Below are 60,948 nucleotides of genomic sequence, written 5' to 3'. Positions count from 1 at the left end.
TTCCTTTTTATTTGATTGTTTCCTACTTCTCTCATTTTATGTATATGTTGTGCAAAAAGTGTTAAATAAATAAATAAATAAAATAAAATTTTATATGATATTTCTTTGTAAGGTGAGTTCTTAAGTGCTTTATATATTATAATAAGTCGAACTTTTGGAGTACATCATAATTAGTAGTTTTAATGACAAAAGCCAATGTTTCAATTTGAATACTAAAGCCTATTGACGTTATCGAGTAGCGTTTTTCATAACATCATTACATTTTAACAAAGTCCCTTTGCTGCGTCCCTGTCTGTCAATCTAAAACGCGATAAACGTAAAAATACCAAACGGATTTTTATACGATTTTTACCAATAAACAGAGTGATTCGTGAGGAAGGTTTAGGTGTATGATACATTAATGTTTTGTGTAATTTGGCTGAACTTTGACGATGATTATTGAATATGTCGGAAAAAATCAAGTCGACTTTGAGCTTTACTAGGGTGCACCGCACTACCGGCAGGTACTGCGTAAACCAATGGAGTTATTACGACATAAACATCCTATGTAGACCCGGGTAGTATCGCATAAAGGCGTATATATTTCGAGATGGCTTGAGATACTTCTGCCTGCTAACTTCGTTTCTATGCGTACTAATTATGTATCGCAATTTTTTTTGAGCATGTGGTCATGATTACTACTGTATTTAATATTAATTTTGATATGTATATGAAATTTTTTAAAGCCTTTTCATATGTAAATACTAAAATAACAATAAGAGAGGTAGGTACTTTTTGGTGTCATTGTTATCTGACAATTAGTTACAAAATTAACCTAAAATTTTACTACATAAATTTTATTAAAATAGCTGAACCACATTCAACAAACAATTTAACTATATTTGAATTGCATATTAAGAAATCAATATGTCTGCATCTCTGGATTCAGCTTTGGATCCTATGGAGGAGATAAGGTTTAGGAAAAAACATGGTACAATGTGGATTGAAATGCAGAAATACACACATTTTACTTTTGATGAATTAGAACGTGAGTTTTATTATTATAATATTTCGTTTCGTCAGTAAATAGTGACTTTCATGTGATGTGTATGTTTAATTTGTGTTTATATTTCATCTCGTTTTTGCCGATGAAGAAAACAGACTCGTAAGGAAATCTGCCTTGGTCGGATATAATTTTGGTAACACGTGTTTCCACCAATTCCTAAAATGAAGCAGCTAGGTGGATCAAGCCTTTTCGTCTTTGTTCAGTGAACTGAATACGCAGTTAATTTTTAAGCCTGGTCTACAAAAATTGCTTTCTTTATGTATATACAATTAAAAAATTTCCTTTAGATAGTTACACTACTTTCTTTGCTATGCTTTTGTAGCATAAAATGTCGCTTAAATTATTTTAAAATTGTATTAACTTGCCAATGATCGTTCATGACCTTCATGATTTTGAATGATCTTAAAATGATAACAGTATTGACAATTTGTTTATTACTAAATTATTACGTTTGCTAAATTTATATATTTCAAAATGAAAAAAAAAGGAATTAATAAATTATTATTCATATGCATATGGTTTTGCTAGACCTTCAATCATAGCAATCGATTTTCCAGATATTTCAAGGGAAATTTTGTGTGCCTAGCAGCCAGAATTCAACGAAATTTAATACTTCGTTCGAGGCAAATTAATTAATCTGTCAACAGGACTATAGGGCTATGATTTTGTTATAATAATATCAAATTATGCTGCAATAAATAAGTATGCTTCAAAAGTAAGCTGCAAATCTTGGCTTTGTTTAAAAAACTACTTTTTGCGTCTTAAATAATAAAAGTAAGACATATGAGTCGCTTACTTTTTTGTAGGCATTATCAAGCTCTATAACTTTTTTCTAGAACTCAATCATATATCTCTCATCGTTAAGGCAGCGTTCGTAAGAAACGATTTCGTTCGACCATTTCTTCTTCGACTTACTTTGAAAATCCACGACCAAGAAAAGTCTTTTCATTTTTCCGGTTAATATATAGCTTATGACACGCACAAACGATGTGGCTTTCTATTGGTAAAAGAATTTTCAAAATCGGTTAAGTAGATCCAGAGACTGCCCCCTACAACCTCACAAACTTTACCTCTTTATAATATTAGTATAAATATAGATTACTTAAATAGATTTATAAAAGCTTAAAAAAATATATGCTTTTCAGAAATCATGATCATATTCTTCAAAATACAGAAACGTGATGAGAAGCCGGCTGGAAGTGACTTAATATCCAGGTAAAATACAAATATTTTTAATATTTCAATTTCGAATTAAATTCCCAAGAGTGACCAAAACATGTATAAGTAATTTATATAGAACTACTCACAGGCATGTTATAGAGGTTTATGTGAAGTAAGCGTGTAACTGACTTCTATCAGAACCTACTTAATGATATCATTCTGAAAAAAAAACAATCTCAAAGAAACCTTAAACTTTCCGGAATATTAGATCAAAGCATAAATTATTATTTTCTAGAAGAATTTTCTTAAATTCTTATTTCAATATTATGGAACCAAATAACCGTATAATAGACCATGAAGAAATTTTAAAATTAAATATTTTATCAATAACATGATGTTATCAGCCATGTAATATCCCGGACGTTAACTGTATTCAAATTATATTTTATTAATATAATTTTCTACTTCATTTTCTTCCAATTTATGAAAGAAAATAAATACCGTTACATATTAGTTACCATTATTATATTGTAGCTGATACGTACGAACTATATATATTAAAATAAGATGCATTTTCCTGTTATGTTTTAATATTTTTATTGCCCATACTCGTTGTGGTGCTGAATTTATTCGATATACAGATATATAGTTTCAACTGCTTTATTAAGTGCATGGATTATTTCATATTCATTTGCAACGGTTTGTTTGTATTTAGTTTTAAAAGATCAAAGGAAATGGATAAAAAATGCATTTTAACTTTCATATTTTGTTTTACTGAAAAGGTTATTTGTTAATTGCGATATTGAATGTGACAATATAAAACTTGTTAAACCTTCACGTGTAAAATTCCATGAAAAATCACACAATCACAAGCGAATAATAATGACACGTTTAATGAAATTCTTAGGCAAGTTTAAAAAAATATATAATATAGATTATGAATGATTCTTAAATGATTTTTTTTTAATTGAGTTCGTCGTACCTATCGTAAGATTTTGACTTGTATAAGATGTCGTTGTAACAGTGTTTTATTACGGTATGCGATTTTATGGACGGCCGCGGACTAGCCCGCAACGACGCACCATGGGATCCACCGGGAGTCAGTAACTTCGAAGGTGTGGTGCTAGCTCGTGCTCCGCAGTCGAGGTCGTCCGCATTTAAAACAGACGTACAGGTCATAATTGATCGTTATTACGAAATATCACCACAAGAGCTAAAGCTGCCGCGATACGTCATCTTTCACTCAATTTAGCTGATGTACAAGTACTGTGACTGTTAGTTACTGCTTGTACTACAAACGCTACAATGTTATTGTGAAGTTTATTAGTTTATTCGAGAATGTTTACTAAAATTATGCAAATATTACTATCATCATCATTATATTCAGCCCATATTAATACACTGCTGGACACAGGTCTCTTCACCGGCGCGCCAAGCCCACTCCTGCGCTAATCACATCCATTGAGCACCTGCCATTTTTCTAATTTTTCATCGAGTGGGTGTTCTACCCTCTGGCTTTTTCGATTCTCTAGATTACCACTCGGTGACTGTAGATGGACTAAAGTCTGATGACTTTAGTTCCCGTCTGGCCAAGTGTCCAGCCCATCTCCACTTTACGTGGTTTCAACCACGCTTTGATTGACATGTTTATGTTCACGTTATTAATGATAATTTTTATGGGTGCATACGAGTCAGTTTTTTTTTACACTTAATAGGCAATTGTTTGGCCGTTGACTTGCCTGATGTAGCACGCTTGCCTAAAAGAAACCTGTTCACTCTGGATTTCAAGACAGATCAGGCAATACGGACTCAGGCAAAGCATTCCACAGTTTCGCAGTACGAATGATGAATGTGGATTCAAAGCGCTTCGTACGTAGGCGGGATATTTCCATTGTGTACCTATGGCACTAATTGGTCGCGTTTGCCTAGCCGTTCGATAGTAAAAGGGGGCGGAAGGAATTAGTTCATGTCATTCCTGCGCACATTTTACGAAATGTATCCGATAGAAGACTGAAAGTGATGCAACCACACGTCGATGTTAGAGACTTTGGAGTCTAAACACGACCAATGTTTCGTCTCCTATCAGCCTCCTGGCACGCCTCTAAATCGACTCTAGAGCTCGAAGGTGGTGCTTAGCAGAGCCGTCCCAAAGGTGAGAGCAGTACTCCATACAAGACCTCACTTGTGCTTTGTATAAGCTGAGCAATTGTTCTGGAGTAAAGTAACGTCTAACCTTGGAGAGGATACCAAGCTTTCGGGCGGCTATTTGGGCTTTGGGCTCAATAAAAGAGCCAAAATTTAGAGTCGACGTGAGAGTAATGACCAATAAAGTCAAGTTGGTCAGTTATAGGTACGGACACATTTCGGAAAGAGGGAGGGGGAGTGGCCATCAACCACCATTTGTAACACTCTTTCCTCAGCAAGTCTAAAATCCACGCATACAGGCTAGCAGGCAGGCCATATGCAGGAAGTTTGCTGATAAGGCCATCATGCCAAACCCTGTCAAAGGCCTTTTTTTTTTTTTTTATAGAATAGGAAGGCGGACGAGCATATGGGCCACCTGATGGTAAGTGGTCACCAACGCTCTTAGACATTGGCATTGTAAGAAATGTCAACCATCGCTTACATATCCAATGCGCCACCAACCTTGGGAACTAAGATTTTATGTCCCTTGTGCCTGTAATTACACTGGCTCACTCACCCTTCAAACCGGAACACAACAATATCAAGTATTGCTGTTTTGCGGTAGAATATCTGATGAGTGGGTGGTACCTACCCAGACGAGCTTGCACAAAGCCCTACCACCAGTAAAGATGCCTTATATGCCTTCGAGATATCCAATGAAACAGCAAGTGCCTCCCCATGTTTTTCGATGGCCTCACTCCAGATGTGTGTGACGTATACCAGAAGATCACCAGTGGACCGATTTCGGCGAAATCCGTACTGTCGGTCACTGAGAAGGTCATTGGCTTCCAGGTACGTCAGGAGCCTAGTATTAAGGATACGTACCATTGTCTTGCTGAAAACGGAATAAAATATTCCATAGCCAGACCGTAGACGTAGCAAATCTGTCACACTTTGCGCACTAATAGAGGGAGGGAGGGAAAGAAAGAGCGCATTCCTTCCCAATCTGCTGACTTGTATTGCCACACCCGCCGAGTTTCAGTGGGGCTGGGGTTGGGCGGCGAGTAGACAGATACAAATTTCACCATACAGTTGTCAGACTTACCTAACGGTGCAGAGATCGATACTGAGTAACGGTCTGGATCAGTTGTCAGCAGAAGGTCCAAGCAATATGCTTTATGCGAGTCAACGTCAGGTACCCGCGTAGCACCATGGACCAGCTGGGTGAGATCTAACGCTAAGGCTAGCCATCTAACCCAGCATGTTCAATGTCCTGGTATGGAAATAGCCACTCCTTGTAGTGGGCATTAAAATCCCTCAAAAACACTAATTGGGCTGTGGGGTACAACTGTTGAGCCGTGTCAGCCGCTTCACTGAGGTATTCTGAGAGCCTTGTTGTCTCCTGATTGTCGCTGTGCGATCGGTATACACAGGAATACAGGATTTTCTCCATACCCGTATCCACCAACGCCCAAAGTACCGAGAATGTGGTGTCTTCAAATCGTCGGAGTCGCCGAAAGCAGATGTCATTCCGGACATAAACGCATATGCCTGCTCGTGATTTAAAATTGTTCTCCAGGGTATACCCTGGGTAAGAAAGATACGATACGTCGGACGGACAACCAATCTGCGTCTCCGTGAGAAATAAGAGGTGGGGTTTCTCAGTCTCAAGATAGTAGTGGACTGGCACGATATTAGAGTGCAACCCTTTAGTGTTGCTGTTTAGTGATATGAGATTTTTTACTGGTAAAAACTATGTTGTTATTAGTAAAAATGTTTAACATTGTCACCTAATTTTTTTTCCAATTAGCTGTGATTTTATTTTACTAGCTACCCATTCCAACTTGGTACAGTTAACTTAAATATTTTATCGCATACATTTAAGAGATATATTGTAATTCGCGAATTATCTATTTGCCCGTACTGAGCTGATATATATTAAAGAAATGTAAAAATAAATAAAAAAACGTAAAATATTTCTTTTTAATTTCAATTTTCTTTTTATAAGGCCTTTTTTATAAAATTTTATGAAGTGGTACGTATACCTTGTGCAGGCACTGTAAGAAGGATCAGTCTTTGCAAAGTTGCAAAAGCTCCACCAACCCTAGGATCTAAAATTATCCCTTGTACGTGTAATTACACACAGGCTCTGAGAGATGCATAAACTGAAATGAAATAATATAAAGTAGTTATGAGGTAGGCTTAGGTTGTCGGAAGAATAATTAATTATCAATCCGATGAGTTTACCCAGGGAACATACCTACATTGGCGCACCACATATAAAAGAATAATAGTAATGCTAAATCAAGTACAGCCTTTGATAAGTAGTAATAGAAAATATATTATATAAATATATGTAAGATGTAAATCGGCAAAAGAATAGAATTTGAGCTTCAATTTAAAAATCAATTGCTATATAACCTTGCTCTATTTGCTAGCGCTTTCTTTGCATCACACGGATCCGGTACATATTAGGCGCGATACAAGTGCATGCTCGAATTTCGAGCCGTATTTGTTAGAACGGTTCGAATAAATACAATAAATAATTATGTAACTTATTAAAATTTAATGAAGAACGAAATTTAGTGAACTCTCAGTTTAGTTTATTAAATTATAAGACAGAAGAATACAAATTCTGTTTAGATTAGTTAACTCTCTAAGCTAGTTTTGGTAGTTCTGTAATTTCCTCTTCACACTAAAACGGGTTGTCACGAAAAATATTTTTCACAGTTTATTTTACATGGATAAATTTAAATCTATTTCTATGTAATGTGTTTCAAAGCTTTTGCGATCATGATAGCTGATGATTATTTAAACAATGCTGTTTTCTTTTTTCGTATGTCATATCAATAATGACAGGAAGATTGTAATCAGTGTTTTAACTAGAACTGCGAACAGCACCGTTTATAAGTAATATTGTTACAGATTTCATATTTTTAAAACTTAATAAGGGGCTTAATCTTTGAATATATTTTGCTTTTAATTTTTTGTTTTTATCATATTAAAACACTACGAACAGGTTGAAAACGTACGGGCTGGCTAGTTCAATCAATAAATTGATCATGATTTTAATTTAACATACTTTATTGTACACCGCAAAAATATAATACAGGAAGTGCTTAAACTTAAAAAACAATAAAAACAAATGATGCACTGTACAACTGGTTATATATTAATAATTATGATAAATGTGAAAACACATATACTTATACATGAAACTTTGTTTAAGAAGTTTCTGTTCAAATCATTGTTACACCATATTAATTATATAATATCATATATTTTTCCTATTCTTAAATATATATTTTTGTATGCTTAATATGAGTTGTTTATTCATCTCTATTGTAAGCTCATCAGTTTATTGTTCGTCGTAAAACAGTTTATACGTATGTTTCATTTAATTTAAAGTATTTATAATGTATATTCTATTACTATTATAATATTAAAGAATTCCATAACACACGGATACGGTTTATGTTTTAGTAATATGAACGAATATGTGATGTATTATTTTATTATTTTTAGCTGTCCACTAATCCTCACGCTAATCGATTTTACCGCACGCTGCGGTGCCCATAAACGTTTTTTTTTTTTAAATATATAAGATAGCGCTTGACTGTTATCACACCTGATGGAAAGTGATGATACAGTCTAGGATGCAGCGCGCTTGCCTAGAAGATGCCTATTCGCTCTAGATTTGAAGGTACCTATATTGTAGGTGGTGGGAAAAACGGAGGTCGGGAGGGTATTCCAGATCTTAGCGGTGCGTATCAGAAACGAGGAAGTTTAGTATACGTTGGAGCTATCTTGACTAACTCGTAGTGGGTAGACCGCGCGAATTTAAACCGACATGTGCACAAGTTAAAACTCGGCTGAGTAGCTAACATCACTGAGTAAACAAACTTAATTTGTGATTATAATTCGTCTCGGTGAATGTATGAGTGGTGAAGGAAAGCATTGTTAAGAAAGCTGCATGTGCGATGAAATACAGCCACACGTATATCTACCAACCGAAATGGAAAAAGCTTTAAAACATCTTATCAAGATGAGCGGTGATTCAGATCAATAATAATAAAGAAAATTAAGATGTTAGCTTAGCACTGTGGACTGAGGATTTTTTAAAATACATAATAACTTCTGTTCAAAGTATACTTTTTCCAACTAGCTTCTTAAAAGAATCTTCGATTTATCATTTTACAAAGAATAAAAAAATAAATAAAAAAAACAATATTTACTGCTTTCTCTTAATAAAATTAGGAAGTAAGTTTTGACTTCCATATTATATATAATACTTTGTTGAATAATACGCAATTATATAACAAAAAAATACATAAAATAAAATTTACATAAGACTCAAATTCAAAGAATTGATTGTTACAATTTCTATTAAAAATAATCTTTCGTAACTGTTTCTATTGAAAATACGTAACATTATTGTAAATGTGCTGCGATGCAAATTTAAGTACGCTAACTTTGTTAAGAACATTTCTGAGATAAGTCTAGAGTTCTGAGAATGTAAATAGCCTTGGCAGATGTTTTATGTTGCACGAATACGTTTTTAATGTCAAATATAATATATCATAAGACATGGTTATAGTAAGATATCCAAAATTATTTGATTACTGTAATCAATATTAAGTATTATTGTCTAGTTATTCGGCTTTGCCCATTAGTTTCCATCATTATCCCATCGTTGCTTTAAATGTAGATTAAAAACGTTTTATCGATTATACTAATATTTCTGTTATGAACGTTCGAAACAAAATTATTTGTTGTATGCGATTTTTTTTATTACTGATTATGCATTATTTTCTGTCAACACTAAGGTGTAAGAAATTATCGTCAACAAATAATAAAATATCAAAAAATACCTTAAAGTAAACAGTAAGGTAATTTATGTATATCAAGAATAGAAAATGCTTAAAGTAAATTTTTAGCAGAAACCTTAACGACTTATTTTTAGTAACGAAACTTTGCTACTCTGTAATACCGTTATGTTTAAAGGTTTTCATTTCGTTCATTTCGTGGGCAATACAAATATGAACATGGAACGGATTCAAAATATTTTACTTACATATATGTTTGTATGTTACCAGACACATGTTAAAAATTAAGCTATATACGGTATGAAATTATAAATTATTATTCTATTAATTAAATGCATTGAAATGCCTCAATGGCCACATTTTTTTAAATAAACTTTTACGTATTTCTACAATTTGTAACTGGGTCAAAAGAAAATCCTACACTCATTTGAAAAATTGCTTCTTAACAATAAGTATGTACATTTCCGCTAATAATTATAATTTTAATTACGATTTTATATCAGCAGGTATTTTATGAAAAATAAACATGCCACGTCTAATTCCGACTATATATATAAGTAGTTAATCGTCCCGGTTTCGCACTGGTAGATAAGAAGAAAAATGTATTTTGGATAGCAGTTCTGTAAAATAAATTATATATATTATTACTAATGGTATCTCGGCAGACATTGATGACCTTGACTTGTTTCAAATTTATCTATCTTTCGCTTACTGGCTTAAAAATTAACTTAAAATAGCTTCATCTCACGATACATCATCACACTATATAAATTATAAAATTTTAGTTCTGCTTTTCGCAATGTCTATTAATGGACACTAGCCGCCAACTCAAAATATACATAAAGCGATTATAAATAAATTTAATATTCTAATATAATCTAATATATAATCTGAAATAAGATTTATAGAGTATTTAATATGCTTTGTGTCGATAAATTGAATTAAATTATTTTAAGCATCGCTATAATATATTTAAAACAATTCATTTTATTAATAATAATATGTTATTGGTTTAAAATAAACATACACTTAGCGAATTAATAAATATTCTTGTAATAAAAGTTTCTAATAACAATAATCAGATATACTAACTACAAGCAAGCAATGAGCTTGTCAGAGTAAGTTACACGTAAAAACATTGATTTTAGGATAATATTTACTTAGAAAATAGGTATTTTTTCTTTCATTACTTGTAGATTGCAATAATTGTAAAGTAAAACGAATGTTTTATTGATTATTATAGGAACTAGAAATGAATATTATGATAACCGAGCATGTAGTTTTTTCCTATTTACGTCGGCGTTTCGCACAACATAATCGATTGTTATTGATTAAGTAAGGCCGAAAACGGCTTGTTTCTTCGTCGCGTACATGCAACTTAGAAGCCTATTAAACTTTTATTATGTACGCTTTTAAATTAAGCATATTGTTTCAGAAACAATTATCTAACCGGACATTAGACGACTGAATATAATAAATATTTTTAAATCATATGCGTTTCTTATCTGTGTCTGTAATTCTATTAAAACACGTAGACATGTAAGAGCCGAAATATTTTGGTACAAACTTCTTCATAATTCATTTGACTCTGATTTTCTTTTGAGTAATATTAATTTTAAATGCCTTAGCAGTTTAGCCCATCGTGGAAATTCTTGGGAGAGCCTTCGTCCAGCAGTAGGCGTTTTCCGGCCGATATGATGATGATGATGACTTAGTACTTTAAGAAAGAAATCATTGTTTCATGTACCAACATGTAAATCTAACTATGTTAAAATACTTTCATTTACCGTACATACTTAAATAATTAATATATATTGTGAAAATTTAGATATTATCCACAATAAAATATTGTGATGATTAGCACACCTCCTTACCGCTTTATTTATTTATTTATTTCATGTCCTTCACCCAAAGGTTGTCTGGAAGAGATCGCTCTTTTAGCGATAAGTCCGCCTTTTATACAAAATAGTTTTCGTTTCTTTTGTGTTTGTGTTTAATGTGTACAATAAAGCATATTCTATTCTATTCTATTCTATTCTATTCTATAAAACATATACCCTTGCATTACCCTCAATTGCAATATAACTTCCCTTCTAAAAAGAAGGAAAGTGATATTGTAATTCAAATAAGCGTAAATTAGGAATTATTTGCTGATTTTGTTACAGTTTTTTTTTCTTTTTTCTCCAACTTTACATTAATTAATAATTTTACTTCTTTTTTTTAATTTGTTTTATAACAAAAACCAATGCTTATGTGTTGTTTATAAATGGAAAATAGATTGATATTTGTTTTCTTATTTACATTATTATATAAAATAACAGATTTAAAATCATTGCTCGTTTCTCTAGTAAATGAATATATAATACAATTTAAGAAAATTATCTAAGCAATAAGTTAAAATAATTTAATTGTAATGTAAAATATCCAATCAAAATACATTATTCAAAAATGAAGCAAACATACTTGCTTATTGATAGTCAAACTAGGAACTACCACCGGTTCGGCAAAGAAACACTCAACCCTAAAAAGAACCGGTGAAAGAAACTCAGCGGTTTTTTATATCATGTTTCGTTTACAAAAAAAAAGAAATAGCCATGCGGCGACCGTTTCATTCCCAAGGTGTGCTATCACCCATACATTCATTAATTGTACCTTGAGCACACGAGCGTTCTTTTTCAATTTTTTTTTTAAATATGGTCTTAAAATTGGAATAAAATTAAATATTTTATACGAGAAAGCACCAATTTTGTTCAGGTTTTTTGTGCTTAATTTATGTTTGTACCTTATTCATGGGGTAAAGGTAAACATTGTATATGTATATACAGAGTTACAGGGTAATATGTCACGATCCTTTTAAAGGGTTATAGTTCAGGACAATAGCTATCAAATGACCCCCAAAATGCTTATGCAAAAGTGTATCGTTTTCGAGTTATTAATTTTTTAATATTTTTTTTATTTAAAGGATGTTTAAGATTCTAAAATTCAATAAAAAAAAAATCAACGTATTTTCCCTATTTTTTTTGTATTTCTTGCTAGGGTACATCCTAGTTAATAATAACCAGTTATAAAACAAAAACAATCTTCAAGCATTTTTAAATTACAGATCCAAAACTGTACAACTTTTCGATTTTTAATTTTGATTCTTTAAGTTACTCGCAATTTTTTTGTAAAAATCACTATGGCTCTTATCGTGCGGATCATTTTAAAAACATCTGCGTTTCCTTAGCTATCCATCGGTACATAAAAAGTACAGTAACAATCATAAACTCAGGAGAAAATTAGATAACAAAGAGACCAGGTAGGAAATTCTAAGAAATGCTATTGTTAAGAAATTAAATCTGGATCAAAGACAAAAGCACCTCAATGCAAAGTAGTTAAAGATTATTTTTAATAGGGGTAATAGGTAAAAAAGGAGAGATATACCAGAGCTGTCATTGCAATTTTGAATTTAAATCAAAAACAAAATACTTAATCTTTTTAGTTACTCAATACTTTCGAAATTACACTGTTTATTATTCATAATTCGTGTTCAAAATGAGATCCCCTATTTCGTATACAAATACGCATTCTTTTTCTTAATTCATTTTTTACTACAACACTACTCAAGCTATGTCGAATAGAATTTGCAGCATTCATTATTCTTGTTTTGAGTTCTTCAATTGTTTGTACTGGTGAAACATCATAAACCAGGCTTTTCATATGCCCCCAGACATAATAGTCCATCGGAGTCAAATCTGGACTTCTCGCTGGCCATGGGATTGGTCCTCCTCTGCCAATCCATCTATTACGATAATTGCTGTCTAGCCACTGTCTTACGGACATTCGAAAGTGTGCGGGGCAACCATCATGCTGGAATATCATTCTCTGACACGAGGGCGTCCGGAATCAGATTGTCTCCTTTGCACGCGACCAGTTTCTCTAATTCGACAATACACACCAATAAAGACACTATTGTCAGGTGTCCGGCGATCCGGAAATCGACGATTATACTCACGACGAGCAGCTGCGGCGTCACCGTTACAATATCCATAGCAAAATAAGATGTCAGCGTATTCCTCATTAGAGTACGGACGACGAGAAGAATTTTGTTCTGCAGCCATAATAGTCCTTTTTACGCGCCAAGTTATCATAAACACAAATCTCAAATTCCTTTTAGCTAGCCGAGTCACGAAGTTGTAAGAAACAGAGTCCAGTAAACGAAGCGGTTTTTTTCAAAAATTTAAGAGATCAATATTCACTAAAGCGCGTCCACACTATACGAGCAGTGCAAGTACAGTGAGTATTATGTACCCCGACAAGGTTTTATTACTCTTATTCCTAAAAGAAATGAGATAAAAGGAAATTAGAAAAAATGACGGTAAATTCAAAGGAATTGATAATAGTATTCCACAAACAGCTCTGGTTTATCTCTCCTTTTTTACCTATTACCCCTATTAAAAATAATCTTTAACTACTTTGCATTGAGGTCCTTTTGTCTTTGATCCAGATTTAATTTCTTAACAATAGCATTTCTTAGAATTTCCTTGAAAATACGTTGATTTTTTTTTATTGAATTTTAGAATCTTAAACATCCTTTAAATAAAAAAAAATATTAAAAAATTAATAACTCGAAAACGATACACTTTTGCATAAGCATTTTGGGGGTCATTTGATAGCTATTGTCCTGAACTATAACCCTTTAAAAGGATCGTGATATATTACCCTGTAACCCTGTATATATCGCGAGTTGATTTGGAGATTCGTTATTTGATTGTCCGTTCATGGTGAAGATACAAAATAACACTCTTGGCACTTGATATAATAGTCCGTTTAATCGACAACATACACAGATTGCAAATTAACTTTACGGAATTAATCGGATTAAAAACGTGGTGAGTTCTATGCCACGTGGTGTTTTTCTACACGACCGCTCGTTCTGCCTTCTCTATCTTGACTCCCTTGATCCTGCAGTTCACATTCTCCAATGATTTTTTTTCTGTTTTGACATTTATATAACAGGTATGGCTATATATATATATATTTATATATATATATATATTGCCGGGATATCGCATCTAATTTTTGATTCGTGAACTCCTTAGCACGGGAATCCATGGTGGGCGTTAAGCTCAGGAAATGTTACAATAAGTGGACCGCAACGTTGTCTTATGTTACTATTTTATTTACATACACTTCATTGTTTTTATACAATGAGAGATTAAACTAATAACTGGCGATTTAGAGCCAAAGGGTTTGCGAATGTCACCACGAACAACCGCTGTCAACCAGTCCATGATTGACATACCGTTCGTCCGTCGTGATAAACGCAACTTCAGTCGGTGTTATCAGCTCTAATAAACAGAATAATTTACCAATGATAAAATATAACATAATAAATGATAACTCAAAATTTTCACTATTTAATATATATAGCCACCTCCAACCTATATTATGGCAGCGAAAAAGGCGCAAGCCTCATCGATTTTAATTTATAATGATAATGTTCTCAGGGCACACTTCCGAGATGTTCTTCACACCGGCCTTGGTATGACGGACGCTTATATGATGGAGCGAGTTATGGTTGCCTTAGACCGCGGTACATCCCCCTATGTGACTATGACAACGTTTGCTAAAGCCATGTCGTTGTACCTACGTGGTAATTTGGAGGAACGGATAAATTATGCTTTTACGGTTCGTCGAGTTTATTAATAATAATATTATAATTTGTTGTTTTTGAAGCGTTGTATGTTCTGTATCAACGTAAATAATTATTGTTTTCTGCGTAGAAGTATATGAGCACCATCTTGATAATATATACAAGATGGTATGCCAGTTTTTCAGTAATGAAATTAAAAATATACAAATGGGTATGTAGACTATTGAAAGATGTTGCACAACACCATTATAACAGATAGTAATAGAGAATAAATAAAGTAAAACTGTCGGTTGTCAGATTTTGTTAAGATAGAAATGTGAACACTTATCTTAATTAGGATTTTCGGTACAAATAATATGCAATGATATGAAGGTTTTTTGCAGTTAGATCCCAATAGAAGGCTTAAATAGGAAATGAAGATCAATTAATTAAATGTAGTTTCATTTATTTAGTTAAATATCTAAGTAGACACAAGACAACGTTTTAACGTATATATTTATATGTTTGTATATGAATAACCTATTCATTGAGACCATTCCAATGTGCTTAAGCACTATAACTACCCTTGCTGTATTTTGCTACGAAGGTGGGTATTCTGCTGATTCCAGATAATTCTGCAACATCAGATTAGTTCTATCACGTTATTCTTATACCATTGCAGTAACAGGACACTAAATAGACGAACGATAGACCCGTAGAAGTTGCTCATACCCTTTAAATTTTATTAGATAGTTTAAAGACCTGATGATCTTTAAAAAGCTGAACAGACTTTCTAAAGAACACTCGATCAACTCTATTTTTAATAAGTAATGACAATGAAAAATAACATCTGTTACTAAATGTTTACCACCACTCATAGACATTGGCATTACAATAACAATGAACCATCCCTTACATCGCCAATGCGCCACCAACCTTTGGAACTAACATTTTATGTCCCTCGTGCCTGATTTTACACTGGCTCACTCACTCTCTAAACAGGACCATAACAACACGCAATATTTATTGTTGTTTGGGGGTAGAATATATAAGTAGGTAGTACTTACCCAAATCTTACATTCGTATGTAACATACGAATGGAACATACATACAAATTCGTCGGTTTGGATACTTTACCATTGCACTATTGACACCGCCTTAGTTCTTTTTTTTTGCGCGAGAAAATATTGTAGCGATAACTCCAACGATATTTATTTTTATTAATTTTATAGTGACATATTTTATAGGACAAATATTTTTAAGAGACATGGTAGCGCTGTAAGTTTTAAATGATAAAAAAATTAAAATAACACAGGTAAAAAATTAAATGTTTTGATAAATAATAGGCTAAACGAAGTATTGTTCGTTCCAGATATCCGTAGTTCGCTCACACCGCGGTATTTTTCTTTAATTTTTGCATAATAACTTTTAAACGAAAGTCCAACTCGAATAATTTAAAAAAGTATTTACATGTACATGATGAACCTTTATTAGGAAGCTATTTAACTGCATAACGATTATTATATATCATGTTACGAATGTCATCATCTTTCGATAAAAAAGCAGTTTTGACTTAACTCGTTAGTCTAGTAACTGGAATAGGACTGCAGATGTCAAGATTCTAAGCGTAAACTTTAGGATGGGCTTATAAAAAGTTATTGGGTTCTAAATCAATTAAATTCTCAGTAATAGCCCGGAGTCTGAAACTTTGAAGTATATACATTCTCGTATCTCGGAAAATACGTAAAGCCGTTAGTCCTGATAAGGTGACTTTCTGTAGGTGAAAACATTTTGAAAATCGGTTAAGCAGTTTTTGAGTTTATTCATTACAAACAAACTTATATAAAATTACATTTTATCTCTTTAGAATATTACGTGTTTATGTCACCGATGCCCTAAGCGGCTGGCCCAATTTGATGAATGTTTTTTTGTGTATGATAATGTATGATGTTTTATAGGTTCATGAGTGAGTGAGATGGCTTAAAATGAATCCGATAAGTGACGCTGCAATCGGGAAGTAAAAACCGTACAAAGTAGATACAGCAGTTAGTGTAACAAACTTATCTAAGCTACCTACAATTAGTGATTAAGGAGATTGATAAATAATTCATATCAATAGTATTTTAATGTATGGATTTGATTTTCCATATTTTATTGATTATGTTATAATTTATAAATAAGTATGACTTAATAGTTTATGTTAACTGTCGTTTTAATTTTTTTAAGTTGACAATGTGTTATTTTTTTAAAAAGGCGGTGAACAAACTAAGAAAAGGGTAAATTAAATAAAATGTCATTCTTGCCATTGGGAAGTTAGTCATGTGGATCACCCAAATCGCACCCAATGTTGTCTTTTCATATGAATTATTTATTTTTAGTGCTATGATTTACTCGGTGAAGGGCACTTGAGAAGGGAAACCATGTATCAATTAATGAAAAAAAGTTTAGCGAAAGCCTCGAGAGATGACGACGTTGAGGAGGCGGTTAAGGTATTATTTTTAATTGAATATTAATTAAAATAAATAATTTTCAAGAGGGGTAAAAACAATACCATACTGCCTCAGGTAACCCGCCCATCATCCTAAAGTTATTTCGCACGCACACTTACGGGGTTTTAGCGCGAGCTGCGTAGCCGGACCCTTTAATTCTAGATCCTTTAAATCCATATGTCTGTTTATATGTATTTATTTTCATTATTTTAAATGGCTACTATACTATATTTTATTGAGGGTGAAAGAAATTGGAATTTAATTATACCTAGAGGGCGTTATATGCCTTTATAAATGTTACAATTATTTCTCGGTTAAAGCTCAAATAACACTACCCACAACAGGACGCTAAGAAACGCCATCTATTCAATGATATTAAAACTGCTGCGATACCTAAGAGTTACTTATTTCAAAGACCTTTCTTTTGACATTAATTGTTGGTCAATAGATGGCGCCATAGTTGGAAAATCATCCGAAAAGTGCCCATCAGCTTAAAATGAATAAAGTTCTATTCGTGTTAGCATTATTTTAAAAAGACTTCATCGGAGATGTTGCCCAATAAAATCAGCATTTCAAAGATAAACTCTTATTGATTATTCTATAAGAACTCACTTCATTACTCACTCATGAAATGTTGACAGCCGACTTATAGTGATATACTATTTTGATGCGTGTATTTTTAAATATTATGATTATTATGATTAATGTTGCAGTTCACTATTTGAAATTTCATGGCCGTTTTCTAGGGCGATTTTTGAGTTTGTTCTTAGGGTTCAAACCTCATTTTGGGCGAGTAAAAGTTTACCAGGATTTTCGTCAAGAAATTTAGGAGTCAGTAGTGTTTATTCTGCCGGAAATGGCGTAAAGCGGTTTATTTTGGTTCGGTTGGTCGCTTAGACTTTCATTCCATTATATAATAAATATAACGGAATAGAGAGTGCAGCTATATTTGAGTACACTACACACCTGTGTCTTATAATTTACCTTGCGCTTTAGGCTGATCTCCGTAGAATATGGTCGCCACGAATGAAATTGCCCAAAAGAGAACATTATTACTTACCGTTAGTGTCTCTTCTATATTTCACTGATAGGAATACACTATAATCAAAACACACTATAATCAAAACGTCAAAAAAGGCTAAAAATTTTAACTGCAATGTTATCTTAATATACTTTAATTCAAAATAAGAATAAAACAGGCATAAGCCTGTAATTAAACAAAGAAATTCAAGGAACATAATATAACCATGTCTCCATTCAGTGGATAATGTGTGCGGGGGATCATTTTAGACATAGAAGGGATTCAACTGTCGTCAATGCATCGGTCGTGTCTATTGTCATAGAATGTTCAAGAACGTATTGGGCTTTGAGCAGTATAATTTCCTGTTACTGGATAACCAAACTACAGTGGAATTATTAAAGGATATGACTTGTTTATAAAATTTCATTTCTACGAAGGATTCTGCAAAGCAGACACAGAAATTGATTGAGATGCTGGATCTCAGTGATTCAAGAGCGCACCCAGCTCAAACACAAAACCTAACAATTTAGTAAGGGTTAGTATCTTGGATACTATACTACGCCAAAAATCTTTTAGATTACGTTGATATTAAGTATATTTTAATCATGCATGTATTTTCTGAGTTAACTTCAGAAATTGGCTGTAGGATTTTGGGGGATCATAGTTTCGTATAATTCTGATAAAAGATTGGTCCCTGATAAAAACAATAGCACTCGCGACTAAAGGCAATATACACTTTTAAAAATAATACTCAATAAAATCCTATAAATGCGGAGACACGTAAGAGCAGGATAATTGACATATTTTGCTTAAGTTTAACAAGAATGCAACGCTGTTAAGTAAATTCAAAGATAAATGTCACTTTAATTTAATTTAAGATAAAAATTTTAAGCTACATTTCACAAGGCTTTAGAATTGCAGTCTATATTAATATAAGTACTAATTTCGGATTTCTCTACATCTTATAAAATAAAATTCCTCCGTCGACGTTTGTAATTTTATTTTATTTTATGACTGTCTGAACGCGATAAACTTAAAAATATTTACGGTTTTCGCCAATAGCCGAAGTCAGTCATGAGGAAGATTTAAGTGTATAATTAATTAAGGGTCTGTGTAAATTGGCGGAAATATAACAATGATTTGATTGATGATGTCGAAAAAAAAACATACCTACTGGGAGATTTACTAGCGTGCATTGCGTAAACCAATGGAGTACGAATACCAATGTATTACGATATAAACGCTTTATGCAGGCTTTGTTCTTTATTCTACCCGTGCGAAGCCGAGACGGGTAGTTAGTATTTATGGTTATAAAACCATAATACATAAGTAGATACTTAATATTTTCACAATACTATAATAGAGAGTTTAAGCACATATAAATGTAATTCTAAAATTATCTTTGTACACATATTTGTACCTATAGGAAGGTATTTTTTGACCATTTTTCCATTTTACGGCCTCGGATGCTTACTATATTTAAGCCGCTCATCCGCTTTTCGATTACTGTTAATTTATGTCACGCCATTCAAAAGTATTTGTTTGATACTTTTTATAAATGTCTAGGTCTATAAATAATAAGTTTTATCCGGGGTGACGGCGGTGCCTCCGCCATGTCTCTAAAATATTTTTTTTGTTATTCTATCGTCACAACGTACAAGTAGTTAGCTCCTTTATAAAATTTAATTTAATGTAATATTTCTATTCTGGTTTGACTTTCCCTATGATTTTTTAGATTTTTTTATTGTTTTTCCCAAATCTGGAAACTAAAATACAACAGAAAAATATTTTTCTTTCGTCTTGTTTCCCCTATAGAATTGTTTTAAAATTGTGCTTCATTTTAAAAAAAGTAATAAATTGATTTGAAACTGGATTTATTCATTTAATTACATATTTTTTAATTTGCTTTCATTTTTGGCTTTTACAAGCAATAATTAGTGCAAGACTAGTAATTTATCCGACACGTTCGATTAACGCCCATGCGATTGGGTCGCCTGTACCAGTGATATGACCATCATTTTCCTTTTCGTCATTACGTAATTAGACCCCTGAAGAGTAGCCATACTGGTACAAATGACCTGAAATTTTGTGTCATCATCTCCCCGTCTATTTGTCTCTTATATCTTATACATATTTAATTGAGTTTATTTCGATAACTCGCTGCAGTTTCTACTTGAAAAATTGTTTATTTTACCGTAATATGACATGTTGTCTACTGCCTCACTGTTATTATGGATTTTTATTTTTATATAAATATGATATTATTAATAATTAATAAACCGTATATTAATATTTGACAAAAGCTTTTATGCACCCCTAAGCTCTACGTTGTGATATGCGTCGTCTGAATTGTATGAGCTATATTAAAAATAGTTTTTGTTAGCGAAATATCAGGTAGTTTCAAAACTATTTTAGCGGTCATATTAATTTCAACTCTGCGAGGTGACTTAATAGGACCCAGTTAAACATTCGAGCAAAATAATTTTCCTATGTAGAGTTAATGATAGTCTCTGAGATAAGTTATAGCCTATAAGAAACAAACATCTCTACATATAATGTACTTATTGTTCTGGGAAGAAAAGCTCACGATTATTGTTTTTCAATTCATTTTATTGATTGCAGTATTTTTTTACAAAACTTGTATATAAAATGGTTGGAATAAAATGTCCTGTTTTGTTTTATTAATCATATAACTTTTATATTTTATATAATTGTAGATAAACTTTGAACTAATGAAATAATCAATTGAATAAATCTTAAAATATCTATCATAAAAATATTTTGGACAAGTACCATCAACAATAAGTTACACGCGATTTGATATACAACATTATTTTTTGCAAAATTATATGTTTTAAAAACACATGCTTTTAATTTTTAATTTGTCTTTATAGTTCGCTGATTTATGTCATGGCTTTGTGTTGTTTTTCACTCAAATTTTCAAGAATTATAATGTTCACATTTCAAACCCTCGGCCAATTATGATTTCATAGTCTTCTTTTGTGAGTTCTTAAATAAATCATCGTGATTTTATAAATATTAAAATATGCAGGTACAAATAAAGAAAACACTTTTATTAATTCTCATAATTTAAAATTAAACATTGCTTAAATAACACGGTATTGTTTTGAACGAAATATCTTTTCAGTAGGTATTTACAAATTTCCATAAATATTCATATGCTTTTTAATAAATCTGTCTACAAACGTTAATTTTGTAGAGCAAAACAAAATAATACAAACAGCTTAAAAGTGTAATTTTATACGGCGTGGTGAGTTATCTGAATTTTTATGCAAAGAAAGTGACAGATAGTATTTCCTGCGCCTGTATTTTGTGGTCTTGTCAGATTTGCCGTCCCGTCGGATAAGTGATTAGAGAGTGCACTTGTGTTTGGGTGTGCCCAATATTCAGTAATGAGTGAAATTTGGTATTTTGAAGTAACTGAACTTATATTTTCTTCATGTTTCAGCTTTCATCGTGATTCTATCAATTTGATGAAATTAAAATGAAATTTAATGAAATTTGATGAAATTAAATATAAATTTTATTTATTAAATTTAAAAATCTTATTGCTACACCTGGAAATTAGTATTTGCTAATTTATTTACTTTTGATATAATTAAATAATCAACAGTTTTCCATAAAGTTTTTATTAGGACTTATTTTACTAAAAAAACATTACATAAACTATGCTAATTACTAAATTGTGTCGAAAAACTTATTTTTTAATATTATTATTTTTTTTATAGAATAGGAAGACGGACGAGCATATGTATTTGTATATATATGTATATTCAGGGCCACCTGTTGGAAAGTGGTCACCAACGCCCTTAGACATTGGCATTGTAAGATATGTCAACCATCGCTTACATAGCCAATGCGCCACCAACCTTGGGAACTAAGATTTTATGTCCCTTGTGCCTTTAATTACACTGACTCACTCACCCTTCAAACCGGAATACAACAATATCAAGTACTGCTGTTTTGCGGTAGAATATCTGATAAGTGGGTGGTAACTACTCAGATGAGCTTGCACTAAGCCCTACCACCAGTAAAATTTATAGTCTAGATCTAAAAAAATAACAATAAAATCATTTTAACGCCCTTAATTTCCCTTTCAAAGGCTAGGGAGGTGGCAAACAGTATTTCTAAATTATTAATAGTGATTATAATGCCGTAAGAATCATTTAGGAGCGCGTATGCCGCTATAGTAGTTCTGCAATGACAATTATGAAAAAATGACATGTCATGCAATGTCTGCCCCTGACGTTAAAGTTCAGATTCCTTCTGAAAACAGTCCAGGTATATCTAGATTTATTTTGTGTTATGAATTATGTAATAATCTGACTTTTTAAGTTTTAGGGTTCCGTATCTCTAAATGAAAAAAGGAACTATGATCACTTTATTGTCCGTTTGTCCATCTGTCTGTCGTACTGTACATGTAAATTAGTTATTTAACGAGAATATTTTACGAACAAATTAAAGGAAAACTTATGAAGTCCAAATCTTAAAATAACCTGGTAAATTTTTCAGTATTGTGTGGTAGTACGTAACCCTCAGTGTGCGAGACTGACTCGTTCGGTTTTTTATAATAAAAAAATGTATGTAATTTGCACATGTGCCAAACCTGTGTTGCTTCTGTATTGTCAATTTACAGCGATTCAAAAATGTAAAAACTGCTCATGTCTGCCATTTGAAGGCAGTTTTTGGCGTGTCTCGAAAACGTGTAGACTAAATAGATTCGACAAACAAGCTCGAAAGTAGGGTTAGAAATGAATGCTACTAAAACTAAAATTATGACAAACTGCAAGAAAACCTCTATTTGCGTAAAATCAAACATAATAGAATATGTCAACAGCTACATCTACTAAGGCAAACAAGTCTCATTCTAAAAATCTAAGTTTATATATATATATATATATATATACTTAGATTTAAAGGATTAATAATAAGAAGAAGCTGGAGGAAGCTGACCTTCACCCACGGAGGGGTCCATACCCCAAATAATTATTTAATTGTTATTAATTAGAGATTTTAAAGAAAATAAAATTGATACAATTTTACAAAATGTTATATAAAAAACAAAGAAAAGAATGTATTTATTTAAAATGTCATGTTTAGAGTTATGGGCTATATGTAAAAGCCTATATGGCTTTTTGTTTATTTATATTTAAGTATATATTTGTACTTTAATCGATATGAAAAATGACGAAATCATACACCGAAAAGTTAGCCATCCTAAAGGTTAAGGTTAGCAAAAGGTTGTAAACCAAATTATATTTTCGTAGTAAAAAATATCAGCAAAAACAATAAAATATAGCGCAGATAAAATCAGAGAATGAGAGAAAGGTAGTTGGTAGTTTCTGGTCTTTCTATCAATAAGCAAGTGTAATGCTTCAATATTGAATAAATAATTTTGATTTGATTTGATAGTCGCAAAATCTACATTGTTCAAAGAAAAATGTCATAATGGTAGTACTGAAAAATTATTATGCAAAAAAATAGAACCAAGAAAACGAGGTAATAAAATAAGATAGAATATATTACGCTAGAAAAAAAATTGCCAGATATATTATTTTGATCAATAATTAATGTGCTATCAAGCTTTGCACGATTGTTTTTGTAAATTTATGGTTTTTTTGTTAAAGATATTTTCATACGAATCGCATACTGATTACATATGAATATTTTTTTTACTCAACTATATTCAAACTGGTTATTTAACTTTAAAGTCATAAATGCAATTATTTCGCCAATTTACAATTTATAATCCGTATAATCCATCCATTCATCATTACGTATAATATTAATGACACTCAGTTTTACCATGTCAAAAATGCCTCTTCAGAGGTATAAAATCAGAGGACATATAAAAAAGATATAAAGTAAAATTGCTAATTGATTTTGAATTAGTAGTAGAATTCAATTCCAAGTTAAGTATAAAATAATATATGTTTTCCAAATAACTCTGTATATATATAGAATAGGTCGGCGGACGAGCAAATGGGTTACCTGTTGGTAAGATCATTTATGCCCAATATAATATAAAATATATTCAATCAAAATCATAAAAGTATTAATTTTTCTCCATAAAAAATATAATGTAATAGATTATTGAGACAAAAAATGCAAAATGAACTTTTTTTTACAAATAATCAAGGTCTGCCTTTACCTTTTTTATAACATCGTTTCGTTTTATTTTTATAACAATAAACAGCTTTTTGTGCTTACTACGTTTTCATTCCACGAGAAAGCAATTCTCGCTTCTCACCCATACTGCAAACAAATGCGTATAGTTAAAAGAACTATACCACAAAAGAAATAAATAAATGCAATACTACTGGTTGCTGTTATTCGAAAAAGCATGGGAATGAGATCACGTATCGTGAGACGCACGTGAGGGTTAAATATGGAATTTTGCTGGCTTTAGGCGCGTTCTATCATACTATGTTCCAAATGTCGAGAATTTTCACATGGAAAATACTATTTGAAATATGAGGCTTGACAAGATGTCGATATCATTTCTGATTTTCGACACACGCCAATATATCCTTGTCAAACGGTAGAAGCGTAACACTCGTTTATTAATTGTCACAAATCTACCACCGCTACGGAAATAAGCACTTGAGACTCAGGTCTCTAGGTCAGATTTTACTCAGGTAAAGTCTCCGAAAGAGACTTAGCGGAATTTATTATATCAATTTTTTGCAAATATAGGTTTCATTGAATTATAAAATTATATTTTCTTGATTCGAGAGATTCAATTGTGTCTTTCTTGTATTCAAGAAAGACATTTTCAGCATAAGAGCTGAAAGAAAAAGATTAATAATAATAAGTTAATTTTTTAAGTTAAATATATATATTTGTATATACAAGAATTGCTCATTTAATATTATAAATGAAATAAGACTGAAATTATTTATAGACTATAATAAAATAGATAAAAGTATAACCTGTATGGCCTTAGCAGTGAATTTACCGTAACAATTATGCACGAGGTTACTTATTGACGCCTGACCATTACCTATGGAGCTTGAGTCATGACTCGCATAAATTTTCTATCGAGGTAAGCTCAAATGAATCTAATTCTGAATAATTAATCTGCCCACATGAATATGTTATGTAAAGCTGCCGTTGCTAAATTAGTGGCTTTTATTGATTGCACTTTATTTCAATTTATGGGATCCATCGTTTCCTTATTTCATGATGAAATCTATATACATGAAGGCTATATAAAACCAGAAATACTGGTATGAAGCTAAACAATTGGTTTGTTTGAAAGCAGTACGTATTTTGCGTTTAATGGTATATTTATTGAGAAATTTGTTATTAGGCTCAATATAATATCACGTGACACAGAAATGAAGTATGAAGGCTTAACTCGGGCGAAATCACGCGGAATAGCTAGTCTAATATTTAATATTGCTACAGGTGTAGATGGATTTCTAAAAAGAGTCAATATATATATTTCAGCTGAGTCTAGACTAATCTAATAACATACAGTCCCGTTATTGAACATGCTCAGATAATGTTATAACATTGCTTTTGTCGAAAATTGTAGTCGAATATTGGCTACATTCGAGGGCAAAGACAATGTAGATATCTAATAATCAAATTTGCATGAGACATTATTCGCTCATTGTGGGAAAATATAACATTTCCCTGACCGTAAGATTCTCCCTCTGAGGAATATATATTGCTACATTGCATCGAATGTATATGCAATAACTTTTTGGAAACTGAGCATTGTTATAAAGTTTGAGTAAAGTCATCAACAGTTTGTGGTATGGGTTTGAATATTCTAGGTTGAAATATACGGACACATGACACATTTAAGACATTAGATAGGAGAGAAAAATATCCCCAAGAACTTCTTGCATTGATCCAGTTTCATATGAACGTAAATCCAGCAGAAGATTATCTTTTAAGGAGGGCGCTTTATGCAGACAAGTTTATATCAGTAGTTTATATCGTTTTCTAGGTATCATATACTATATGTGGAATCAGTTTTCTTTTTCATTTATTTTGCTTTTTAACTAAAAGTGACAAATCTTAACATAAAAAATAAACAAATTTGACAAATGAGTGTAAATAAGTGAATCGATCCTATGGTTGATATTTTCATTCGGCAAAAGCATTGTCTGATATAACCTTTAAAATTTATAAACACGGGCATAAATATTATAATATAATTTTATTATTATTTATTATAGTAATAAAATTTTATAAAATGAAATAGGTACCTACATGCAAACAAAACAATCAAATTGTAGTTGCAGAAGCTGTTTGATGTAAAACTTTGCTGTACAAACTTTGCTTGTCTTTACTCTTTTTGCACTTACTTGTGTAAGTATTAGTGGTGTAGCAGACAAAAATATTGACTTAAACGTCGATGGCACAAACTTTGCTACGAAATTTAATTTAACTGTCCATAAAGGAACTGTCCGTTAAACTATAGCAGTAATTTCATTCTCTTTTAGAGTGTAGCGAAGAAAAGCCGTTAAAATCATGCCATGATATAATAGCAATTGTATAACGTGTACTTGTGTTTCTTACATCACAGGAAGAATAAATACTAATCAATGATTACTTTAGATTCTTACTAGCTAACTAGATATTAAAATACTTTAGATAAACGGTTAGATTTATTCGGAATTTGAAAAATGTGCGAAAGAAAGTGATGAAAAAGATTATTTTATTTTAAAAGAGAATATGTTTGACAACGCACATTTCACTTGGAAATTAAACCGAAACGACAAAAAAGTATTTATATAATTCTTAAGTAAAATATTGTAGATTTAGATGCAAATAAATCTAATAATCAGACATGGATTTTAATATTATACGAAGATTTCCAAGAGCTCTTAAATAAATAAAAGCAATGTACAGATAAATCTACTTGGAAACGTTTCCGCGTTACTAAGGTAATACACACAGTGACTAAAAGCGGAATAAGCCCATTTAGAGCTAGCCATATGACTTGTACACAATACATAAGTAACGTTATAACGTTTATACTTACAAGTTTTATTTTGTTTCTTATTATATTTTGTTCATGATTTTTAGTTCATAATAGAATAAAGGAGAATTTAAAAACTTAGTCATAAAAAAACTATCGCAATGAATATAACTGCTATAAATTGGCATTAGCCGAGGAAGAATTGAATGCCATAAATGTAGTGGAATAAAGAAAACTTATTATTAATATATTTATTAGACTCCGTTTATTAAAAAGGGAAAGAAATTTCACAGTAGAGACGAGGCTAAATACAATATTAAAACGAATTATCTTTAACATAAGCGATTCATCGAATGTAAGCGAGGATGATGATAACTACAATATATCTGAAACTGAAAAAAATCATGATTAAAAATTCGATTAATATCATGATGACATTAGATACATATAAAAATATTTAATTTATTTGCTGACGGTGCGCTACTAAAAACACAAAAACGTCATCAAGCTGATTTGGAAGTAAGTGGCAAGCACAAATTTTGACATGTTGACTTTTCAATTTTGATGTTTTATTTTTATTTATTTTCATTCAATAAAAATAAAATGCTTGAATTATTATTTTATTTTCATTTAAGCACATTAAAATATTCTTTAATTTTGTCTTTATTTCATAAAGCTTGGTCAGGTACTTTTAAGATATTGAAGATTTTCTAACCGACTCTTTTTCTTTGCCAGTCCAGTATATTTCTGATATCGTATCTCGTATTAACAGTTATGCTAAGCAATACAATGTTACGTATTAAGATCGATATTTTTAAAATTTACAAATAATTAGCACTGAATAATTTATACTTAAATCAATTTATAATCTATAATAATCGCACTTTTGACGTATTAATTGATATTTATAACAATAGCTTTAATATTTATTACGTGCAGGAAGCCAAATATCTTGAATCAATTGTTCACTTTATCAGTAAATTATTTTTCCCTGTAAATTTGTTTTGTAAAATTCAAGTAACAAATATGTCATACATTCACGTTGCATAGGAGTAATTTATTCAAACATGTATCGGGTCACTGACCCGTATAGTGCGTAACGCAATTCTAAATGTATTTAGGTCGAACATGTTCATTCATAAGTGAAAATATCATCGTAGGTAGTTTAGTCAAAATAAAAACTAGTACTGATAATATGTTTTATGGAAAACTGAACTATATTTTTTATATCATTAAATAATAATATATCAATATATTATATCTAAATAGTAAGCATAGCAACTTTATTATATATTTTACTGGTGGTAGAGCTTTGTGCAAGCTCGTCTGGGTAGGTAACCCACTCATCAGATATTCTACCGCAAAACAGCAGTACTTGATATTGTTGTGTTTCAGTTTGAAGGGCGAGTGAGCTAGTGTAATTACAGGCACAAGGCACATAGCATATTAGTTCCCAAGGTTGGTGGCACATTGGTGATGCAAGCGATGGTTAACATTTCTTACAATGCCAACGTCTATGGGCGTTGGTGTCCACTTATCATTAGGTGGCCCATATGCTCGTCCATCTTCCTATTCTATAAAAAAAATTAAGCAAGTTATATATTTTTATTTTGAAAACCATACCAAATAGAACACGATTGACGTCAAGGGACTTTTTTAGATTCTTTACCATCTAAAATTATCTTCGATAAAGTTTTTTTAGTTAGAAAAGAAATGTAGACGAAATAAAAATAATTTACGTGAAATATTCTACGAAAATATGCTTGTATATTACCTTAAGGACTTTAATGATCATCCCACTCGTGGAAAGATACCCACGCCCATTATATTATTTTCAACAATATTTTCTTTGTGTGTATTAGATTTTATATAATGATGTAATTATAAAAAATTGGTATGTTTATTATATGAAATATTATTTTTAACCATAATTCTAATGGATATATATTTTTTTATATTTAAAAATTTTAAAAATTTCCACATGTTTAATGCTTCTGTTAGTTAATATTTAATAAATTATTGAAATTATAGTCAAAATACACGGAAACAAATTTTAAAAAGTTAAATATTCGTTTTCTTGTTATTTATTGTGAAAATATGATTGAAATGTTACAAAATAATAATTAAACGTGACTCGTGGCGAGCGTCTACGACATACGTTGCTTAAACTGATAAAGTTATAGAAAATAATCAAGTTTTGAAGAGTTCGTCTCTAAACTCTGCGATACTGTTATATATCTATATATTATTGCTACACGTGCGAAGCCGAGACGAGTATTTAAACAGATCAATATTGATTGATATAGACTAGCCGGTCTTAAGAGCTTTATGTATTTCATATTGAAATATATTGTCGCTTACATTTAAAATAAAAGTAAATATATACAAGAGTTTTTCACTGAACTAAGATTAATCGTATGAAGTGGAAATCTATTTCAACTGTCACTATAAACAGTTGCAGCTTTCTTTCATTTATAACATACGTTCTATACAATAGAATTTCTCGCTATTACATTATGTAGGAGGGGTAATATATTAAACGTTCTTTGTTGTGTAAGTATATTATGTAATACTAACACAATACATAAATTCTGTCTTTTGGTCTAGTTTGAAAGACTGAATATCCCGAGGTCCCAAGTTTCAGCTCGTGTTCTCGTGAACTACCTTTAGTTTATTACCAAAACAAATCAAATCAAAATATACTTTATTCGAGAGTTGAATTTGAATATGTCATTTTACAAAATTGAATTACCTTCAAAACTACAGTAAGGAATCGAGATTCTACCGAGAAGAACTGACAAGAAACTCAGTAGTTACTCTTTTTCGACAGTCAAGTTCCACAGATAATGAATTAAATTATTATTCATCCAGCATGGAAATCAATACATTTTTACTCCAAACTTTTTTATCATCTACTAGCTGCCCATCCTGACTTTCGCATAAAATAAGAATTTTATCTTGTGCATTTTTTAATTAATGACAACTGATCTTTTCGCTTACACAGTACAGTGTATGGGCATATAATAATCTTAGTATGTGAATGTATAAAACACAGTACAACAAAAATACGATCTGCGTATTTTTTCATATGTTTATTTAAATACAGTAACAGTAACATCCTGTTAATGTCTCTCCTGGGCTAAGGCCTCCTCTCCCTTTTAGAGGAGAAGGTTTGGAGCTTATTCCACCACGCTGCTCCAATGCGGGTTGGTAGAATACACATGTGGCAGAATTTCAATGAAATTAGACACATGCAGGTTTCCTCGCGATGTTTTCCTTCACCGTAAAGCACGAGATGAATTATAATCACAAATTAAGCACATGAAAATTCAGTGATGCTTGCCCGGGTTTGAACCCACGATCATCGGTTAAGATTCACTCGTTCTAACCACTAGGCCATCTCGGCTTATCTCATAATATTTCTAAAATTACTGCAAAATGCATTATTTATTAACAAGGAGCGATTAAAATTGTCTCATTATTTTTTCCTTTCTTTTAAAAGAGACATCATGGAGGCCTACAAATTTGTTGTGAAAATTTCTGTATATCTATTACAGTTTTGGCGTTTGCGACATTTTTTTCCCCAACTACGTCGGTATATTAAGCTCTATCTAAAAATATATGCAACATATGTTCGTCATAAAAGTATAAATAAAAATGAAATATGAAAGTTATGTATAGAATTTTCAATTCGGAGTGTAGCCGAAATAAAAAAAATACATAGGTAATATGTACAATGACAAAAAATTTACAGTTGGTTGCGGCGACATTCAAATGCAGTCTTAACAATATATATTTATATACTATCTATCCTAATAAGTTAAGCTTTTGATGAAACTTAACACTCCAAATGAACGCAAAAGGAGACCTTGGTATATATATACTAAGCATGTATATAACAACAAATATTAAGTAAATTAGAGCAACTTTCAAATGTAGTTTTAGAAAAATATTTTATATACACTTAAACTGATAATTTTAGCATTTCATAAAATTAAAGCAAAACGAGACGTAGTTATGTAGTAAAATCATTTTAATCAAGAAAAATCAAGAAAATATAGTCACCACTTGTACAAAATATTAACTATCTCTTCAATGCGCTACCAATTTTAGCAACTACGATGTTATGTCTCTTGTACCTGTAGTTAAGCTGACTTACCCTTTAAACCAGAACTCAACAAAACGAGCTTGCACAAAGCCCAACTACTACGTAAAGGCTATATGCTATATACGTAAGGACGATAGCTGATATTTTCCTAAATTGATGAGTAATATATTGCACCAAGGTTTTTATTCAAATTCTAATCGATGATATATATTTTTACAGGAATTAGTCGATATTATGCTTAAGCGAATGGATGCCGACCTGGATGGTGTTATCAACTTTCAAGACTTTCACACGTCAGTCGTGAACACCCCATCGTTACTCGAGAGCTTGGGATACTGCCTCCCAGAAAGACCAGCGGTCTTTTCATTTCTAACAACATGGTGTCCCACATGGGGCAAAATGTAAGCCATAGAAGTCAAATAAATACATAATCTTTTGATGGTATGATTTTGATATTTTTTTCAACATTAACTATCAATGACAGCAGGTTATTATATATGTATATATTAATCCCATCAAAAACAAAAATTTGAAATAAGAACCAAGTTCAATATTATGATATATGCTTTAGTTGTTGACTTCAACGACAAAAGAAGTGAGATCTAAATGGTTTCCAAGTTCAATGATCAGTCTTGAAATTTATTTATAACAACATAGAATATTTTATAACAACTTAAAATATCATCTATCTTATAACTTAGAATAATATATTGAAGCCTAAAGTCTGACTTGACTAGTTCTCATATACGGATTATTATTACCTACTAAAACAGTCATGGAAGAGCCCTATGTTCAATGGCTAGTTTCTACTAGCAAGCCAAATTTTCGAAAGAATAAAATAAGAACCTTCAACTTTAGAACCTGCGAAGGCTTTAATATAATTCGTATATAAAAACTATCCAAGCCAGACCTAAGTTATAAGAAGAAATTTCATTTTATTTTTGTATAGAAAATTCAAGTGTGGTTATTTTTATCGGTTTTATCTGTTTATCATCTTAATTATGAATGACTAATTTATAATAATAATTTTTAGATATCGTTTCTTTTAATATTAAATAAATATGTTTTTATTTTTTATTTTTATACGTATTATTAGTTAAAGACATTGATTTTCTTCTTTGATTACTTATAAAAGATATTGATAGTTAAAGCCGACTATGACCAGTTGTTAACGTGTTTTATGCGAACCCGGCCAAGTACCAGCCAAGTACCAGTCGAAAAAAAAACAAGTTTATCCATCAATCAACATTAGAGTAAAATAAAGTACGTCTTAGCCCAATAATGAGATAAATACGTGTTGGTATGTTATTATTTTAGATTGTATTTCCTTATTGAAACTCAATAATTATCTGATTTGTATAGTGCCTAGCTTATAGGATGCAGAGCCAAAGGTCCTGGCTTCAAATCTCGGATAGTATGGATGAAAGTCAGTCATCAGGCTCTTTATTAGTTATCTACATCACTAAAAAACAACAAAAAAATTTTTTTTTTGTTCAATGTTTTTTTATATTTCTTCAAGAACAAGTACAAGTACTTTTTATATTTCTTCTATGGAATTTTAATACATTTAAATATTGTAGTTTTTATGAATGATATGTATGTACGCAAAAACATACAACACTTTTTCCAGAAATTGTTACGTACACACTGTTAACACCAGGAACAAGTTAAGCTTGTAACTACTATTACCTGATTTAATAGGTTTTTATAGGGATCTTTTACACCAGCTTCCGTTTTACAACAGGATGCCAGAAAATTTAAAAAAATATTCAAAAGTAAGCTTAAAGGATTCGTTAAGGAACCAATTTAAAAAAAAAAATATAATAATGTTATTTACATGGATGAACATATGCTATATAGTATGTTGTAGATACATATCTTTATAAATAGCTCAATATAATCACTGTCATTATTTTTATTAATAAAAAAAATAAAATAATTATAAGACCTGTACTTTAGTTTAATTACCACAAAGTAAACAGTAAATGTACTACATATTAATTTTTAACTAATATGTAGTAAATGTACTACATATTAATTTTAATTAATATGTAGTAAATGTACTACATATTAATTTTTAACCCTTCATGTTGATAAATATTGCTACCACTAACCTAATAAATAAATAGTAGTTTTGGAAATATTAAAAGATATTTAAATAAAGGCATAAAAACGCGGAACGTGTTGTACTATGCTTTATAAATATTATATTGTTAGAAATATCTTCCGAAGTGGCGTGGCCTAGAAGCTCGACTTGATCACGTGATGGTCATCGTAGTGGGGAGTGGTCCTGTCGGGCTCATAGGCCGGCCAGGCTGGCGTTACGACACTTCAGCTTAGACTCTTGGTTGTGGTGGTTCTCATAAATAATACTTCAGTTGCTCAGTCTTGATTCCTTTGTTCTATTTTTGTGTCTTAATTGTACGTCTCGATATATGATTTAAATCTATGATCTTAAATCTTTATTTTACCGTACGGGTAAGGTAACGGGCAGCTAGTAAATAATTTATGTCTTAGCCTTGATTAGGAAGTGGATTATATTTAAAATCATTTATAGATCAGTTAAAAAGTAATAAAGGCAATAGTTATAGCGAAAGCGTTAATCTCTGTGATTGGCTGAGTAATTGGTTGGAACCAGCAATAATAAAGCTAAGTGACTTCTTGAATCGCTTTAAGTTCAACAAGGTTTCTTACTCAAGATAAGATTCAATTCTATTCAATTTAAATTAAGAGTGGCATTGCTATTTTTGTAATAGCATTTAAAACTCGACGGTAAAATTGATAGAATTATTTGTTTAATGTGATTATTCATAACTAGTGTTCGCTCAGTGGACAAATTCGACCATAATCATTGTTGACATTTTGAAGAAAACATTTTATATGTGTTTTGCCGTGGAGTACCGGCTTAGAATAGTACTCCCCCAATCTCATCCCGTGGGTGTCGTAAGAGGTGACTGAGGGACGGGGAAAAGGGAGGATGGGCAGCAGCGTCCCCCCTCCCATAAACATCTTACCCCCCTACTGCGCTCGCCAACACGCCTGCCCAGCGCGGCGAGTATGGGCAAACCCCTCCCTTAATGGCAGATGCGCCCAAAAAAAAGGCCTCCAGTTACCGGCAAGCCCGCTAGGCCCGACCAAGGTAGCGGTCGCGGTATCGGCAGGGCAGGGGGTGCTAAGAATCACCGGTTCACGGCAGGCTACCGTATAAAACGACTGCACACGGCAACGTATAATGGACGCTCGATGAGGCTGGACCATCACCTCGCCGAATTAGAAGTAGAGTTAAGTCATATAAACTGGCATATACTGGGGTTATCTGAAGTCCGAAGACAGGGGGAGGACACGATAACTCTAGAGTCCGGTAACTTACTCTACTTCCGCGAAGGTGATAACCTCTCCCAGGGTGGTGTCGGTTTTCTAGTCAAAAAGAATCTCATTAGCAGCATTGTGGAAATCAGTAGTGTGTCGAACCGGGTAGCGTACCTTGTCCTAAAACTTTCCGACAGGTACTCCCTGAAGGTCGTACAGGTATATGCGCCAACTTCGACATACTCTGATGATGTGGTCGAAGCGATGTACGAGGACATCGCAAAGGCCCTCAACGACACCTCGAAGGCCCACTACGATGTTGTTATGGGAGACTTCAATGCTAAAGTGGGAGTACAAGATAGGGGTGAATCGAAAGTCGGACCTTACGGTTTGGGCTGCAGAAATCACAGGGGGCAAATGCTAGTAAACTTTCTCGAAGCGCAGGGGCTTTTTTTGATGAATTCTTTCTTTCAAAAGAAGCCTCAGAGGAGGTGGACCTGGCGAAGCCCCGATAGCGTGACAAGGAACGAGATAGACTTTATCATTTCGAATAAAAGGCACATATTTAGAGATGTTTCAGTGATCAACAGGTTTAATACCGGAAGTGATCACCGCTTGGTTCGAGGCACTCTAAATATCAACTTAAAAGCCGAAAGATCGAGAATGATCAGGTCTACTCTCCGACCTACCATGCTCCAAGTTGCTCAAGGCTCCGAAAAGTTCCAAATGGAACTTCAAAATCAATTCACTGGTTTGGAAACCATAAGCAGCATTGATGAGAGAACCGACACGCTGGTCAAAATACTGCAAAACACATCCCGCAAGTGTTTTCCGCCACAGAGAAGAGACAACGCACCAAAACTCTCTGCTGAGACACTCGAGCTCATGAGAAAACGACGAGAACTACCATCGTTTTTGTCAGATAAGGCCTTAAATCGAATAATAAAAACGCTGACGCGACGCGATCTCCGACGCTCCAATACCCGTGCCATCAAGGCTGCGATTGAGCAAAATCGGGGATCGAAAGTGTTCGCTCGCAAGTTTGGGAGGCCGCGTCTGACAAAACTTAAAACTGAAAATGGTGGGGTCGTTACCTCTAGGCCTGAGATCGTCGGAGAAGTAGAGAGGTTTTATGGGCAGTTGTTCTCTTCAAGATCGGATAAACCCGTGGGAATCAGTATTGATGACCAGCGCGCCCCTCTTATGCGCCATTACTCCGAGGAGCTCCCGGTCGTTGACCAAGGCGAGATTAGGGCGGCTCTAGAACAGCTTAAAAACAACAAAGCTCCGGGAGATGACGGAACAGAGTTGCTTAAGGCAGGCGGGACTCCGGTCCTGAAAGAGCTAGCAAGCCTCTTTAATTCCGTCATCCAACATGGCAAGACCCCGGAAACGTGGAGCGGGAGTGAGGTGGTACTGTTTTTCAAGAAAGGTGATAAAACCCTCTTGAAAAACTACAGACCAATCTCCCTCCTGAGTCACGTGTATAAGCTGTTCTCAAGAGTCGTCACGAACCGTCTCGCCAGACGACTTGACGAGTTCCAGCCCCCAGAGCAAGCTGGCTTTCGATCAGGCTACAGCACCGTGGACCACATCCATACTGTTCGGCAGATTGTGCAGAAGAGCGAAGAGTACAATCAGCCGCTGTGTATGGCATTTGTGGACTACGAGAAAGCCTTCGACTCTATCGAAACCTGGGCAGTGCTCGACTCATTGCAGAGATGTCATATCGATTGGAGATATATCGAGGTACTGATATGTCTGTACAACGCCGCTACAATGACTGTCCACATCCAGGACTGTAAGACGAAGGCGATCCAACTGCGCAGAGGGGTGAGACAGGGGGATGTAATATCCCCGAAACTGTTCACCAACGCGTTGGAAGACGTTTTCAAAACGCTGGATTGGACTAGGTATGGAGTCAATGTAAACGGCGAGTACATCTCACACCTTCGATTTGCCGACGATATCGTCATCATAGCAGAGTCGCTGGAACAACTCACCGAAATGCTGCGTAGCCTAGGCGAGTCTTCCCGGTGTGTCGGTCTCGGTATAAACTTGGACAAGACCAAGGTCATGTTCAATAGGCATGTCGTGCCGGGACCGATATACATCGAGGGGAAACCTCTCGAAGTTGTTAGTGAATATACCTACCTAGGACAGATAATACAAGTCGGTAGGAACAACTTCGAGAAGGAAGCCGAAGAATTCGCTTGGGATGGGCAGCATTTGGCAACCTTCGTCAAGTCCTCAAGTCGTCTATACCGCAATGTTTGAAGACGAAAGTCTTCAACCAATGCGTCTTACCTGCCATGACATACGGTGCCGAAACGTGGACACTAATTGCGGGACTAGTTCACAAATTCAAAGTCGCTCAGCGTGCTATGGAGCGAGCTATGCTCGGAGTATCTTTGAAGGATAAGATCAGAAATGAGATTATCTGGAAAAGAACCGGAGTCACCGACATAGCTTGCAAAATTAGCAGGCTGAAGTGGCAGTGGGCTAGTCACGTATGTCGTAGGACCGATGGCCGTTGGAGCAGACGAGTCCTAGAGTGGAGACCACGAATCGGCAAGCGCAGCGTAGGGCGCCCTCCAGCCAGGTGGACCGACGACCTTAAGAAGGTGGTGGGCACCAACTGGATGCGGAAGGCGGAGGACAGGGAGCTTTGGCGCACCTTGGGAGAGGCCTATGTTCAGCAGTGGACAACGATTGGCTGTTGATTGATTGATTGATGTATTTTCATGTTTCTAACACACTTCCATTATTATAAACTGTAACGTCATGCCACATAACGTCACGCCATATAATGCCATGCCACATATCGCCACATGCCGAGACAAGCCAAGCCAAGCCAAGCCAAGTCATGCCACGACAGTTAAAGCCACATTCGAGTGACAATAGAACTTAATACCCGATCAGCTCCTTTCGGAACGTCATTTGTTTTCGTTCAAAAATGTTGCTATGGCAACCAAAAAAACAGATTAGATGATGTGGCCATGACAACGGTAAATAACAGCTGTGAATTAGAAAAGTATTAAGAAATAAATATACATTCGATTATTGATATATTTTTATCATTATTACCTTCCCGTTTCAAAATCAAAAGCTGTAAAGCACACCAAATGCTAATAATAAAAAACCGGTTGATCCATAGAGCAGAAAACAGCACTGAACTGTTTTTGTTTACCTATCTATACTACATGTTTGTGACAAGATTTTTTATTTAACTTGCGATATTATTTGAATAGTTTTTTTAGGTAAAAATATTTAAGCTGAATTATGACTTACTACAGTTTAGCAGTTTATAGATAGAACAGAATAGTGGGCTACTAAAAAATGTTAACCATTTCTAACATCGCCAATGCGCCACTAACCTTGAGAACGAAGATGTTATGTCTCTAGTGTTTGTTGATGCAATACTAATAATAGCAGTAGAACTTCTAGTAAGTCCAATTCCGGTAGGTTTTTCACAGGAAGGATGGCCAGCATCTACACCCAGGATTAACTCCAGACAAAGGAACTTCTCAACGGTCAGCAGCACCGACAAGAAATTATGAATACAAACGCTAGTTTTTAAATGTTATTTTATTATTTTTATAACTGATTAAGGATTAGGCTACATAATAAAAATACTATTTCGTTCTTGCCTGATTAAAGGAAAGCAAACGAAAAAATGAGCCATTTCATTGGAAGTGATTATCGCTACACAGATATTGTCTCTTTGAAAAATTGTACAAGCTATTACTTACTACGTCCATTACGTCACTCACGTAAACTATGAGATCTTAGATGTTATTTCCCTTGTGGCTGTTAGAGTGACGGGCTCAATCACATTTAAAAGCATAGATAATATTAAAAAGCCGGCGAGTTGGTTTGGTTGTTTGAACGCGTTAATCTCAAGATCTCAGACTGATTTAAAAAAACTTTTTGCGTTATATAAAACATACATTTAAAGAGGGCTTAATATGTATTAATGCTAACAACTATGTGTAGCTAGTATTTTTATTAGATATTAGACAAAACAGCATCAGCCTGTAGCACCAAACCAATATACAAAGTTAAGCGGAGCAACAACGCGGATGTTAATCCTAAAACTTCGCTCATTAACCCCAAAATTTAAACAAACAAAAACAGTGCTATTCCGTAAGAACATACTCACGAAACCTTGAGTACCGACTTATAATGATACACTATTTGGTCGTGTGTACTTTAAATATTATAATTATTTAAAGTTATTGACATTTCTATACTGTAAGAATCATGTCAATAATGTCATCACGCTGAATAATTTTCGAACATCTTTACTAGATTTGTGTAGCTAGTGTAATAGTAGTATAATAATTGGTAGGCAGACTGACATGTTGACCATCTGATCGTAAGTGGTCACCACATCCCATAGACATTGGCGCTGTAAGAAACATTACCGATTCTTAACATTGCACATGCTTCACCAACCATGGTAACTAAGATGTCATATCTCTTGAGCCTTTAGTTACACTGACTTACTTATCATTCAAATCGAAACAAAACATTAAGCTGTCTGGCGGTAGAATATCTGATGAACGAGTGGAACCTACCAAGACGGGCTTGCATAAAGTCCTACGACTGAAACGTTCTTATATTAGTTCAAACGCAGGCCTTCACTATTATCCTTGCGTGTAACCATGCCATTAAAAAATCCGAAATATTTTTGACAATATCTAGCTTATCTTTGCAATTAATTTATTTTGAGCATATTATTTTTTAACAAGCTACAAATGAATCATTGATTTTAATTTTTTGAGTTTGTATTTTAAAAAGACTTCAACGGTGACGTCAACGTCACGTTATTATATTAATATGTACACGTCATGTCAAACAAGCTTAGTAAACGAGAGATGTAGTTTCATAGAATTTAACTTATTAAAATGTTTATGTTGTAATGACATTTTTTTTAAGTTAATGTCTAGATTAGAATGTGAATATTCATTAAAATATTTGATTATAATTAAATTTTTAGGTAAATATGATATGGCCCAATGGTTGGATTACGTTAATCTTAACCGAATATCGCATGTAAAAAAACCCGGGCATGCATCACTTAGTTTTCATGTGACTTATACTTTTACCTCATCTCGTTTTCGGCGGTGAAGGAAATCATTGTGAGGAAACTTGAACGTGACGTTAAATATATCTTATATATATATTTAAATAAATAAAATATTAAAATAAAACAAAAAAAGTAATATTAAAAACTAACTACATGTGTATCCACCAACCCGAATTGGAGCAGTGTGCTGGAATAAGCTCCAAACTTTCTCAAAAGGGAGGAGGTCTTAGCCTAACAGTGAGACATTTACAAGCTGTCATTTACTTTTTTTACTTTTTATTGGTACATTTTAAGGTACTAAATGTACAGAATAGTATCATTAATTACCAAATTAACTAGAATTGGTTGCTGAGATGTAAAATATATATTTATTTAAATTAGAATATTAGTGTCTGTACTCGTTGGATAAAGTTTTGTGAGACGAAAATTTATTCATATAACTTTATATAAGAATAGCATCAGCTCATGAAACTTTTATCATTATTTTTACAAATTGAAAATTGTATGTTTCAGGTAGCGATCGCACTGAAATGATCGTAAATTACTAATAATATATCCACGAAGGGCTCGTACATTTGTCAACTACATGCTCAAAATCACTTCACGAATAATGTTTAATAATCGTCATAAATTTGACTGAGAAAAATAATTATTTACACTATTAAATTATTGGTTTTATTATTGATTAATTTTATTTACAATAAATTTCCGAATTGGCATATGAAATATCTGATGGTACGTTGCCTTACTTGCTTATCGCCAATGTTAGCGGGGTCCTTGCGAACCAAGAAGTTGTGTCCCTTGTGCCTGTATCTACACTGACTCACTTAACCTTAATACCGAAAAATAATAACACAAAGTTGTGTTCCTTAGCGGTAGAATAAGTGATAAGTGGTGGTACCGTCCCAGACAGGCTCGCACAATGTAATACAACCATGTAAATATTTACTTACTTTATATTTATTAATAGTAATAATAATGTCCTCCAGACCGATTTCGGCCACCGCGGCCAATCTCAAGAGAGATTAGCCGACTGCGCAGGAGATATTACGTACGCACAAGTGTGTACGCAAACACAGGTGCTTTCTCTATTTCTTTACTCTCATAATCAGATGGGAAGGCAATCTGACAGGACCGGAAAGAGATTCAGATGCAGGACCAACGGCTTTACGTGCTTTCCGAGGCACGGGAGTGTACACTCTTCCAACTTCCAGACTCCTAGGGCTTGTACTGAGAATTTTCTCATAGAAAAACCCAATAACTTTTTATTGACCCGACCTGGGAATTGAACCCAGGACCTCCGGGTCTGCAGCCTTATATCAAGCCACTAGACCAACGAGGCAGTCACATATAAAACCAATTAAATAACTGCCTAAGAAGGCCCTTATATAATCACTTATTAGGTTTACTTACAATCACTTACACTAAAACATTTAAAGAACAGTTAATACAAACTTATTATCTAAGGGTATATATTAATTACATTCTATCGAGAAGTAAAGAATTGGAGGTTGTTGTGCTAAACTATGAAATAAAAACTCGATCAAATTAAGTTTATTTAAGATAGATTACTTAGTTAGAAAGAAAGGCACAATATATATTTTTTGTAAGCCATAATAAATGCTTAACCATGGAACGTCATCATAAATCAGGTAACAGCATTTTAGCGGATCGAGCACTGAGTAATAATTTATATTATTCTACTGTAAATAGTAGCTTTTAAAAGCTTATCATAAAAACAAAAAGGAAAACATATAATCTTCATAAATAAGATCTTGTATTTAAATTTAAGCGCTGTTGACTTATCGTTTGCATAATTTATGTTATTATTTAGTTAAGTTCACCGCTGAATAAAAGTTTTTATTTAGTTTAAATTGCTTCTTCTAATGATACATTGTACTTCAATAGTATTAGCGAATATCCTTGTAGTATTGTTGAGTTTCGTGCAGGTCCGCCTGGACCGGGGCCACCCACGCGTCATTCACTCTACAAATATCAATACTTTGTATTATTCTGTCCCGGTTTAAAAGAAGAATGACCCACTGTAATTAAACGTACAAGGAACGTACGTTATATATTCCATGGCTGGAGTGCGTTAGCGGTTTAAGGAAGTTTCATGAACGAAGGTGAACAACAAACGATTAAAATAAATATAATTAGTTCATAATAATTATGATAGTGAATGTGAACGTTTGCAAAGTGCAAGCCTGTCTATAGGTACCACCCACTCATCAGATATTCTACCGCCAAACAGCAATACTAAGTATTTGTTGTGTTCTGGTTTTACAGGTGAGTGAGCCAGTATGGTTATACTGGCTTTTGCCACCGCCAACCTTTGGGACTAAGATGTAATGTTCCTTGTGATTACATATTATCTTAGTCCCAAAGGTTGGCGGTGGCAAATAAAAAAAAACCATAAATAAAAAGGAAATCGGTAAAAAATAATATTCGGTAAAGTGTAATTTTGTATGCCACACAACATAAATTCTATTAGTATTCTATTCTCATGCTAGTTTATGATATAACGATAATCGACGGCGAGTATTGTATCGAGCCGAACCGACCTAGTTTCTTTTAAAGCATTTTTAGTATTTTAGTCTTAAATATTTTATTTAATCGATGAAAATTTGAACGTAGTCAGCTTTCAAAGTCAATTTAGTATTAAATTAGTGAATTACGCTTTCGGTAAATAATTTAACAACAAAAATATATTTTTATATTTACATATTTATCGCTTTTGGTTATTTAAGCTATGGAATAATTAATAAGAGTCACTTGCATGGCAGTCTAAAGTCCTGTTCATTTAGATTTGCTTTTACATTAGCTGTTTTATAAAATAATATATACAAGCATGGAGTTATAATGCGTGTCACGTGACACCATACTAGCACATATTTTTATATTTCACGTACCTATTATGTACTTATAATTGTGAGGAAACCTGCTTGTGTCAAATAACATTCTGCCACATGTGTGTCCACCGACATAGACCAGAGCTGATTGGTGAGAAAAACTCTAAACGTGGTCTTTACCCTACAAATATTATCATAATTTTAAAGGAGCAGACTTTTAGGGCCTAATTTTATTCTACCAAGTATGAAATGATGTTTGCGAGACAATAACTTCACAACAACATTACACTTGAATTATTTGACATAATGAGTTAAGTGATTAAGTGGCAGCGGGCGAGAAAGTACGCATATTTATTTCTTCCCTCAGTTTTCTATAATTAGTTCATAAGCAGCCCAAAAAAAGCGTATTCCCGTTCCCGTTCCACAGACCCCTTCAAGGACATTACAGAAGGAGAACAGCGCTGTCTAGCACCTTGCTTACAAGTATAGCATTTATCATGCTTGGAACGAGACATCGAGGTCCATGTTTGCACCATAATTGTGGCAAGGGGAAGATTCCACCTTGTTATCCCATGCCGCTACCGACCGAAGCATGGAACCACCTGCTCTATTTTTAGGATCTGAAGAACCATCTCTGGATACATTTTGTACATCTTGTACACAATTTATTTTTAACGATTTTGAAATTTTAATTACTTTATATTTTCTATTATGTTTATAATTTCCATAGTCTTTGCGAAATTTCTGGCTCCGATAGTTGCGTTATAATTTTCTAGGATACGCTGATTCCAGCAGAAACTACCTACGTCGATCGTTCTGTGCCGTTATTCGACTGCAACTGACGGCATCTAAGGAAAATATAAAATAATTATATTATTAATATATTGTACTCTATTACACACAATATTACAATAAAAAATTACACACACACATATAACATTATAACATAACAAATACAAGCTAATTATTTTATTTTTATTTAATTAACTTTTATTATTTAAATTCACAAATTCTAAATCTTATTATTTGTATACCTAATACTAACTGCTATTACTACTAATTGCTATTGTTTCACTTGAAATAAGGGACATTTGTTATATGAACGATAAATAAATAAATTATGTAACAAGTATGATGACATGAAGGAACTCGAGACATATTCGTAGCTCTTAAACAACAGCATGAAAAGCAATGTATGGAATCTTCTGTTTAAATCTTGAGAACTAATCTTAAGCTTATGGAATGCTAAGTCTGAGCAAATAACATTGAAATTGAGAGAGAGTACCAAGAACAAAATAGATTATTTTTTTTTTTAAGTAACTCCTTGTTTTTCATTTTAATTAAAAAATATATATTAGTTTTGCAACTATAGAGTACCATTGAAAATAATTACTGCATGTCACATACCACTCACTCAAACAAGTATTGGGTTATTAGGATTTTTATTAATGAGTATGTTAGGAGCATATCACAGGTCAAGAAATATATGCAGAATTTACGCATTACGCAAAAGAATAAGAATGCCGTCACTTATTCATTTTACATTTGATAAAACGAAACATATTTGGGCCCCTGAAAGTCAAAAAATTGAATACAAAATACTTTTGCATATGAATATACAAGTACATATATACAAATCTAATCCTAATCCTAAAAATTAAAAGCGCAATAAACATTAATTTGGTGTAATAGCATCGTTACAATAATAATTTATATCTTCATTTTTAAATAATTATTTCAACGTTTTTCTAATATTATTATCTGATGTTTGAAAATTGTAACATAAAAATGATGAATAACCTTAATTATAATTTGTTTATAGATACAATAAAATATCTCGATGGCTTTAAAGTCAACTAAAATGATTGAATATTCAAGTCAATTCGGTAGAAGCCGCTAGCACGAAAAATCGATATGGAAACCGCAAAGTTGTTTGTGGCATATGTTGCTGAATGCTTGCACGATAAAATTATGGAACAACATTTTGAAGATATAAATCGTTCCCCGTTATAGACGGAGTACATTTTTTTATTTGATAATAATTACGGTAAAGAATCATTTTCTTTCTCGAAAAATGTACTCTTCATTCAAGGAGACAGTATAATTTCTCTAAATATATTTGATTAGTTTGACATTCATTAATGTGGCAGTTAAATAATAATGAAATTAAAATTTATAATTGTAAAGAAAAAAATATAAAAACAATTTATTTACGTACAAAGAAAACTAACGTTTTATTAAATTCAATTAGCGCTCAGCTCAGCCGTCAACCTTTCAATTCGTTTGTATTGTCATGTTCATGCCAACATGAACTTGAATATTTCAAATTTTGAACATACAGGCTTATGCCTGCCCGTTCATTAGTCATCGCAACGGATAGCTTGCGATATGAAGTTAAATATTCCATATCAGTATAACTGTTCAGTTTTGAAAGTGAAACTATATTATATGTGTTAAGAATTTTTGACATTTTATAGTCTAATGTAAGTGTACTATTTTATATTCATCAAATGATTAGATGAAACGCTACCGATGTTACACTTTTAATGAGTTTTACTTAGTACCTCACACTCATTACATATTCTACCGCTAAACAGCAATACTCAGTATTGTTGCGTTCCAGTTTGATGGGTTAGTGAGCCAGTGCAACTACAGGCACAAGAGACATAATATTTTCATTCCCAAGGTTGGTGGCGTATTGGCGATGTAAGGCATGGTTAAAATGTCGCCAACGTCTATGGGCGATGGTGACCTCTTAACACCAGGTGGCCCATTTGCCCTCTCGCCTACATATAACATAAAAAATCATACATTGTTAATATCTATGGTCAGGGTTTCTATTTACCGTCAGATGACCCATTCGTAAGTCTTCCTACTTATGATGTCAAAGACAAATACTATTTTTTAGCAAGTTAGATTTATAACATACAAAAATTGGCCATAAATGACAATTATTTTGTTTAATATCCATTAAAAATATCGCTTTACAATACTGTTCAATCGCTTGTACTATAAGAGGAAAACAGGTTTGTTTTCCTTCCAAAGAACTGAAATTGTATTTTAGCGGGAAAATGGAATTATCTTTTCCGCTACCATTTCATGTGAATGCTCCAGTTATTAATTTATGCTGTTTAACGATAAATATCATTTGATTTAGGTATTATATTTTTCTAAATTTAAAATATAAATATACTTATTATCTATTATATAAATATATGCAGATTCAGAGATACACAAGCACACACCTTTCAGTTTTAAAAGGACACAATGTCCTGTGAAGGTATCGCTTGCATTCCTAATATATAAAGCACCTTGAAAGACATTCAAGTATACCGGAATAGATTTTAGGAGATGCTGTTTTTCTTATGGCCAATTGTATGTTGCCCTCTCTAGATACAAGTACGGCGGCAACCATTAAATACTAATATCCTACATATTAGTATTTATTATATATTTGCGAACATAAAACTGAAAATATTGTATAAACTGAAATATTAAAAGTCCGCGCTTAGTGGTTTTTTTATATTGATATCGCGGGTAAATCCGCGGGGACAGTAAGTCTTTATAATATTACATCTTCTGTATTAATAAAAGACGAGACGATTTCTTTGACTAACAAAGCTAACTTTTATCAGAAGATGCAGCGCCTTTTAGAGACATTTTTTGTATATTATCATATAAGTAGCTCCGCTTTGCAGTTTTACTGAATATTGACGTGTCAAATATGAATTTAATATTAATGTTTCCTTTTAATATTGTGCAAAAGTTACTGTGACGGGCTTAAGGATGTAATCAATTAAGAAAAGCCTTTGCATTTTGGCGAATTCAATTAAATTCTTACAAATATATTCAAATGTAGATTATTAATTGCTTAGCGCTATATATTATTGTAACTAGAAATTCCATTGCAGTTTGGAATATGAATAAAACAATTATTTAAATACCAAAAATACACAGCTATTTGTAAGCTTTCACAAGCACTTTCGGCGAAATAACTGGAGCTACTTGACTGACAGTCTACAATGCACTATTCATAAATATAAGCTCTGTTTCCAAGTAAACAAGCACAATAGTTACATTTCCAACTTGACAAATGCTTTTATTGTTTTGTATTTGATTGCGGATTTGACTATAAGCCAGTTACGTTTACGAATAGCTGGAGGATTTGAGAAAAACCAAAGTTTCTATTAACACTTTAATTAATCACTAAATATTATATTTAACTTAATCCTAAGATACAATACTGCTCGATGCTGGATGCAGATATTGAATCATAGCTTATATATATATATTAATCCTAAGAAACCATACTGATCGTTACTGGATCACATATTGAGTAATACATATAATTATTCCATCCAAATATATAGTGCTGAAAATGATCTATTAGATTAATTTAGGTGGTACGTGCAGACCTCACTCGCGGCGGCGACTTCCCGGCTAGGTGTTTTTAGGGCTGTACGTGACAAATATGTAATTTGTTTAACCTACTGATCTCTTAACTGGGTCGCGGCGGCGACGACTGCGCGGCTATGTGCTACGTCAGCGATCCTCCCTGAGGTGCTGTACGTAACAAGCCTCAGGCAGTTGTTTTTGTATTCATAATTAATCATCTACAATGAAAGAAAAATTTTCAGGAAACCTGTATGTGACGAAAGAATTTTTTAAAAATATTTTCTTGCTAAGGTTAGTATAGTACAGTAGCATGTGATGCGGTATTTTTTAGCAATGGTATACTTATTAACTATTACAACACTATTTTTCTTCAATCAGTTTAAATTTTTATTCATAACATCAAATCATTTTCACTTATATTTGATAGGGCTCAAAAATAAGTTACTAACATTTTTAGTTGAATTGCGACTACATTTCTCAGAGCGAATTAGCTAACCCTGTCCTGTCCCCAGAGGTTACGATGAGAGGAAAAGGATGTTCATTTAACTGTAAATAACATTTAGTTTCGAATGAGAAAGGTCAGCATTAAAAAATAGTTGAAGACATGCTTTGTCGTCATGTAGTCTTGTAGTTCTTAGTGATTTTTAATCAGTTTTTATTAAGAGCTAGGAATACTTAAATTATCAATATTTATTTATTGATTAAAATAAATTTTGAAATATAATTTAAATATTATAATATCATTTTCTTTTCTTTATTTTTTTATTCCGTATTTTCGCGCCGCAATCAGCTAAAGAAGCGCAAACTCAAATTTGGATGATTTTCATGCGATTCGTGTATACACCCTGTTTTCCGCTTCGAGTTAGTATATTTTTCCGCATCAAACAGCGAGCTGTGGATGTAGCGTGACCGCAAATTTTATACCGGTCAATATCCCAAAATGTATAAAACAAAAATTTAATTCTCGAGGATCAAGTTCTTTCCGAGCGTCTTAATCCTGTAGATTTACGTAGAGATGTTGGATCACTCTGCATCTTCTATCGTATCTTTCACACGAAATGCTCTGAGAAAATGTTTGGATTAGTCCCGGCCGCTGAATTTCTCCACCGGACATCGCGTCAAAATTCTAAATTCTATCCTTACCACCTTGATGTCTGGAGATTCACAACATTGATATTTCTAAGGCATTTCCGTCTCGCACAAGTACTCTGGGCTTTCCCAAAAGCTTTCGCTGGTGACTTTTCTGAACCGATATGACATAGAAAGCTGTCAACGCACCTGCAAGGCCTCAGGTGTTGGACACCTGTGCATGGGTGGTGGTAGTCACTTTCCATCAGGTGAGCCTCTTGCTCGTTTTCCTCAATTACCTAAAATATTGCAATTAGTTAAGTTTTCTTTTTTTTTTTATTATTAGGAAGACAAATAGTTATAATAATAATAATATCCTGGGACATTTTTCACACACGGCCATCTGATCCCAAATTAAGCTTGTACAAAGCTTGTGCTATGGAAACCAGACAACTGATATAACATATACTAGTTTTCTTTTGTAAATATATACTTATATAGATAATTACACCCAGACTCAGGACAAACAGACATGTTCCTGCACACAAATGTCTGTCCTGGGTGGGAATCGAACCCACAACCTTCGGCGTGAAAGGCAAGTATCTAACAAACACGCCAACCGGCTCGTCAAAAGTTACAAAACACACAAAATATTATCACATAAAAAAATCACAAACCAATCTAGTCTTCACAAATAAGTAAATCATTAAAAAGCAGATTGTCGAGAAGGTAGCAACTGAAATAATATTATTAATAACAATTAAAATTAAAATGATAGATTAATTAAAATTTCATGAAACATGACCAAATTAATATTTTTTTATATTATAGGTAGGCGGACGAGCATATGGGCCACCTGATAGTAAGTGGTCATCAACGCCCATAGACATTGGCATTGTAAGAAATGTTAACCACCAGTTAACAGATACGAAACTTGGGATCTAAGATCCCTTGTGCCTGTAAATACACTGGCTCACTCACCCTTCAAACCGGAATACAATAATACCAAGTACTGCTGTTTTGCGGTACAATATCTGATGAGTGGGTGCAATGCCCTACCACCAGTAATTCAATAAAAAACCATTAACATGTTTATTATATTTAAGGTGTCAACAAATTAATTTTTTTTTCTGTTTATGAACAATAAAGAAATAAATCAAGATTATTGAATTTATTGATATGATAAATGCACGATCTGTAAAGGAAGTTATTGCGTACATTCTTAGATTTGGATTTAATAACATCGAACAAAAATGTATTTCGTCTTTGCATTCCTCGCATCTACTAAATATTTTACTAAGTAAGAAAGGACATTCAATATAGTTATTCAATAATGTAAAACGAAAGAGTTCATCTTTTTCTTACGACGTTTTTTAACGTCAAAACATTGAGATTTTGAGGATTAATGTGAGTATCATCATTTTTGAGTAAAATATGTTTAAGAAATTAATTTTGTATTTTATTAATTTTATCTATATTTTTCTTATAGATAGGATTCCAAACTCTTGAGGTATATATACTAGAGAATGGATCTGACATAGGCTTTATAAAGCAAGATGAGTGTGGACTTGATGTAAAAATCCTAAGGATAAATCCCTCCAACAAGATTGTTAATATGGTTATTAAACAGCAGCTTCTGATCGAGATGTTTTCTCAAGTCACTTATTTCAGTAGCCTTACATATATTTTTCATGAAGTTTGTTCAAAGCGATATTTTGTCTCATAAACTAATTAAATTATCATTGACACGGATGAATTATGATTGATAAGGCATTGTATGATTTACAGTTGAGACAGAATTAAGGAGTGCTTTTTTATTTCTTGAAAGAAAGTAAAATTATCATATACAAAAAAAAGGAAAAAGACTGAATTTCACGGGAAAAAAGAGCTGCAACCACGTGCAATTGAAATTTGCAATAAATTAGTAATGTGATGATTAACTGTATAATGCAATAAATAATAATTATTTCGCCCGAAACCAAACTCGTTGCGGGTACTTAAGTCAAAAATCCTTTCAATAATTCCGAAATTATTGGTCGAATTTCAGGGAAAATATTAAAATTAATGCATTACTGATATTTTTTGATTTAATATGAGTAATAAAATGAATTGAAATGCCTGTAATTTTGTTTGGTGGTGGTGGTTTGGTTTTTGGTTGGTGTGAAAGATATCTTTATTATTAAATAAGTAAATGCTTTGGGTTAAACCTGTAATGTTAACTTATATTTTGTAAATAAATAAATAAATGAATAAATGAATCTTAGGTTCTTTTCGTTGCCCCTGAAGTGTATCCAAAATTTTATGAGGCATAAGCATACAATTAAGCATAAGGATTTACTTTATATTTCAATCAACTACGTGGTTTCTGGGTTCCGTAAGAGCTGACTGAGGTTTTTTTTTTGTATTAAGTCCGTCTTTCAATACTTAACAGCTTATCTCAACTGCCGCGCTTATCTAGTTTAAACTAATTTGGAAGTCGACCCTGTATAATCTAGGTAGTCTAGTCTGCCGACTTATAGTGCCAAACATGACATTTGCATATCGCTAATGGCGGCAGTTGGCCTGTGACACATTGGTAGAATTCAGGCTGAAGTCCAAAAAATTAAGAAGAGCCAAAACCATCACCTGAAATTCTGCCGGGTGAGTAGTCAGTAAAAGGCCCAGAAGAGAAGGTGCTTGCCCGTTAATATCTGGGATTCTGGTGGGTTGATCAACCAGTTGAGTTAAGTCATGCGTGAGTAAGTGAGAGTTCTTGTGCAGCATCTGCCACCCGACTAAGATGGTTAAATATTAGTATTGTCTCCAAGTCACCATTGTGGGCGCTATAGAAGCACACGTAGACTCAACTCTAATGAACCCGGTCTACCATAACCGGTGTACCATCAACATTGTACCAAACTAAATCTATACATATAACAAAAATAAACATATACAATACGTACATACAAATATATAATATACAACATACATACATACATACACACATACATACATATATTGTAGACAAGAATGTTAAAACATATATAGTAACAGCCTGTTAATGTCCCACTGCTGGGCTAAGGCCTCCTCTCCCTTTTGAGGAGCAGGTTTGGAGCTTATTCTACCACGCTGCTCCAATGCGGGTTGGTAGAATACACATGTGACAGAATTTCAATGAAATGCATGCAGGTTTCCTCACGATGTTTTCCTTCACCGTCAAGCACGAGATGAATTATAAACACAAATTAAGCACATGAAAATTCAGTAAAAAAACATATATACATTGATGTAAAAAACGTTCGTGTAATCGAACTACCCCTTGTCGGGAACGTTCATGTAATCAAAAACAGGTTACCCCGTGCCGAATGTCATAATCATCGCTAGGCATATATAGGGGTATGGTGCTCGGTGACTCCATATAGTATGTCGGTACTAGGCACCCGGATATGTATTGGTATTGTATTTGGCGAAGAGGACGCGCGATGGCACCGTCGCGCGGCCGCGCGCTTTATCTTTATCAGTTACCTATTGAAGAAAGACACCGGGCGGTGCAGTTGGGCGTGACACCGCGAGGCTGCTAGCTCTGGTTGTTAATTCTTATAATTATATAAGAATAATAAAATAATAACGGTGCGTGGCAAAATGAATATATGCATGAAATGTGCTTTATGCACTAAATTTTTATAAATGATTATTATAAAAGATGGTATGTGGGGCCGTCATATGAATGAATGTTCTCAATGAGACATTATATATATTACATATAAAAATATCATTTATAAAAACAATATAGTTTATAGGGTTTACCTCGATAACCATATAATAAGAATTAATATAATATAATTACGGGTGGGTGGTAGCCGTGTAAAGAAAAATATTTAATTATAAATATTGATGATTAAAAGTCGTATCGATAAATATATAAATTAAAACAAATATATATATATATATATATATACATATATATATATATATATACACATATATATATATACATATATATATATATACATATATATATACATATATATATATATATATATATATATATATATATATATATATATATATATATATAATGGTTGAAGTGCTCCTTCAATAATAATGATGGGCGTAATAAATAAGCATATTGCTTATTAACCTTATCTTACATGTTAAAGATTTTTGTGAATCGTCAGTGAAGCAAGTTCCTGTAACAATATCTAAAACTGTGACGATCGGCGAACGCAAGTTCGTTTAAAAACTCTTATAAATACTTTTAGCAGCAACTGGATAAAATAGAGGCTGTTGGTACGGTCACTCTTATCCCGGGTGATGATTACGATATGTTATGTTGACGGTGACGATATGTTTTAAGATTATTTTTAAATAACAATAATTGTACTAAGTACATAAGAAATGATCTCAAGAAGAACTTTTACATTACCGAGTACTCATAATATTATTCAGTAAAATGTTACTGCGTAGTGCAAGTACTGTACTGAATACACTCTAGCGGATATTTGATGATTCGACATGGGGCGGGGGGCTATGTGGCTTGATCTTGGTCGCTGCATTAGTCCCTCATGGCGATGTCGTCTTGTGTTTACTTAGGTGATGTAATTGTCAGGTTTGATGTTACTGTATGACGTCTTCCGCGATACGGTAGGGTCCCTCCTTCTGTTACCGACGAGGCCTACGTGAGATAGTATTGGGGTTTGAGGTTACTATATAACGTCTTCGGTGTTATGGTAAGGCCCCCACTCTATCTTGCCGGGTTGCTCGAATAGTGTATGTGCTATGTGGTATTGCGCTATTGCTGGTTAACGTTATTATGTCGTTAATGATGTCTTTCGTTGATCGGTAGTACCGGTATCATGACCGAATGTTGCAGTACGTTAAGGAGGCGGAATACTGCTATATTGATACTGATATCAATCAATGGATTTCATCCAGACTGGCATAATACACTAATCGTTTTATGCGAGAAGTGTCGTTTGTTGTTAAATAACTTGTCCTTATTAGGGACGACTCCATAGCTTAGTGTAGGGATATCACAAGTGACATTGTAGCATGTCATAGTAGTAGGGCAATCTAGTTATGTTTCTCTACATGAGTCAACATACTAGCGATATAAAGTGCCTGCATATATCTCATTTGTGTAGTTTACAATGTGCAAATAATTATCTGGCTTGCTGTAGGTTAACGTTAAGTTTTATATTTACTAGGGATAATAATACTATTACCATACTATTTTTTATTTATAATCATATTTATAGTATAACTAGTGGTAGAGCTAGTATCAAGTATCAAGTGGCCCATATGCTCGTCCGCCTCCCTATTCTATAAAAAAAACTAGTGATCGCCAAATGGCCGAAAGTTTGAATATTTTTAAGGTTTACATTGTCAAATACTCAATAAAATCGCAGACTTCGCCAAGGCTGCTCAGTTAGTTATCCTTTCAAAAAATGATTTAACATTTAAATAAAAAAACAAATCCAAAAAAATTAGATTGACATAATAAAAGAAATATTGTCCAATGAACTTGACAAACATTTTTTGATAAGTTACTTAAGGGCTTGTTATTTATATTTTTATATTAGACCTTTATATTTGACCATTCTGATAGGTTTAGTGTTAATTAATTATTTTTTTTGTTTTAAGAGGAAAATTACAATATGATGACACTTATAGCATATTTATATAAAATAATAGAATCATCAGCTGATTTTCCTCCAATAATAACTAAAATTAACAGGCTAAAACGTCATTATATTAAGAAAAATAATTATTAAAATTAAATTAAATCACATAACTAAAACATTATAATATTAAATAAGACCAATAAAAGTGCAGTAAATAAAAGTTTATTGACTTTAAAGTTAATAAGATTTTGTGGTTTTTTATACATTATGGTATTTGTAACAGGGTCACTAATTAAAAGTATATTTTGATTTTAGAAAGAATTATTATTAAATAATTATTTGTGTTTTGACAGTTATCGTAGCTGAGTAATAAAAAGTTTTATATGTTTTATTTCTTAAATACTACATAGGTATAAAAAAAATTACATTTTAATTATTTTAAAAATTAATACAAAAATTCTATTTTACTTCTTCGTCAACTATTATTGATTAATATTAGAGTAAATATCTATAATTTTTTCAATTCAGCTGACTAATAATCTCAAAAGAAATATTTAATTAGCAGTAAAATAACTTTGTTGCTTTCAAAGCAATTTCCTTTTTTCTTTAATTTGCTCTTCTATAATATCGAAAGGGCTTTTCTTTTCAAAGTGTTCTAGTTCTCGATAAACAAGTTTTATTCAATAAAATTATCAAAGAAAATAATTGTACATTTTGAAAAACAAAGTTATATCACCATTGTAAATATTTATTCACCGATTCTCAATTATTTGCAGTTTCAAGAAACCTTTCATACATATAAACACAATAAGTTCTTTTTTTTCTATGTTTCATTATTTTAAAACTGTTTCCTTTAAGTTTTCACGACTATTATAATTCAGTATTTTTGTACTGCGATTATTGTGCGTGTATTCATACATTTTAGTTTGACGTCAAATCGTTAAACAAATTTTTAGTTTAAATAATTGAAATAATGATTACTTTAATAATAGTTTTTATTTTGGAGAGGATCAAAATTTTATTTTTATTTTGGCAATTTTACAACAATGAACCTCCTTCAGTACTAACATATAAATACTATTTGAAAACGTTTTCTATATTATAATGGTCGTTTACATATTCCAATATGGGTCGGTAAAATAAAAATACAAAATACTTGATAAAACGTTCTAACAGAACGGGCGGATTGATCGCTTGACTCTATTATAATATTTGTTTATATATATTTTTTTAAAATGTTTAACCAGTTTTCTTTCACAATTCTGGTTGTGTTATTCAGTAAGTAATTCTGGACGAGTCGATATCCTCCTGCGAGTCCCTGCAGCGATTGCCACAAACCCAACGTTGCAAGCTCAAAATATACACGCAAACAAGAATAAATTGATGGATTTGTCCTTTGATCTCACAGATTATTTATCTACCTATACTATAAAATATTAAAGAGAACGCGCGTAATGCATTATATAAAGTTTAAAATTTCTCGATAAAATATTATTTTAATAATATTTTCTAGATAAAATTTAATCTTAAAAATGTATATAACTATTTTCTCCTAAACTCTATTGATACATAGTATCAAAACACATATAAAAAAATAAAGATTCCTAATATTCATAATCTGTAAAATATATCGTTTTAATTAAATATTTTCAAACTAAAAACTTTAATCGGATGGAAACTTGCATAATGAATACAAATGAAACATTCTGATTCTTTAAGAATATGTTTATTTACTAGTCATCACAATTTCAAGAATGAAGCGACAATAGTTACTGTTTATAATTACAGCTTATTTAATAAAAACTTTATTTTCACTTGAAAATGTATAGGAATAATAAGAAACGCAACAAGAAGTTAAATAGAAATTGAACAATGCAAAAATTCAAGTTTATTATATTGAATGTTTCCCATTGTTGTAAACCGTAAAAACCTTCTCGTCCGAGGCAACTGTTATTTTAACTTATCGATTTTCGACAAGACGTATCTAATGTTACAATAGTTGAAACATTAAATTACTAATATCATATACGTTTAAATTTGGCATTGATTGTACAGGAAATATAGAGCTCAAATGTGTGTCCAAGCACAGATGTACTCTGTCCTCCCTCACTTATTATTATCACTCAATTAACAGGAGATAAATCCAGCACTAAAAAAGTTTTACGTACAAGCCTTTTTTTTAAAAAACAAGAACTTTTTATCGGCCCGATCTGGGAATTGAACCCAGGACCTCCGGGTCTGCGGCCTTACTAGCCACTAGACCAACGAGGCAGGTAATGCATGTATATTTATACTCATAAAATTACTTTTCGTTACAAAAGGCTTAAAATCAATATCAGAATAAAACAAATATCATTATATTAAATTTTTAAATTCAAAATTAATATGATTTAAGATTTTAATGATAGAACACGAGTATATTAACATTGCAGACTTAAATCTATGTAACCAATACTCGGTTTTTTTTTCGGATTTTGAATTTAAAAATTTGTTGAAGTTTATTTTAATTTAATATTGCGTAAATAAAGGTTTTTATTTATAAAAAGTATATATTTTCTGAAGTGAAGTCATCAGAATTTATATCTCATTTTAAGCTTGCTTTTTTTTCACTTGGTACTTGTCAATAATAATCAATATCAAAACTCGCATAAAATAATCGTTCAGAGTAACAATGTTTTTAGGTTTATTTTAATTTAATATTGCCCATATCCTTAATTTCATACCAATTTTTGACTTCAAAGCTTCGAACTACTACTAAGAATTTTTATTGGCACGACCCGGGTTTTGAACCCAAAGGTTTGACATTTGCAGCTTTATAACCACCGAGCGCGCCGAAATACCTACTAAAAAACTAGTGGTACCCACGTCGTCTCTTCGTCGGTGTCAAGGGATCACTTGCGTATACTCATGCGTACCGACAGTTGATCCGCATATGCGGTCCTCCAACCATGAGAGGTTCCTGGGGTACAGAGAAGTCCTTAGTCTCGGAGATAATTGGGGTGGAGGGAGAAAATTTTGGCGGAACGGATCAGCGGGGGCGTATTCCTTATGCTCCCGCTCCACGGCCTTCATGGCTTTCTCATAGAAGGAGATCTCTGTTCAGCACCTACACCTCCCAAGCATGGTTTCACGTTTTAACTATTAAAGCGATCATCATGCGATATTTTCGATACATATTGTCAGGGTTACAGATGTCCCTTTCATAGGGCACCTAACTCCTCACACGAATTCGAGACCGCAGCGGAACTAGTTGAAGAGATTTTAAAATCTGCAGAAGGATCTAATGAATATCGTCTATGATTTATATATCTCGCAATGATCGCACAAGTATAAATTTGTTCTATATCACGTAACAAAAACGATGTAATAATACCTACACAATGTAACCGCACAACAAACGATGGAACTCAATCTATGGCGTAACTCACCACGGTATAAATAATAATTATATATATTTTTTAAATTAATATGTAATTACTGGTATCAAACGCTTTAGAGAACGTTGATATAAATATTAACGAGCGAAGATTCGTATACGAATGGAAAATGTGATATAAAATATGTTTTGAGTGATGGAATTTTCCATCCTTCCATTTGAAATAAATTATTGTGAAAATTGCATCAATATTTGATGTTCACTTTAACAAATGTATGAAAAGATTGGTTCTTCCCAGAATTTCTATTATTCACCGACAGAAATCGTATGTCCAATTTCCTCGAAATGGTTTCTCTGATTCAGTGCCTTGAGAGAGCATGCGTACCTGAACGAATAACGTAACGTATCAATATACATAAAGGAAATTTCTATCAAATTAATTTCTTAATAGACTTAAACTTAAAGACTGAAATTTAAAAGAAATCAATTTTGTATAAGCATTTTTATAAAAGATACTCAGTGGCTGTTGGTTTATCTGATATTATTGATTTGATATTTGAAAGAAGAAGACACAGCATTGTTTAACTAAATACTCGCTAAACAACTTTTATAAGTCTGTAAGTCTCCGAGTTTTATACAGCCAATGATCAAGCCATAAAAATCATGGACTGAAGTGCGATAGTAGACGGTAACTTAAGTAAAGTAAAGGAACATTCCTTGTTACGATAATAAAACATATAAGGAATTGAAATAAGGAGTTTTAATTGCCGTTATTCTAACTTCGCTGCAGCAGTAAAATTAAAAGAACTGATAGTTAAATAAATATTAGGTCGAATTTCATTCACCACATGCAGGTTTGCGTACAATGTTTTCTTCCACCAAAAACAGGTTAGATTATTTTCTGTACCCTTGAGAACGTGTATGCAAAATTTCACGAAAATCGGTTGAGTAAGTAAGACATGAAAGTGCAAAAACAAATACACTTTTGCATTTATAAGATTAGTTATGACTAGCTGGATCTGGAAAGGGCAACATACAATTAACCATAAGAAAAACAGCATTCCCTTAAATGTATTCCGACTTACTTAAATGTCTCTCCATGTCCTTTATTTATTGTAACTGAAAACGAAATTAACTATCTACATAACCTATAAACTTTAACTTATAAATATTTTTACAAACCTAAAACAAATACTTTATTATAAGTATTTTCAAACAACCTACTCTACGATCTGTTAAAATATGTCAAAACTATAAAAAGTAATAAAAGGTGTCTATGACATTATTTCTATATATTTCATTAGAATGCCTTGCTTATAAACAAATACAACAAATTTGATTACCATACAACAACACAATTTTTTTTAATTCGAACCATCAGCGCGTTCAACGAAAAAAACACTTTAAATTTATAATATTAATATAGATAAATAAAGTTTTCAGTAAGTTAAATAGTTTAATTTAATCTAAATATTTTGAAATAAAAAAATATATTCATGCACTTGGTCATTAACAACGTATGTTGGGATTTAGGATTATATTCTCTTGGGAACATACATTGCTATGCAGACGATGGTACAGTGCATGGTGGATACCACGGACGCGCAGTGGCTGGGCGAGCGGAAATTGAGGAGAGGCGGAAGGATCTTGTCATTGAACTCGATAGGACGTTAGAGCTCATCGCCAAATGGGGCTCTGATAATCTTGTTGTTTGTTAATGCCAAGAAAACACAGGTATGCGCTCTCACGGCGAAAAAGTCAACATTTTCCCCTCTTCCCTCCCTCTGTGGTACTCCGCTGGTGATGCAAAGCAAAATCACCATGCTGGGGATTGACGTTCGCTGCGACCTTAGTCCAAGGGAGGCTGTTATAAAAACAGCTTCACGGATACTCGGAGTTCTGAACAAGGTGCGGCGTTTTTTCACGCCACAACAACTGTGCCTGCTGTACAAAACACAGGTATGGTCTTGCGTGGAATATTGCTCGCACCTTTGGGATGGCTCCGCTAAGTACCTACTTGAGGCCTTGGACCGGTTGCAGCGACGTGCCGTACGCATTATTGGCGACGTAAAGGTCACAAACACCCTTGAACCTTTACAATTGCGTCGTGAGATAGCAGCACTGAGCGCTTTCTATCGACTGTATCACGGCGAGTGCTCTGAGGAATTATTCTCTCTAATTCTTGCTTCCCCCTTCCTTCTTAAGTCCACGCGAGCTAGTTCTCGATGTCACCGCCTAACAGTGACATCAATTCCATCGCGAACAAAGAAATTTGGCAACTCCTTTCTTTGTCGCACTTCCAAAAAATGGAATTCCTTACCAGCTCACGTGTTCCCCTCCTCTTACAACCCGGGTTCCTTCAAACGAGGCGTGAAGAGGCATCTTGCGAGCCGGCAAGGCGAAGGTGGCTAGTGCAGAACGTTCCCGTCTGTTTTTTTTCCCGTCGTTTTCCCGTCTGTACTGGCCGTCGTCACGTTTGGACTCTACTACCACTTACCATCAGGTGGAGTAGAGTCATTTGCCCTCCCGGCGAATATAAAAAAAAAACGTAGATGACGGGGACATCTGAGCTACAGCATCGTAGATCGGAAGACATGTATCAAATAAATTTTAGTTCATCCCATTTAAGTAACTATAAAATATATTAAGTCAAAGTACAGGCATCGTTGTAAGTTCAGAATGTCATATCATGCTTCTTACTTTAAAATCACAGACTTCCAAACAACCATTTACCCTTTACCTGTACTTACGTGCAAGCAAAAACGCGGGCAATATCTTTTTAAATATGATATTTTTTTTAAAATTATATATATAGATAAATATAAAACACTTTAATTTTTTTAAACATATATATATCTTTTTAAATATCTAAAAACAAAATAAATGTATATTATGTATATATTGTTATTTTTTAAATCCGAAATTAATATTTTTAATAAGCTACTTCCCTATCCTACCAAAAAATATTACAATAAATACAAACAATGCTTTCGTGCGTTTCCGACATACGTGCATTCTCTGCAAAAAACTTAATGCTATAGGCAACAGCGTATACCATATGGTACTTGACTCATCCCTATTGATGGGGTCTGGTGATGACAGTTCCAAGGGCTGTGCCCTTATGACTGCGGTATCCTGTTTCGCCGTCCGTTACTACGGACAAGTCGTTGGGGCGGAAAAATTCCTGAGTGTGTGCAACAGAGTGCCTCTCCGTTCATTCGCAGGGCGATCAAAGCGCACCGGATGAAACCCCATTCGGGGAGGTCCAGCGAACGACCTGCTCTGTGAATGTCTGTATCTGACAGATTTCTAGGTATAAGAGAAGTAGCTTCGGGGCATCTGCTGCTGATGTTTTAGTGTAGGCGCGTGTTTATATTTGTTGTTGCTTTCAATGGTAGCGGCAAGGTGAATGAGAAGAAGAGGATGCCTTGATAGGATGGTGTTCTAGGGATGGATGGTGAGGCAAAAACGCGGCAGTCGGCACGCTATATATAAGCGTGGGAGCGTTTAACCGACATAGTCCAGCATAAGCTGAACTCTATTTAATATGATTGATGTTTTAAATCTGAGCTCAACTTACATTGGAAGATTCTAAATCTCTGAAACTGTCCATATTTTAACTTTGTTTTGTATCTTTAAACTTTCAGTCATCATCATTTTACAGACTTTCATTAAATGGTAGCTAAAGTTTAAGCCAATTCAAACGAAAAAGTTATTTTGTAGCATATTTATCGAATAAATGTTCTATGTGATTCTTTAAATTGACATAGCTTTTATATTTATAAACCAATTGAAATAAGACAAACAATTTAAGTGAAATTTGCCGCAATACATTAGTGAAAAGGGCACCAAAATTAGCTAAGCCGTTTCTAAGATTAGCGCGCACAAGATAGCACAGATAAACAA

General features: G+C 33.0%; 1 protein-coding gene across 4 annotated transcripts; it reads left to right on the top strand.

Annotated features, from left to right (window-relative positions):
- The first annotated feature begins 870 nt into the window (after positions 1 to 870).
- On the top strand, positions 871 to 32,330 carry LOC126780248 (calaxin-like). 4 transcript variants are annotated; one of them, XM_050504552.1, is made up of 5 exons: positions 871 to 1,027; positions 2,191 to 2,260; positions 14,646 to 14,826; positions 17,149 to 17,259; positions 31,567 to 32,330. In XM_050504552.1, the coding sequence occupies exons 1-5, from the start codon at positions 907 to 909 to the stop codon at positions 31,750 to 31,752; spliced, it is 669 nt and encodes a 222-aa protein (XP_050360509.1). In that variant the 5' UTR covers positions 871 to 906; the 3' UTR covers positions 31,753 to 32,330. The 4 variants fall into 4 exon arrangements, with proteins under 4 accessions (XP_050360509.1, XP_050360510.1, XP_050360512.1 ...); XM_050504555.1 differs by lacking the exon at positions 871 to 1,027 and adding an exon at positions 1,491 to 1,760; XM_050504556.1 differs by lacking the exon at positions 871 to 1,027 and adding an exon at positions 1,775 to 1,819.
- Positions 32,331 to 60,948: the final 28,618 nt, after the last annotated feature.

The sequence above is a fragment of the Nymphalis io genome, chromosome Z (assembly GCF_905147045.1).
Source record: "Nymphalis io chromosome Z, ilAglIoxx1.1, whole genome shotgun sequence".
Taxonomy (NCBI): domain Eukaryota; kingdom Metazoa; phylum Arthropoda; class Insecta; order Lepidoptera; family Nymphalidae; genus Nymphalis; species Nymphalis io.
Note: the sequence above shows the minus strand (reverse complement) of the source record. Positions and strands in the feature narration are given on the sequence as shown.

Excerpts from the sequence above, each read along its gene's own strand:
- LOC126780248 (XM_050504552.1), top strand. The coding sequence starts at position 907 with ATGTCTGCATCTCTGGATTCAGCTTTGGATCCTATGGAGGAGATAAGG. Across the intron at positions 1,028-2,190 it reads TACTTTTGATGAATTAGAAC|AAATCATGATCATATTCTTC; the intron begins GTGAGTTTTATT and ends TATGCTTTTCAG. Across the intron at positions 14,827-17,148 it reads GGATAAATTATGCTTTTACG|TGCTATGATTTACTCGGTGA; the intron begins GTTCGTCGAGTT and ends ATTTATTTTTAG.